The sequence below is a fragment of the Glycine soja genome, chromosome 12, assembly GCF_004193775.1.
Source record: "Glycine soja cultivar W05 chromosome 12, ASM419377v2, whole genome shotgun sequence".
Classification (NCBI taxonomy): domain Eukaryota; kingdom Viridiplantae; phylum Streptophyta; class Magnoliopsida; order Fabales; family Fabaceae; genus Glycine; species Glycine soja.
The window spans coordinates 31,446,820-31,518,908 of NC_041013.1; the positions used below are offsets into that span (position 1 = coordinate 31,446,820).

A 72,089-nucleotide genomic window follows, 5' to 3' on the forward strand; every position below is an offset into this window, starting at 1 on the left:
CCTTGAACACTTGGGAATTGGTGCATCAAAGGTAAATGATTTTTGCTTCTTGATTGTTGGTGCTTTAACAAGGTTTCTTTTACTTCACTCCTTAATCTCTTGCCATATATAAGAATGATTGGCTTGTGAATATCATTATCATTGGTATTTGAGTTTGAGTCATCAAAATCAATGCTAAAACTGATGGATTCAAACTTAGTACCATGTAAATGAACACCATAGATCTTTTATCCTTGTTTCTCCCCTTGTATTGATGGACTCTTGTCTAGTTTGGGTTTCTTTTATGGTGTAGGGTTGGATGCTCCAACTTTGGGATCATTCATTTTCTTTGTTCTTTGCTCTTTGCTCTTTGTGAATAAGATTTGCAGCCTTAGTGTCTTCACCATCTTCATCAATTACTTCTAGTTGGGCACCTTTACGTGTTACCATCTTGTTGTCTTTTCCTAACAGGATACCCTTTATTTTGTTGTCAAGTTTAGATATTCCCATGAAGTCAGTGGGTAGATTTGCAAACTTTGGACATTTCTTTCGGGTAACATTTCATTCACTTTTGTCCACTATCTATTCCTTAACATCAAGGGTTGCTTCAATTTGAATTGACATAGTTTTGATGTTGTTCATTCAAAATCTTTGTTGTATGACTGCTATGCCACCTCCTTTGTTAATGGTTCCTTCTCTTTATTCAAGCGTCCACTGTTCATTTTCCCGTATGGTTCCTTTTTCTCCAATTTTCAACAAATATATTCAAGGGAAATGAAACATCGGAAAGCGCACCATGTCGTCAAGTATTTAAAAATAAAACGGAGTGATCCGAGTATCGAACTCAGGGAACTTGCTTATTAGATAGAGTTTTATTCAAAAGTAACGCATTGTTGGAACAACATTGACAATCGATGGTTAAAAACAGAAATAAACTACTTCTATGGTAAAAACAGTTAATGCAAGTAAGTAAAAGTTGACAGCAATAGGTAAAAAGCGCTGGGTCTTTCTAACAAACAAGCTGATGCATATGAAGATATTTCTCTAATCAATCATACTTATGTGTTCTATGTTGTAGCCTAAAATACTAAACCTCAATCCCTCGTAAGTTTAGACTAATTTAACCTAAGCTTTGTTCGCAGATCCCTCTTGTAAGACTAGGCTTAACTTAAACAGCATTATCGTAATAGCATATTCAGAAAACCAAAACCCCAACAATCCATCCCTGGTAATGTGGTTATTCAGTCCTGTTTCTATCAAGTTCTAAGGCAACAATACATTTCTTAATGCTAAAGTCACCTAATTGTACACACAAATGGGTGATCAGACCAAGAGCATGCAGAAATTAAGCATTGAAAGAAGCATTCAACACATAAAACACAATTAATTAGATATTAAAGTAATTACATCAGTTGTTCCTTAGAAATCCCCAACAAGGGTGTTTAGCCAGCCGTTACAGAAAAACCCTAACACAAATGAGATCGAGAGTACAAAATAATTGTTCCTTACACAAGAAGGGGGATCCCTCCTCCTCTTCTCAGCACCTCACAATCACTCTACAACTCACTAATCTCTCTCTAATTGAAGAACCTTAGGCTTCTCTGCAAAGTTGTTCCTCTTGCTGCCTCTAAAGCTTCTATCTTGAAATTAGCACTATGGTGTACTTGCTCTGGAATTCTATACTGCTTGCAAAAATTCTCTCTGCCCTAATTCTGCATAAGATAGGCTTTAAATAGGCTTTGAATCCATGACGTGGCGCTTAGCGCCACCCTCGCGCTTAGCGCGAGAAAGTGGATTTGGGCTTGGCGTCAGTCTTGCGCTGAGCCTGGCAAGAGACAAATGTCTCGCTTAGCGAGCTGATCTCGCGCTTAGTGCGCAACCTTGTTCCTTGTGCTCTTCTATATTCCCTTGTCATGCTAAGCACGCTGAAGCTGCACTTAGCGGTGGATGCACGCTAAGCCCAAATGGTTCGCTTAGTGCGACTACTCCTTTTAGCACTTCAAGATTTTAGCCTCTTTTGACCTGAAATTGAACAGATTTCTTCATTAAATCAAATGGAAAATATTTTAGAGACAGCTATAACAATAAAACAAGATTTATTTACAAATCCCTACAAAATAACTATAAATTGGGGAAACTATACAAGTTTTGGAAAATGTTTTCTTTACAAAAGTTAGTCGTATAAGACGACTAACATCCACCTAGACATGAACTGTGTATATACTCCCTTGCTTCCATAACAACTTATTTAGCAAATCAAAACAGATAATGTTTTGAATATTGCCATCTCCCTTCATGTGATTAGTCAAATGAACATATATAAGGTGTGACAGATTGAAAGCAACATCTTCCATTAAATGGTACAATGCAAAGCGATGGTGTCCAGAAATGGCATCATTTGATCCAAATTTATGAAGAAGGCACTTGTTGCTAGATCATGGCCTTGTTAGTTAAATCTCTATAAAAAAAGGTTTTTGACCTTTTCCTTTGTAGTTACTTCCCATGAGGGTCTTTTTGTTCAATTGTGCTTTGTCAAACTCCACTGACAAATTGTCATGGTAAATGTTGCTTACATATTCCAGCCCAATGGCTTCTTCTATGTGTTTCTCTAAGATTTGAACCTTAACCCCATAGACATATTGATGGAAGCTTGCTTGTGGAGCTTCTATGGAGGCTGGATCTTTAAGCTTCAATGAGGTCCTTTAATGGTGATTTTCCACTATGGAGATGCAGGGGAAGACAAAGGAGAAGAGGTGAGAGAAGGCGCCATCCACTAGGGAATAAGCCATGGAAGAAGGAGCTTCACCACCAAGATGAGCCTTGGATAAGAAGCTTGGAGAGGATGCTTCAATGGAGGAAAAGAAAGAGGGAGAGAAAGAGAGAGGGGGGAGCACGAAATTAAAGGAAGAAAAAGGGAGAGAAGTTGAACTTTGAGTTGTGTCTCACAAGACTCTCATTCATCAAAGTTACAACAAGTGTTACACATGCTTCTATTTATAGACTAGGTAGCTTCCTTGAGAAGCTTTCTTAAGAAAACTTCCTTGAGAAGCTTCTTTGAGAAAACTTCCTTGAGAAGCTAGAGCTTAGCTACACACACCCATCTAAAAACTAAGCTCACCTCCTTGAGAAGCTTCCTTGGGAAGCTAGAGCTTAGCTACACACACCAATCTAAAAACTAAGCTCACCTCCTTGACAAAATACATGAAAATACAAAAAAAAAGTCCCTACTACAAAGACTACTCAAAATGCCCTGAAATACAAGGCTAAAACCCTATACTAATAGAATGGCCAAAATACAAGGCCCAAAAGAAGGAAAAATCTATTCAAATATTTACAAAGAAGAGAGGACCCAACCTTGGTCCATGGGCTCAAAAATCTACCTGGGATTCATGAGAACCCCAAGGCCTTCTTTAGCAGCTCTAGCCCAATCCTCTTGGAGTCTTCTATCCAATACCTTTGCGGGGTAGGATTGCATCATCCCCTCCACCTTGGAAAGGATTTGACCTCAAATCCCTTGGTTCTTCATATTCTGGGCTCCTTCCCTCGACACCTGTAAAAAGAATAAAAACATATGTATTAGTGGTGTTGGGTATGTTAGAGTAGGGTAAGGTCTAAAAACCCCTTTCATGGACATCTTCCCATGAGGGAACATTGTTCCTCACCAACTCAATGAGTGGCGCTACAAGTATAGAAAAATATGGGACAAACCTTTTGTAAAAGTTTGTTAAGTCATGGCAGCCCTAGATTTCCCTTATACTTGGTGGAGTGGGCCAATCGGGAATGACCTTTATTCTCTTAGGGTCTGTGGGAACCCCTTGACCACTATTTAAAAAATTAAGGAAAGTAATGCAATAAAGCGTACCTTTTTCTATATTTTCGTGTTGATTAATCCTACAAAAGAATACGACAAACCTAACCATATGAGCACCTAAGTTTGTATTAAAACCAAAAATAAGAACAAACCTACCTAATGAGTCCCTATGTACATGAATCATGAAGATGTTGTGTGCATGACTGATTTTACAAAAGAAGATTGCAACACTCAACACATTCATCATATCACTTATTTTAGGGATTTGGTGCCTAATAATACCTATTTTGGGCACCAACAAAGCACAAGGATTTAAGCTCTTACGAACCAAACCCTCATCCAACAACTCCTTTACTTGGGGAATAACCTCAAGCCCAAGAGGTGTGACAGTGCTAACAAGTGTCTTTTTACAAAGGAGAAAATGTGGAGGTTGTCTAAGAGGGGAAGTTTCTTTAATATTTGTCTTTATTTCAAAATGACTTTCCTTCTTAGCTAACCTCTTGGAGGAGACACTTACCTCCTTACACTCCTCCTTAACCATTAAAGGTTGTCCTTCTTCTTGGGGATAGATTTCTTCCCTAGATTCTTCCCCTATTGCTTCTTCATTTTCATTAGAGGAAGGTGAAGTAGTAGCCTCATCTTGGCTACTATAAATGTCTTGGCCCCTCATAATCATGGTTTTCGTGGTGGGGCATTGAGAAGTAATGTGTCCTCTTCCAAGACATTTAAAGCACTTTATAGAGCTAGTCTTCTCTTGCATACTAGCCTTAGGGGCTTGCTTTTCTATTATCTTCCCCTTATCATCTTTGGGCTTAGAAGGTATCACCCCTAAGATTCCTTGACCTTGGTCTTTCTTTGGATAAGAGTGAGAGCCATAAGATTTTGAAGTAGACTTCTCTTTAAGTTGTTGCTCTATCCTTATTTCACAATCTAAGTTAGCCTCTACATTGTCCTTCTCATAGAAGTATGGGACGTTAATGTTAGCCTCTTGAGGCTTTCTTTCCTTTTCTCTCCTATGGGAGTGAGGTCTATGATGTGACCTATGCCTTCCTTCATAATAGTCGCGAAGTTCTTCACTTAGGCTCTTGCAAGAGTTATGACTACTATAGGAGGCATGTTTTTCTCTTTTCATTTCTTTCATTATTTTTCTTCTTTCTTCCTCTCTTATTTTCTTTCTTTCATCTTGACTTATTTCTTCCACTCTTTTTTTTCCTTTCTCTTTTCTCTCTTGTTTTTCTTTCCATAACTTGAGGGAACTCAACTCATCTAAGATTTTAGATAAAGGGTCTTTATGACTAGTACCCATGCCATTAACACTAGATGAATGATGACTCATGTTGGTTCCTAAGTTGTGATTCTTTCTTGTTGGAGGTTTGAAAACAAAAGGTAAAAGAAACTATGGTTGAAACTAGCCAAAATAAACACTAAAAGAGGTGTGAAAGATAAGGTAAAAACTAATTGGTAAAATGCAAGCTATATAGGCGGTTTGACAATGGAAGGTAAAAGAAATAAGCTACGAAAGTAAGCAAGAAATGTAAATTAGGCGAATCCTAAGAGTGTTTGGATGACCACATTTAAGGTTCCCAACAAAACACTCACAATCCTAAGGGAAAATTGCCTAAAATTATTACACACAAAGGGAAGTAGGGTGACCTATTGGAGGCTCCCAACTTACTTCCAACGAAAGGCCTTTTTGTTACAAAATTTGAAAGCAATGAAAGTAAAGTAAATTGTCAATTACAAAATTGAAAAAAGGTCCTCAATTTTTGTGGTTTTTATCTCTTTGGTGATTCACTCAATTTGGAGTGCTTCTTAGTCCAATAGCTCATAAGGTGGTTGGCCCCTTGCTTCTTGACTCAAATTCTTCAAGGGATGGCACCAATCCTCCTTTCCAATTCCCTATATGGCAACTCACAAACAAGGAAACAAAGAGACAAGAAATAACCAAAGACCAAAAAAATGAAATGAAAGTTAAACCAATGGAATTTTAACAAGACATTTTTTTCAAGGATTATTCATCAATTAAAGCAATGAAAAGGACATAGAAGCAAGTTAGGACTCAAAGAGAAACTTAGAATGGCTCTAGAGTAGAGTAAAAAAAAACTAAAAAAAGACTCAACAAACCTCTAGCTTTGGCACTTGTTTCACACTAATTTTCTATTGAAATTTCGGAACTAAGATTGGCATAACATAGGCACCAATTATAGAATAAATTTTGAGCCAAAACAACAAGCACACTTCCCTTTAACTTTTTTTTTCCTGGATACTGATTTTTCTGCCAACTTGTGTGATTTTTAGTATTTTTTCCCTTTATCCAAATCACTTGTTTCTTTTTGTATAACTTTTTTCCAGATGTCTAGAAAATTCAGTAAATATTTCAGCTCAAAATTCGAAGTAAAAGATTGTCAGTAATTTTTACAAGTTTGTATGTCCAAGCTGCCAGCACCAACGATTTTTTTTAAGCATGGTATATTGATTGCCTTGGGCTTACTTTCAACCTTACTATGTATGTTGAACTCACTAATCTTGTTTACCACAGTTTTAGGAGTTCAATATTCACTTAGGATCAAAATTTCAGCCAGCAATTCAATCACCAAAACTCAAATTCACAATAGACACAATCATAAGGAAACCTAAAAGTTCAAGAAAAGGTTCACAATCAAAGACTCTCTAAGAATTTTGCATGAACATGTTAAGGACTAATTAACATGCAAGATTTGATTCAAATCAAATAATAGGCTAAAATAATTTCATACACTCATGAACAAATGAGTTATACAAAGAAACAAGAAAATAAAATTCAGCACAACATAAGAAATCTTATGTGACAAGTTTCATGACTAGACATGACTTCTATGACAAAACTACAATAGGTGAACAAGTCACTCAAGATTTTTGAGGTTTTCTTCTACTTTAATATTTTTGTAAGAATTTTATGGTTTAGGTTTCAGCCAAAAAAAAAATAACAAGACAAAACTCAAAGGAACCTAAACTCAACATAATTCATGGTTCAACAACAAGAACAAGAAATTTGAACCATAGAAAATCAAATCTAGCTTTTATAGCAAGTTTAATCGGTGGAAACTCTAAAAAATCATGTTAACAACATTTAGCACAAGACATGTGAGGAGATACATGGAGAAAAAAATGAAGAAACAACAATGGAAGAGAAGGTAAAGCAAAAAATTTAATGAAGGTTTAAGGAGCACCTACTTGAAGCTCTTGTGCTCTGATTACCACTTGATGGAAGCTTGCTTGTGGAGCTTCTATGGAGGCTGGATCTTTGAGCTTCAATGAGGTCCTTTAATGGTGATTTTCCACTATGGAGATGCAGCGGAAGACAAAGGAGAAGAGGTGAGAGGAGGCGTCATCCACTAGGGAATATAAGCCATGGAAGAAGGAGCTTCACCACCAAGATGAGCCTTGGATAAGAAGCTTGGAGAGGATGCTTCAATGGAGGAAAAGAAAGAGGGAGAGAAAGAGAGAGGGGGGAGCACGAAATTGAAGGAAGAAAAAGGGAGAGAAGTTGAACTTTGAGTTGTGTCTCACAAGACTCTCATTCATCAAAGTTACAATAAGTGTTACACATGCTTCTATTTATAGACTAGGTAGCTTCCTTGAGAAGCTTTCTTAAGAAAACTTCCTTGAGAAGCTTCTTTGAGAAAACTTCCTTGAGAAGCTAGAGCTTAGCTACACACACCCATCTAAAAACTAAGCTCACCTCCTTGAGAAGCTTCCTTGGGAAGCTAGAGCTTAGCTACACACACCAATCTAAAAACTAAGCTCACCTCCTTGACAAAATACATGAAAATACAAAAAAAATCCCTACTACAAAGACTACTCAAAATGCCCTGAAATACAAGGCTAAAACCCTATTAATAGAATGGCCAAAATACAAGGCCCAAAAGAAGGAAAAATCTATTCAAATATTTACAAAGAAGAGAAGACCCAACCTTGATCCATGGGCTCAAAAATCTACCTTGGGATTCATGAGAACCCCAAGGCCTTCTTTAGCAGCTCTAGCCCAATCCTCTTGGAGTCTTCTATCCAATACCCTTGCGGGGTAGGATTGCATCACATATCGCACCAGACAATTAATGATGTCAAATTTAGGATTTCCTTAGAAGGTCCTGATGAGTTCAAGATAGATCTTATGAGGCTCATTGAAATATGCTTGTATGCCATATAGTTAAAGGTTATTGTTCAGTCTTAGCCCTTTCTTTTGAAGCTCTGGAATATTGAAGAAGTATTTGGTGTCCATCTTAGTGTGGCCAGCATCAGATCTTCCTAGTTTAGAGGTAGAGACAAGAGGTGAAGCTCTCGTCTCTGCACAACATCACAAATATATTGTGGTTGAAAACGAAATGTATAACCCACTAGATGCCATACTGAAAAAAAATTAAACATTATGGACTTCAACTGGTCAGATCTATAAGCACTATGTCACAAACTGAACATCAAACTGCCCTAGAAGTCCAAGGCACCGAAGTGGGTCAACCTTAAAGTTTGACAATGAAATAAAGATGATAATGACCTAAAATCTCCCCTCACATAACATACACACACACACAAAACCTAAGAAGCAAGAAAGAAACCCTTATTTATTCGGTCATGAATAGCCTATTTCCTTATTTATTTGCTAAAAAGAGGACTGCAACTTGTTACTGGGCTTCTTGTGTAAATTAAAAAGAACAGGTTTCTTGTGTTGTTGTTGTTTGTTATGTGGACCATATGCAACTGAAATATCAAATAACAACTATACAACAACAACAACAACAACAACGCCTTATCCCACTAGGTGGGGTCGGCTACATGGATCAACTTCCGCCATAATGTTCTATCAAGTACCATACTTCTATCCAAATCATTAAGTTCGAGATCCTTCTTGATAACCTCTCTTATAGTCTTTTTGGGTCTTCCTCTGCCTCGAATTGTTTGCCTTCTCTCCATCTGGTCTACTCTCCTCACTACAGAGTCTACCGGTCTTCTCTCTACATGCCCAAACCACCTAAGTCTATTTTCCACCATCTTCTCTACAATAGGCGCTACTCCAACCCTCTCTCTAATAGCTCCGTTTCTAATTTTATCCTGTCGAGTCTTACCACACATCCACCGCAACATCCTCATCTCTGCTACACCTACTTTAGTCTCATGTTGGCTCTTGACCGCCCAACATTCTGTACCGTACAAAATCGCCGGTCTTACCGCAGTCCGATAAAACTTTCCCTTTAGCTTGATCGGTACCTTTGCATCACATAACACCCCCGATGCTTTTCTCCATTTCATCCATCCTGCTTGAATGCGATGATTCACATCCCCTTCAATTTCTCCATCATCCTGTATTACAGACCCAAGATATTTAAACCGTGTGACTTGAGGGATAATATGGTCTCCTATTTTCACCTCTGAGTTAGATACCCTCCTACTTTTGTTGAACTTACATTCCATATACTCCGATTTGCTTCTGCTTAGGCGAAAGTCATGTGTTTCTAGAGCTCGTCTCCAAGTTTCCAACCTCTCATTCAATTCCTCCCTCGACTCTCCAAGGAGGACTATGTCATCTGCAAAAAGCATGCATCTCGGCGCTATCTCTTGGATTTGTTCCGTGAGGACATCCAGAATTAAGGTAAAAAGGTAGGGGCTAAGGGTTGACCCTTGATGCAAACCAATTGTGATGGGAAAATCGTCTGACTCTCCACCCTGTGTCCTAACACTAGTCGATACCCTATCATACATATCTTGGATAGCTCGAATATATGCAACCCTAACCCCTTTCTTCTCTAGAGCTTTCCACAAAATCTCTTTAGGCACTCTATCATACGCTTTCTCCAAGTCAATAAAAATCAAGTGCAAGTCTTGTTGGTCCATGCGATATTGCTCCATCACCCGCCGTAATAAATAAATCGCTTCCATGGTCGACCTTCCCGGCATGAAACCAAATTGATTCTCAGTAACTTGAGTCTCCTTTCTTAATCTCCGTTCGATCACTCTTTCCCATAATTTCATGGTATGACTCATGAGCTTGATTCCCCTATAATTTGCACAATTTTGTATATCCCCCTTGTTCTTATAGATTGGCACTAACGTGCTTCTCCTCCATTCCTCCGGCATGCGTTTTGACCTCATAATTTCATTAAAGAGTTTGGTGAGCCACTCAAGACCTCTATCTCCAAGAGTTTTCCACACTTCAATAGGTATGTTGTCTGGCCCCACCGCCTTACCGTTACTCATTCTTTTCAACGCTTCCTTTACTTCCTGTTTCTGAATCCGACGATAATACTTATAGTTCCGGTCCTCTTCTCTTGTGTCTAGACTGCTAGAGTCATATCCATATCCATCATTAAATAAGTTGTGGAAATACACCTTCCACCTTTCCTTGATATCTTTTTCATGCACTAAGACTTTGCCTTCTTCATCCTTAACACACTTTACGTGATCCAAATCTCTAGTCTTCCTCTCTCTACCCTTAGCAAGCCTATATATAGATCTTTCTCCGTCCCTGGTTCCTAGAGCTTGGTATAGTCCGTCAAAAGCTTGGGCTCTTGCCTCACTCACCGCCTTTTTGGTTTCATTTCTAGCTATCTTATACTTATCCCAAGTTTCAGAATTTCTACACCTAGACCACTCCTTGAAACACTCCTTTTTTACTCTAACTTTGCTCTGAACACTTTCATTCCACTACCACGATTCTTTACCCCTAGGTCCAAAACCTCTAGATTCACCCAACGTCTCTTTAGCCACTTTAATAATCTCTTGGGACGTCTTGTTCCACATATCATTTGCACTTCCTTGTGATTGTCCACACCATCCCTCCCATATCTTTTGTTGGAAGATTCCTTGTTTCTCACCCTTCAAGTGCCACCATTTGATCCTTGGTGCTACCATAGGACTTCTTCTCTTTGCCCTATCTCTAATTCTTACATCCATAACCAAAACTCTATGTTGGGTAGTCAAGCTCTCTCCCGGGATAACTTTACAGTTCAAGCAATACTTCCTATCAGACTTCCTGATAAGGAAGAAATCTATCTTAGAACATGTCCCTCCACTTTTGTAAGTGATAAGATGTTCCTCTCTTTTCTTAAACCATGTATTGGCTATAGAAAGATCCAAAGCCTCCGAAAACTCCAAGATGGATTTACCCTCCCCATTCATCTCCCCTAGGCCAAAACCCCCATGCACCCCCTCAAAACCTCTATCCACGCTACCTACATGTCCATTGAGATCCCCTCCTAGGAAAACTTTCTCTCCTTGGGGTATATCCTGAAGTACCCCTTCTAGATCCTCCCAAAATTTTACCTTAAAGTGTTCTGCTAACCCAACCTGAGGTGCGTACCCACTAATAACATTAAAGGTGTCCTGTCCCACTACCAATTTTAAGGCTATGATACGATCTCCTACTCTTCTTACATCTACGACATCCTTCTTCCACTCCTTGTCCACAATAATCCCTACCCCATTTCTTGATCTGATTTTTCCCGTATACCACAGCTTAAATCCCGAGTTGTCTAATTCTTTCGCTTTTTCACCTGTCCACTTAGTTTCTTGTAGGCACATAAAATTGATCTTCCTCCTCACCATAACATCCACTATTTCCATAGATTTTCCAGTAAGTGTGCCTATATTCCATGTACCAAAGCGAATCCTCCTGTCATGAACTAGCTTCTTTACCCACACCCGTTCACGAAAATGTGGGAACCCTTGCTTACTTTTCACTACATCCGGGCGGCGATGCAGCGGCCCTTACTCTTTTGACACTGTACTCGAGCCATACAGCGCGTTGCTTCCGGGCAACGACCTAGCATTCACATTATTACGTAATTGATCCATGTCATAGAGATTCGACAAAGTTTTACGTTGGCTGTCGAAAGTCTAACACAACCCTCTCCTTTTATCCGGGCTTGGGACCGGCTAAGAATAGCAAAGCTAACCTAGGCAGGATTAAATAACAACTATGGTTAGTTGATTATTATTGTGGTGGCCACGGAAGCCAAATCAAATGTTGCAGCTTGAACTATATTCCTTGTGAAAATTAATGCTGAATCTTTGACCATCTTTAGGAAAATCTAGCATTTAAATATAATAATTACTACTGCACTCTATGGTACCCATGAATATTCTATTTAGTCTTCCGAGCTATCTATCAATCGAAGAAAATCTCTTAAATTGTCCAAGTGGGTAGCCATGAACCTTGCCATTGAGTTGAGTAGGGTCAACTTATTTCTCTTTTTTTCCTTTGTCTCTTTTGAAGAAAAATACAAATGCAAAAGTCACAAAGATTGAAATTCTGAGTATGATTTTTTTTCCTTTTTCTGAGAAAAGTATTGTCGTATCGTTATTCAGAAAATGAATGAATAGCTTTAAACTTTTGCTCCCTTGGACATTCTAAAAAGAAAGATAACCCTTACAAATATTAATTCTTTAAAATAACACCAACTACCGGCGCACGGGTGCAAAGATGATCGTTACATAAATTATTTTTTGTTTGTTTCTTTATACACAAATATTTGGGTTAGATTAAAATATTTCTTGGCTGTCCTTTCTGATCGTCGTGCTAATAATAACTTAAAAGCCTAAGATGTTTAGATTAATTAACCTTTTGGCCAAGAAACTACAGGCTACACTTATATAAACCTATTTATTAATGAATAACTGTAAATACATATATTTTTAAAAATTTTATTCAATTCTATGGACCACCCAATTAAAGTTTTCCTAAAATTGGCTCATGCTGGGTTTTAAAAGCAACTATTGTGTAGGCTCTATAAAAAGTAATACTTGACACTAAAAGTAATACTTAAATCAAAAAAGAAAAATAAATTTTGTTTAAGATACAAATTTATTAATTTATGAAAAATGCTAGTTCACACTTTTTTTACCACATCATCTCTTAATGGTTGAAATTTGTTAGAAATTATAAAATTAATTGGATTTTAAATCTAATTTAATGAATTTCTTCAATATATTTTAGCCAATAATAAAATATGTGTACAGAGGAATGTGGTAAAGATTTCTTTTACTGCACTAGAATTTGGACACCCGCAGGTTGTGGATGATGGAATTTACAAGTTGCACTTAACTTGCTTTGTCCAGTTTTCATATGAACAACATTCCAGCAGATTTTAGTTTATTTAAAAAAATATTTCTTATAAAACAGTGGTTAAACAAAAAGGCACCTCAATAACACGCTGAAGTACTTAACAGCTGAAGTCCACCCAAAAGACTATTACACAAGCCTAAACCGTAAACAATTTTATTCAGATACTCAGTACAACCTCTTTGATAGGAGGGATTTTTCTGAGAAGGGTTATCGACCAATGCTAATCATACAAATGGTCAAGTTGTCTTGTTGCTCTCAGCATATTATTTACTAGTGTCATTTTTTGTTTTGATATAATCCTTGTGCCAAAGTATTTTGCAACTAGTAATAGCATGTTGCAAGGATAGAGATGTCACACATACGAACTCAACAACATTTGTTTAAGATTAATTACTCATTTTTGTTTGTTAATTGATTGGGTTTTGAATCCAAGAACCTTGACTCCTCCACTAAAGATTCCAGGAGGCAGAAAGATAAAATATTTTCAACTAAAATATTTCCTATTAGCTGAGGGGGCTGCAGTTTATATAGCAGGTTCTTCAACTAAAATATTTTCTATTTCTGCTGGTAAATAATTTTGGCGTGAGTCATGACGATGTAATATTACTAAAAAATTGATTTTGATTTATTCAAAATTGCAAAATAACTTCCAATTCGTCAGAGGAAGCCACAAGGTTTTGCATGAGCTTGTTTGCTAATTTTTATAGATCTTATACATTATATAAAAGCTAAACCTTCGAAAATGTTTATATTTTATATTAAAATTGTCTTATTTTAAACAAGAGGAAACAAAATTATGGAGCTAAGATCAGAGGAACTATACTTATTATTGCTAGCTGCTAAATTGCAATTAGTTAGTAATTGGTGCTTAAATACAAACTTTGCATTTGTACGCAATTTCTTCTGATTTCATGACTAACATATGACTCTCAATTACTTGAAGAAATTGAAAGATTCTACGCCAGTGTTTTACATATGTAGGGAAAAATAGTATCTACAAGGTTACCCTAACATGTGGTCTGAGTCAGAAATAATGGCTTTTCTCGTAAAGAAAATTTAGAGATTTGAGGATGATGACTTTCCTTCTTCCCTTGTTTTGATTATAATATGTATCTCTATATATTTTCATTATAATATGTATCTTAACTTCTCTATATATATTTTCATTATAATATGTATCTTAACTTCTATATAAAGATAGCTACTGGATAAAGCTCAAAGCTGCCTAAGCAGATGTCTCTACTGTTATGCTTAAAAAATGTACATCATCAATCTAATTTAATAAGCCTAAACACATGGTTAAAGACGACGTACATATATATCCATTTTAGAGATTGACGACGTACATATATATCCAAACACAGCAAGTATGTGAATCTATAAAGTAATAATTAAATTTTTATAATAATATCAGCAGGCTAGTACCAAACTCACACTTTAAGTCTCATGCCTAAATCCATCTTTAAGTCTCACACCAAACTCACACTGAGACAAGAATCTGCAGTATGACTTGCGCAGATATGTCTCTTTCTTCAAGTCAATTCCATCTTTTCTTGAGAGAGAAAATAAAAAATATAGGTGTTACAAAATTTATGATGTAATAAAAAAGAAAAAAATAAAAAATATTGATGAAATATTTAACAATAAGAAGTAGATATTTGTGTACTATTGTGTTTTTGAAACATGTGAGGCCGCTAGGAAACAGAAAATTCTTAGGTAGTTTTCATTAATACCTGGTTAGTCTACTGGTTCATGTTCAATTAATAGAAAATATATAATTATAACATGAATAACTTTGCAATATTAAAAGTGTCATGTGGAAGAAAGCAAGTTTAGAAACGAAATATTCTTTTGCACAAACAACAATATGAATTACAAAGTAAATATCATTTATTCAAACCTAAAGAAACACAATAACACACCATCACAAACATGTAACCCTGCCAATAAACCATCACCCCTAAACTCCAGAACCAGCAGCTTGCTCACTTCAATACACAACTCCTAGAATTTCTCATCTCACCACGTGGCAAGCACGCTGATGTGGAGCCAAGTGTTGTGCTTACACGTAGGTGTACCCTCCATAATACAACCAAAGACTTAAGCATCATATAATAATATTAATAAAGTAAACTAAAGAAAAAAAAGAAGCTTTTCAACATGGCATGCAAAATGGTAGACCTGATCCCCACAACTAGGACCATTTTTAAACTTGTTTTTCTCACTCACACTGTCCATAGGTCTAAGCTTCAGTCTTCTCAACACGAACCTCTACTGGGGTTTCAACTGACTTAGCTGGTTTGTTCTCTTCCTCTGTGGTTGCTGGTGGTGCTACTGCTGCTGATTCTGTTTCAGTAGTTTCCTTAGGCTCCTCTGCTTCTTCTTTCACTTCTTCAGTTTTCTCCTCTGATTTCTCTTCTGCTGGCTTCTCTTCCTCTGTCTCCTTTGCCACCACCTCCTCGGTCTCAACTGGAACTTCTTTAGGCTCCTCTGGGGCTACTTCTGTAGTTGTTTTCTCTACTGTTTCTGTTGGTGCCTCGATGGTTTCTTCCTTTGGTGCTTGGGTGGTTAATTCTGGGGCAGGAGCCTCAGCGGGTGGTTGTTCTGTTGCAGGAATCTCAGCTGCTGGTTGTTCTGTTGCAGGAGCCTTAGTGACTGGGGTTGTTTCCTGGGTCTTGCTTACCTTGGTTGTTGGTGTTTGTTGTGCAACCTATGAGATTTCTAATTTTATTTAGCAAAGTCTTCTAGTGCCAAGCTTAAACAAAGGTGGATTTGTAAACATGAGAAACAAATAACTTGATGGTATAGACTATAGAGACACACAAGTGAAACATCACATAATCAGCACTAGCACAATGTGTTATAAGATAACTAAAATGACTTTTGCACACCCAATTAAAACCTATTTGACAGTTACACGGTGGTATAATTAATTGTTCTAATTTTCTTTTAAGTTTTAAGCTTGAAGAAGTTCAACGTGGCTACGGGGGACTTAATTAGCTTCAACAACTAGCTGGGATATGTTGGTTTTTGAGCTTTAGAGAAATTAACAACTAAAGTGTTGAGTTTCACCGTGTGCACATAGGAACCATATAAACTACTACTACTGGTACACACGTTGGAGTAATAAAGGAATGTACAAAACCAGCTGAGGCAAAATTATAAATAATGAAACTGTGTCTTTGAATTACCTCAACGCTGGCCATTTTGAAAGGACATTGAGAGAGGGATTCGAATAAAAATGACAAACGAAAGTGAAAGGTTGGAGAGATGTGTAAACGAGACAGAGAGAAATTAAGAGTGGTTGTGATGAGTGTGGTGATCCAAGGTGAATAAAACTTTTAGAATAATATAGTGCTTCACTAGGCCTTTACCCTTTAAAATCGACCCACCATTTCCCTTGATCGAAAAGCTAGCCAGCTAGGCAACCAAAAATGGAGCAATCATAAATAATGGAAAACAAATGAACAAAAGATATAATAATTTTCAAAGACAATAACAACACAAACGAGCCTCATCTCACTCATGAATGCCCTTACGTACAGAGAAATTAATTACTTCACTTCTGTACATAATTACCTACAAAATCGGGCCTTGGTTAATGGATGTTGTACTGATTGAAGTAATATTTTTGTCTAATTGAAGCTCTAATTCAATGTAATTAAATTAGTGGGCACATAGCAACTCTGGCATGGTATTATTATCATGTGAAAGAAGATTGTTGCCCTCAACATGTTAAAGAAAAAATGAGTATGCTTTTCCCTGTTCTGGTCAAGTAGCGATGTTAGCCAAAAGTTAATTTGTTTCCATTTTAAAAAATATTTAAATTATCCTTATTTAACTTAAAATAAACCTCTTTATTGGTTGTACTATTTTATAAACCTTAAACATGATGCATTGTTATTTGAGTATGATTGATCCAGCTGATAGTTTCCCCCATTAATGGTACAGATTATATGTCGTCGTCACAACATTTGTGTTAGTGTTTTCGCTGTAACTGCACCCCCGCACTCGTTGTCGTTGACACTGAGCATCTTTCGAGGTATGTCTCTATTTTTAAAAATGGTATGATTGTAGCATGTCGTTGTTCCAATATCGATATTGTTTCATGTTACTAGTTAGTTGCATTATGAGTGAACCTTAGTTGCCCGTTCGAGATTCGATACATCGATTAATACGAATAGTTTGAATTAATCGATGTATTGATTCTTGAATTGTCCGTTTGGACAGTTTTGGATGACATATTTTTATAGTTGAATGATACATAGAGGTAAATTATCTTTTGAATGATTTGAAGAAATTTCGGTATACTGCATTTCACATTGTTCTTCGGGTGCATATTTGATTGCGGTGATTGTTCATACATTCACCGCTTTCATCTTGTGTACCTAAAGACCAATGCGAAATGCTGCCGAAATTTCATCAAATCACTCGAAAGAGATTTTACCTGTACGTTTGATTCAACTATAAAAAATATCTTCCTGAATGGGATAGGGCCACATCTTTAATGCAAAAAAGTGAGTTTAGCATGCATGACAGATAACTTATTGATTGTCATGAATAGCAAAGACAAAACATGGATCGAAGTTGGATGAAAGCAAAACGCATCAGTGACGAGTATGAGAATGGGGTGGAACAATTTCTACAGTTTACGCAACTTAATGCTGAAAGTTTGAGGGGCAATTATTTCTGCCCATGTGTTAAATGTCTTAATGGTAGACGCCAGTCAGTTGATGAAATCCGATCACATCTGATATGTTACGGCATTATTCCGAATTACACAAAATGGATATGGCATGGGGAATCGGTCGACATTCCAATTGTTTCTCAGTCTCAAGTGGTAGACGAAGACAACGGAGAACGTATAGAGGAAATGATCTATGATCTTGGACAAGAGACTTTTGAGCAAGTGCATGCACCTCTGTATGATACAATAGAACGTGATTCCAACACGCCATTGTATGAGGGGTGCACATCTTTCACGCGGTTGTCAGCAGTGTTAGCTTTGGTAAACTTGAAGGCAAGATTTGGGTGGAGTGATAAAAGTTTCACTGAATTGCTGGTGTTATTGAAGAACATGCTTCCTGAACAAAACACTTTGCCGAAAAATCACTACGAGGCCAAAAAGATTTTGTGTCCAGTGGGAATGGAGTACAAGAAGATCCATGCATGCCCTAATGATTGCATATTGTATAGAAATGAGTATGCAGAACTGCGGCAATGCCCCATGTGTGGGGTATCACGATACAAAGTGCAGCATGATGAATTAACTGATGATGCAAGAACCAAAAATTTTCGTCCTGCCAAGGTGTGCTGGTATCTTCCAATAATACCAAGGTTTAAGCGATTGTTTGCTAATGTAGATGATGCAAAAAAACCTTTCATGGCATTCAGATGACCAAAAATCTGATGGATTACTGCGACATCCTGCCGATTCTCCGCAGTGGAAGACAATTGATCGTTTGTATCCAGAGTTTGGGGATGAGCCAAGGAACCTAAGGCTTGCTCTTGCTTCTGATGGAATGAATCCTTATGGTAGCTTAAGTAGCAACCACAGTTCGTGGCCTATTTTACTGATGATTTACAACCTTCCCCCGTGGTTGTGCATTTTGCGTAAATACATTATCCTGTGTATGATGATCGCGGGTCCAAGGCAGCCATGGAATGATATTGATGTGTATCTTACGCCGTTAATCGAAGACTTGAAAAAATTGTGGGAAGAAGGGGTAGATGTGTGGGATGCAAATGTGCAGCAGACGTTCAGGTTACGCACAATGGTGTTTTGTACTGTTAATGATTTTCCAGCATATGGAAATTTAAGTGGATACAGTGTGAAAAGGCATCATGAGTGTCCTATCTGTGAGAAAAATACAAGCTTCATCCAACTCAAGCATGGAAAGAAAAAAGTATATACCAGACACCGAAGATTTCTAAAAGCTTTTCACCCTTATCGACGATTGAAAAAAGCTTTTAATGGAAGTCAGGGGAATGAAGGCCCCCCAGAACCATTAACTGGAAACCAAGTTCATGATCGCGTAAAGGACATTGTAACCGTGTTTGGGAAGTCCCAGAAGAAGACATCATCTCCCAACAACATGTGGAAGAAACGCTCAATATTCTTTGATCTTCCATACTGGTCTGATCTATATGTGCGTCACTGTCTAGATGTTATGCATGTGGAGAAAAATGTGTGTGATAGTTTAATTTGTACTCTTCTTAACATTAAAGGGAAGAAAAAGGATGGTTTGAAATGTCGTCAAGACTTGGTTGACATGGGAATACGAGAGCAGTTGCATCCCATATCACAAGGTCGGCGAACATATTTACCCCCAGCATGCCACACACTGTCAACAGCAGAGAAGAAAAGTTTTTGTCAATGTCTGCGGAATGTCTAAGTTCCACAAGGATACTGTTCAAATATCAAGAGCCTTGTTGCCCTCAATGATCTTAAGTTGGTTGGCTTGAAGTCTCATGATTGCCATGTCTTTATGCGACAATTATTGCCTGTTGCGATTCGCGGCATCTTGCCTAACAAAGTTAGGGTTGCCATAACCCGTTTGTGCTTTCTTTTTAATGCCATATGTAGTAAAGTCATTAATCCTCATCAATTGGATGACTTAGAGAATGAGGCTGCCATTGTCATTTGTCAGTTGGAGATGTATTTCCCACCATCATTTTTTGACATCATGGTTCACCTAATTGTTCATCTTGTGAGGGAAATTCGGTTGTGTGGTCCAGTTTTTTGTGGTGGATGTATCCAATTGAACGCTACATGAAAGTGTTGAAGGGATATACCAAAAATCAATACCGACCAGAAGCTTCCATTGTAGAAAGGTATGTTGTTGAAGAAGCTATTGAGTTTTGTTCACAGTACATGGAAACAGTTGAAGCTGTGGGGGTACCGAAAAGTCGTCATGACCGGACACGAGGAGGTCAAGGTACACGAGGCTTCAATGTTGTTACCATGAGTCGACAAGATGTGTCACAAGCGCATTTGTATATCTTGCATAACACACAGGAGGTCGTTCCATACATACAAACTCACAAACAATATCTGACATCTATTAACCCAAAATTGAACATGATGAAATTGTTGCAAGAGCATAATAGAACTATCATTAATTGGTTTAAAGAAACAATTATGAGTGATGACAATGCTTCCAAAACATTAAGATTGTTGGCTATTGGTCCGAATCTAAATGTCCCCACTTGGAAGGGGTATGACATAAACAATTATTCATTCTATACAAAGTCACAAGATGATAAAAGTAGTGTGCAGAATAGTGGGGTGATTGTGGAGGCTCATTCTGAGCACTTTTCTAGAGCATCTGATAACAACCCAATTGAAGCCTCAATGCCTTACTTCGGCGTTATTGAAGAAATCTGGGAGCTTGATTATAATCAATTCAGAGTGCCAGTATTTAAATGTAAATGGGTAAATGGAAATACCGGTGTTCATAGAGATGAAATGGGATTCACTTTAGTAGACCTTAACAAGGAAGGTTACAAGGAGGAACCATTCATTATGCCAGAACAAGCTAGGCAAGTGTTTTACATCCAAGATCCAAATAATTGTAGATTATCAGTGGTTCTACAAGGAAGGCCAATTGGTGTTAGGGAACAAATTCATGATGCATCCCTTGACATTTGTGAGACTCCTCATTTTTGCACAAAAATGCCTTCAATATGTGAACAAGCAGAGGTGGATGACGTACATGCGATTCATCATGATCATGCTAAAGGTTTATGGGAGAACATTGCTCCTTATCCACCTTGTATCAATGTAATGTTACAATATTATTTTATTTGTTATTGACTTATATGTAAGCACACGTCTTAGAAGGTTGACTTTAAGAAGTTTAGATCAACCTAGACCAACAGTTACTGTGGATCCTGCAACTGGAAGAGCATCAGGCCCACAAAAGCAAAAGTTCCACAATTTTTTAGGGGTTGTAGCTCGAGAAAAGATCCCGATTGTCCACAGTAATTGGAAAAATGTGCCATAAACTCTTAAGGACATGGTATGGGGGGACATTTTGGTAAGTCACATTAACAGTTTAATGTATTGAAACATTGAGTTTATTTTGGAAAAAATGTTTACATGCACTAAAATTGACATGATGAATATGTAATGTAGGCTAAATTTGATATCCCAGAAGCCGAAAAGGCCAAGAAAAAGGTAATGTCCACGGTGGCCACTAGATGGAGGCAATTTAAGTCTTCACTAACCACTAAATTTGTCTATGCTGACACACAAGCCAGACACGAAGAAAATCCTTCAGTAAAATATGGTATGGATAAACAAACTTAGGACGAATTCGTTGCAAGTCGCACGACCCCGGATTGGCAGGTAACATGTTTGTTCAATTTAGTTTAAATTTGTTTACAAATGTACATTTTTAACAATTAAATACATGCAAATAATATATTGTCAATGACAGCAAATTCAGAAAAAGGCAAAGGACAGTCAAAAATACAATGACTGCCCCCACGTACTATCTCGGGGGGGTTATGACTTGCTTGAGAAAAAAATGTTAGATGAGAAAACAAAGCAAAGACAACAGCAGGCACTTTTGACTGAGAATCCATTGTTTGATCTCGAGGAGCCGCCATCTCCCATTAAAAGGCACGTCAAGTGGAAAATGGCTCGAACCAAACAATATGGGCAGATGACATCAAAGGCGGCACAAGAAATTTCAGATAGAATTGTCAGTTGTAGCATGTTTATAATCAATTTGGAACTAATTTTTGTTTGCTTTATAATTACTACCTCATTAACTCTTTCAATATGTTGTGCTTCTTATAGGACTCGTTAGAAGAGCAGACGACACAAGGTAGTTTTGTTCCCCATGGTCGGGATGACATCTTGAATACGACCATTAGCAAACCGGAACATCCAGGTCGAGTTCGTGCAGCAGGATCTGGTATGACCCATACTCAATTTTATGGTAGGGCAGCACGTACGTCGAGTAGTTCCTCAGCAACACTAATGCAGCAACAGTGGGTTGACATTATTGGAAACATAAAGGAACAAGTAAGGAATGAATATGAAGAACAACACAAGAGGAGTCTGGAGGAATTTAAGAAGGAGTTGTCCAGTTAGATCTTCATTCAGTTGAGTCAGATGGGATCATAATACTCTCCCCTTATTGAGGTGGATTTACAGGCATTGGCTGCACGTCTTAGCACTAAAGGAAGTAATGTAGAAACTGCTGATGTTGACCCATCAGGCGACAAAAATGTGACTTTCAAACCCACTATGGGGTTATACGTGCAACGACAACATACTACGGTGTTGGTGGCCTTGGGGAAAATATGTGAGGGGGGATCTGCCATTCACAATGTCACTTATGCTGATGATGTTGTAAGGGTGAGTGTTGACAAAGTTATAGAAGGTGATGCCGAAGTGCCCTTCCCGACATCATAGATTCAATATGTCAGGCAGGCTCTCCAAACATTCATTGCATGGCCAACAAATCTTGTGAAAAAAGTGTCACATGAGGTAAATTTGGTGTTATTATATTTGTTGCATCACATGTTTACATGAATATATGTTACTTTGTGACATTATCTAAATTGCTCTTTTCATTACACATTTAGGAGTCGATACTAGTCGAAAGAAACTTGTTGAAATAGATGAAAGGGGGACGAATGATTTTGAACATGATCTGTTGCGTCAACTGATTAAGAGCCTATATTACATGTACGACACACCCGTTGAGTTGAAGTGGGATGCCAGCAAATTTGGGCTTCCAAATGTTGATGCTTCATTCTTCTTAACATTCTCTGATGTAAATGAAATAGTAGCAGGATATAAATGTTTAAACATATCTATACTACAGTTATGGATGCTGTAAGTAAATTTAATATGATTCATTGATAAGTAGTATTCTGTATGGTATGCATGAGTATCAATGTTTTATGTATATTTTATCAAAGCAGGTTTTTGGATGAGTGGAGCTCAACTTTGGGTCATGCTTCCGTGTATGGATTCCTTGAGCCACAATCAATACACCATGCAAAGGACCGACGTGCTGAATGTGAGCATTACTTACAAGCATGGCACAAAGAATCTCAACGAGAGGTGTACCTAGGAGCTTACTTAAATCAGTAAGTAATATTAATTCAAATGGTTATAAATAATGTTGAAGTTCTATGTACCTAATACTTGTTTCTTGTAGGGGCCATTGGCAACTGGTCGTACTGTGTCCTGCGACCAATGTTGTGGCATGGTTTTGTTCGTTACGTAAGAAGCCTGATAGTCATATCAAAACTTCAATTAACAAGTAAAGTTTTGTATTGTCCCTCATATCATGCAGTGTAATATTTTTTGTCAACCATTTGTTATCGTCGTATAGATGTTTATCATGCTATTATTATAAGTAGTGTAATGAAGTCAGCAAACACAACTATGGATGGTACAAATAATCCAGCAACGCCTAAGTGGATTGAAGTCAAGGTTAGTGATGCAATTAATCATTATTTTCCAAAATTGATCTTCAAAATCAGACTTTAATACAATTGTTAGATCGAATTATTATTTATATTGGATGTAGAACCATGTTCAAAGCGGAGGGTGTGAGTGTGGCTACTACGTGATGCATTGGATGTGGAACATCATCACTGGGGGTTTAAAGAATAATTGGAACATGGTATGTTCGGTTTAACAACTTTAAATTACTATTTCAGTAGTATTTGCATTCATTTTACATCTTCATTAAATACACCCTATGTATTCTTCATATTTTGTAGTGGTTTCATGATGGAACGACGTTAGACAACGAAACAATTACAATGATTCGCCAGAAATGGGTAGCATGTTTTCTTAAAGTTCAAAGCAATCAATGGTCGAAGTCTTAGTTGACATAGGAAATTTTTTGGTTATTGTGCACATTACAGAGACAAATGTCACTATATTGGCCTGTATCTATTTGGAAATATATATATGATACTTTGTGTTTTGTTGTCTCTACAAAATTGTTGGGCTGAGAGAATGGAACTTGTTCTTTTAATTTCTTGTCATTAAGGGCAGATGGAAGGATATCAAGCAAGGGAAGACCCTAAGGTTTTCATTAATTACATTTTTGCTATACCGCTGATTCTTTTTTTTAATTAGACAGCAGACATAAAATTCACAAATTTCTAACTCCTGTACATAGTTATTCTTTTTTTACTGTAAAGAAGCAATGCATCTTATTGCAAATGCATGAGATCTCTTTATCTCTATCAGATTTAGAGTGAAGCATGGGGTGGACAACTACACAACTCTTCCAAGACCAATTGACTCCGATCAAGAGTTGAGAGTGGGGATGATGTTTGATTTGTATAAAAAGGTTTTAGCTATTGTAGGGGAAATTAGATGTTGAATAGTTGAATATAAATTACAATAGTGGCAGCACTGAAAATGCTTTTTAGTTGTCTTACTGAGCTCTTCTTGTTTTTGGTAACACGGTGACATAGCATGTTGAGAGGAAACCACATGTGGCCCCAACACAGCATGGTAATTTTACATTTTTTATTTATTTGTCAATGAGTTTAATTTTTCCTTGTTGAGGTTTTTGCTTGGTAATATAAAAATAATAATAAAGTTATAAATCTTTGTTTGAATATCTATATTTCTAATAATCTAGATGATCTTCAGAATTTCATCCAGTTTGCTAGTCAAGCTAGTAATCCTTTTCAGTTCTTAAACCAGATTGCGCACATCTCAGCAACTATAGGTCGATTGAGGCAAGCAAGTGAAGTTTTCACCTATTCTGTATGATTTTGATTATTGTAAATACCTTTTATGCATAACAGGTTGAATGCAAAGAATTTTTTTACAGACATTTACCAGAGTTGGATGATTCTATTGCTGATAAGCTTCTCCTTGGATGCACCACAGCGGAGCAGGTGACTTTTTGACCCTTAAGTATGATTGTCAAGTAATTAAGGAATTATTTTGTGTTGAATTTAGAGTAAAAGACTTGTCGTTACAGAAATGCCAAGAGGTGGAGCAAACAGCTAGAGAACAAGTCACTGATAATGCTATCTTAGATCAGATTTCTAAGGTAACATTACATTAAGTAACTGTATTACACTGATAATGCATCTTGTCATTTTTAGACTGTACAAGTTGATATACCTCAATCCTTGTTTGAGGAACAAGGAAGGCAGCTTTATGGAGCCAACCTATTAGAAATACAGGTATTGGTTGCAAGTTGCATCATTTTCAGGCCAATCAGGCAACATAAATTCCAACATGTTTAGATTTATTCCTGATTTAATGCAAAAATAAAAAAAATAAAAACTCTGCTCTCTCTTAGGCAAAAATGAAGTTAAATCAGCAGCAGCTGGTGACTCTGTCAACTTCAAAGGCTGTGAACGAATTTCTTGAGCATCAAAAAGAAAATATAACAAATTTGATAAAAACAGAGTGTGCCAGTTGGTGATATATATAGGCGTGAAATACAATGATTACTCTGTCATTATAACAGAAGGAAAATTATAAGTATTACAAGATAACAACTTATTTTCTTAAGATAATAAAACATATTATTCAATTAATATTATTAAAAATAAAATTAATAACAGTGATGGTTTAGGGACTAGAACCAAATGGTGAAACTACAGACTAACAACAATACAACATAAAAAAAATATATGCAATTTTGCCAGAGTAGATCAACTAGATTTAGAACATTTTTTTAAGACAGATTTAGAACAATTATCATTCATCTGCATTTGTTTGTACATGACTTCCTAATAGAATGCATTTATTATCAATAAAAAAATCATAATTTATAAGCACACTACCTATTTTGATGTTTGGTAGAGGATGAAGATAAGGTTATGCAGATACGGTGTGGCTTTAAGTTTGAAGCTTTCCAAATTTATGATCAGTTGAGTTTAGTACAAGTTAGAAATAAGAGTGAAAATGTATTCACAAATAAAGTGTTTTCCACCAGAAGAACAGACCCTATTAGAGTAAACTAGAACAAATAATATGTTCAAATTTCATACTAGAATTAAATATCAAATATTAAAAGCATTAGGCTATAGACATTAAGAACATCTTTTGTATCAGTAATGTATTTGCATTTGAACAAAAAACTGCAAAAATATAATTTATAATGATTTTACTTTTCTCTTTTGGCCTTTGAACTACAGTTAAGATATTTACAACCAAACAAGAATCAAACATAACAAAAATATACTCTGATCAAGTAGACCTAGGATCACTGCTTATCTGTAACTACTATATTTACTATATTCATAACTAAAAGTGATGCTAATGCAATGATTACTGGTGTAGACATAATTTCAAGTTTGTCAGATAACCTCCTCTCCAAATAGGAAGTCTGTTGCTGTCTGTTTTCTTCAAGATGCTCATATCCAGTGTTAACACTCTCATTGTCATCTAAAACTACCGATTGAGAATCATCTTTGACAGGGCTTTCTTTTTCAATCTCAATATTACCAGATGGAACATTCACAGATTCAGTGGTAAGTAGTTTACTCTCATCAAATTTCTTTCCCACAAAAAACTTATCCACACTGTTTGAAGAATTCATTTTAGACTCATATTCTAGCTCCAAAACGATTTCCCGGATAACATAATAACTGCCACCAACTTGTTTCTGGGTATGTGATATTTTTGGGAATTTCCCAGCATTCTCTGCTCTATACCTGCAGAGAGAAACAATATATATTCACTAACAAGTAATAAGACACAGTTTTGTGATTGAGAAATAATATTTGCTTTGCACATATCACTTGCTTTATAAATTATAATTAAACTATTTAATTGAATGTGTTTTGTTTCAGCAGATGTAAGTTGTGAGAAAATTTCTTGATTGAATGTAATGATCAGTATATTGTTGAGGCTTTTATTTGAATTAGGAGCTACTGCAATTTTTCCTTCTCAAGTTGAGGAATATTTCATATTAAAAATTCATGGTGTTATTTATTTGTTATTGCTCTTCGTAAACCACTTATAAAGATAACTCTTTGGTACTTGAGTTCAATTCTTATGAATAAAAAAAGATATTATCACACTATGATTCAAGACAAAGAATATAATTAAGATACTTGTGTTTAAGATATGTTAAAATTTACTTAAGAAAATGACTTTTGTTGGAAGCTGATGATGGAGAGAATCAATTTTATTGCAAACATTTGCACATACATATTACACACTAGAAACAATAAGCAAAGAGGAGATATTGACAAAGAATAAGAGCTCCTAACTGAACAACAATAACTATGTATGATTTTGATCTTCATTGAATGAAGCTTGTTTGACCACATATATTAACCTATAACCTATAGGGATGTGTCTAAATATGTATATATAATAACTAAAAAGTATAGAATAAGTCCTGATGATTTTGCAGAAAAATACACCAATCGTTGTATGGTATCTCCCTGGGTGTTTCAACAAATGATGGTTGATGATGCATCACTCTCTTGCTACTCTTAGAAGAGCTAGTTTGACTGTTTCTGTGTTCAACTTCAGCAGTTACAAATATAGTGTCTCCTGTGGCTGTGACAAATTTGGAATTGGAACTAGTATGATTGCTAGTGGTAGTAGCAATTTCCTTTCTAGTAGCAATTTTTTGGATATTTGATGCTTATCCGTTGATGCAATATCTCTATTCATGTAGGTTCCTGAGGTTTTTAATCGTGTGATGCAACCAAGTACAACGCAGTTCCCCAGTATTTCAGAAGCATCAAGCAAAGATGTAAGTCACAAACAAAAACAGAAATATTTGTCATTTGAAAATTGAACTGAGATAAGTGAATATATTTCCCAACCTGTTAATATCTTACTTTTATATTGGAACAGGGCCTCACTATCATTTATTCAAAAAGAGGAGGGGATGTGTTCAAGCAAAGTCACTGAAATTGGCTCCAAACAGTGGCTTCTAATCCTGAACCATTCCTCTTGAAGTTTGTACCTATTTCCTCACTTGTCACAGGAATTCCTGGAAGTGGCTATGTTAGTCATGCAATAACACTAGCTTCACTTTTATTTTTTACAATTAGATTTATTATACAATTGGCTCCAAACAGTTGTTGTCTCTGGATGCACATGCACATGTATATTTTGCATCTAACACTAGCTTCACTTTTTTTTTTGCCAGTTGTTTCTGATTGGAGGTCATGTTAATGAGCCTCTAAATACACTTGAGAAGCAATGCTGTAATTCAGCCTTTGTACTCCCAATAAGGTATATATATATATATATATATATATATATATATATATATATATATATATATATATATATATATCCCATTTATGCTTGTCCATTGATTTATCAAACCATATAGGGCGTTGCTTCAAGGGAAAAAATGACACAAAACAAAGAAAGAGCTTATTGGGTGCTACGGAACTGAAGATATTTGAGCTTAACTCGTACGTTTGATGTGAAATTCAATGTTTTTCTTATTTCCTTATTTTCAGAATCGGTTGGTTGATTCTGCTAATGAAAGAAACTTTAACATTATTTGATCATTGATACTCATAAATATCCTTCCTTGCGTTTTCAATTTGTCTTCAGAAGAACATCATTTAGTCTTTTACATATCCTTTTCGTTTTTTTTTTCATTTTATCTGATGTATCTGAATGTTGAGGACCTGAGAAACTGGGTAACACGTGATTCCCAAAATAAGAGGTGATATGGTCTTTATATTCCCTGATATGTCTGTTGTTCATGTTGCCTATTTCTTGCCTTGCAAAGCTTATATGTAGTACCTCAAATAGCACTGGATTGTAACACTTTTGGGATCACGACATGTTTTTCTGGTACATTTATTTGTGTATTAGTTTTAAATATGCTTAATTAATCTGCAGAATTTCGTTCTGCATAATTTGTAGTATATTTACTTACCTCCTTGGGGCTTTAATTCAGCAAGAGGTTTTGCCAACCCCAACCTGCAGCAAATAATATTGCATGGGTTGGTTTACTAAGTTGCTTAAGGGATCCAATCGTAAATCCTCAGGAGGAAGATATCATGGGAAATATGAAGATGACAGAATAACGGACAATCTTGATTGTTCAGCGGTAATCACACTTTCTTCTTCTAGTAAAAAATTGACCAATACCAAAAGTTGTTGACACAAGTAGTTTGGTACTTGGATCCCTAAACCAAGGTCTGGGATTTGATTCCCGGCTTGGACATGGAGTGACAAGAGGAGGTATCACTTTACCCCAAAAATGGGCCAATCCGGTAGGAGGAGGATTACACCTCCTGGTTATACCAAATTTTTTTTTACCATTCTTACAACTTATCATGTCATTTTCTAGCATGATAGTATCATGAACCCAACATAGTACTAGTTCCTTTCAGACTTGGTCTGAAGTTATGAATTGAAATAGTGCTAAACTGAGTGCAAGATGATTTGACGGATATTGAGAAAGAAGAAATTGGTCGGGCAATAGCACTCTCTCTTTCAGAGGCAGATAAGAAAGGGAAAAAAGTTATTGGTGAGATTTATGCTTTTTCTGATGGGTGGTTAAAGTTCATATGCTGCTTTATGTAACTTTTTGGTACAATCAGGATTTCAGTTTATGTGGTACTAAAATGTATATTCTAAGAAAAATGCATATGATTTAATTTCTTACATACAGGCCTTTCTTTTTATGTCTATCTTAGTGTCTTCTTCATTCTTATTTAATAAAATAATGATTTACTATGGTGTCACTGATCAAGTCTCTCGAATAAACCCCAATCTTAATTTGTTCACCAGAATTATCAGGATTTGTTGATTCTGGTGCTTTGCATTAGTTGAAAATCAAAGTACTAAATATATTTTTCATATGGTTAGAGTCCATTAAAGAAATTCTGAAATTCCATTTGGTAAACATGTGTTTTGAAATGGATTCTCAATTTCCCCCCTGCTAAAGTATTTAAAAAGGCCTTAAGTTTTTGCCTCACAAAACCCAAGAGGACGACTCTGAATCTGAAGATGATGAACTGTGTCCACTTAGCGACGAGGAAGCTGAATCTGTTGGTGAAGTTCAGCAAGATGAAGATGACCATCATGCTACAATTCAACAGGATGAAGACAAACATCTTGATGAAGTTCAACTTGAGGAAGATGAACAACTTGCCAGGGCAATTCAAGAAAGTTTGAGCATTAGTTCTCCTCCTCGATCTGAGACTGATTCTTTATTTCAACCTTTAGCACACTTATTTCCACCTGTATACAGGTACCTGTGGGAAAGTTGACATCTTTCTATAGAACATTAGTTCTTCTCCTCAATCTGACACTGATGCTAAACTTCACTAATTGTTATAAATAAAGGGAGACAAATGATTGTCCTCATAAGTAAAATTGCTTTGATGGAATGCTTGTGGGAAAAAAAGTCTGTCCAGACAGAAAATGTTTCCAAACTTATTGTCAAGAATTTCTGAATTATGCTAAGTTGATGTCAAAAATGTAGATATGTAGACTAAAGATTGTTGACTTTTTGCCTTCATTTCAATTAAATGAAAATGATGCAAGGAGAGCCCTTTAAAACATTTGATAATGGGGTCAATTTGTGTCATATTTATGGTAACTTGCTAACACTTGTGAATATAATAAATATCTTGCCATCATAAGAGTTTTTATGTGCTCACCCTAAGAAAATTGAAATATTTACCTTAGTGAAAAAAGCATGGATCAAGATAGAAGACATCTATAATGTTTTCTTTTCATAAATTCTTGAATTTTACTTATAAAAACAGAGGTTAAACCTGGTTCTTGCAAAATGTTCTTGCAGAATTTGTGCTGGCTGTAATGCTGAGATTAGCCATGGAAGATTTTTGAGTTGCATGGGAGGTTATTGGCATCCGGAATGCTTTTGTTGCCATGCTTGCAAACTTCCAATCACTGATTATGAGGTTAGAGTCTTGTGTTGATTGCTACATGCTTCATGAAACTCAATATTATAACACGCTTTAAACATTCTTCTGGAATTTATAAATGAAGATCTTTAACTTCCTTTTTCTTAATTTTTTGAGGTCAATATGATTGTATATAATGCTCAAATCCATAGTCATTCACAGTTTTCTATGTCTGGAAATCGTCGTTATCATAAATCCTGCTATAAGGAGTTGCGTCATCCAAGATGTGATGTTTGCAAGAACTTTGTAAGTACTAGCAGCCAGTTTTTGCTTACAGATTTATAATCAATTTATTGTGCTTGACTTTGATCAATGGTTTCAATAAATTTTGATGTGCATTACAAATTTCACAACAACATATATTTTCAAGGACGCCATTGATATTGAGTTGTTCTCAAATATACTTAATAAGTCCAGAAATCAGAATAGTACTTGAGAATGTTCTGCTGAGGTATATCGTGCCATGCATGCCCTTGATGGCTCAGATATAAGTTTGAATGTTTGATTACTTCTTAAATTTTAATAATTGGCTTATGATTTTTAAGAAATTGTGGAACAGCTACTCCAAGTTAAAATCATTTTACACTTTGTTCAAAATTGCTCTGAGATCTAAGATTTTTTGGCTATGCATGTTTAAGTTCATATCAATATGTTGCATGGCAAAAATAAGCCTGTTCTTGAGCTATGGCATATACTCAGTCATCCAACATAATAAGAGAGACTAGAAAGATGTTAAAATGATACATTCATACATCAAGAAAATTGCAAATGAAACCATTCTGTTTTCTAATCTAGGTCAAACATTTTTTCATTTCCTACAAATGCTACTATCAATTGGTGGGACAATGCTATTTTGGAATTCCTTGAAATGTCGATTGAAGTAGTTTGCTAGTATTTGATTAATGAAATTGTATTTTACCCAGAGCCTTTAATCACAAGGAGTGTAAGTGAAATAAAATAAAATCAAAATTCAGAAAAGTACAAGTGAAACCCCTCTAATTCATCACCAGGGTGAACATGTTATCCTTTCCTTCCCTCCTTTTTTGAATTAGAATTGTCCACTTTATTTTGTTCTTTCAACTTTTTCTAGTTATAGATATAAAGTACAATTGAATGATTGATTTTTGTTCATTGCAGATTCCACCAAATTCAGCTGGTCTCATTGAGTATAGAGCACATCCTTTCTGGCTACAAAAATATTGTCCATCGCATGAGCGTGATGGTACTCCTCGCTGTTGTAGCTGTCAAAGATTGGAGGTCAGTTATATCAGATCACAAATTTTTTTCATAATTTTTTGTTACCAACAAGCAGATACTGATGTATCCCATCTCTCACTCCTTTCTTTGTTTTTGTCTTTTTCCTTTCCGTATGAAACTTTCCGATCAGTTCAGTCAGTGGATACCAAATATCTGTTGCTTGACGATGGTCGAAAGCTGTGCCTGGAGTGTCTTGACTCAGCTATCATGGATACTCATGAATGCCAACCTCTCTATGTCGAAATACAAGAGTTTTATGAGGGTTTACATATGAAGATGGAGCAGCAAGTTCTGATGCTTTTGGTTGAGAGACAAGCACTGAACGAGGCTATGGAGGGAGAGAAGAATGTAAATGTTAATGTTTTCAACTTTCATTCTATGTTTTGCCTTTTATTTCTCTTCTTTACATCATACCCCTTCCATTGTTCTAATTTTGCATTGCTTTTGAATGTAGGGTCATCATCACTTACCTGAAACCAGAGGACTTTGCTTGTCCGAAGAGCAAAATGTTCCCACTGTAGGGATCTCTTGTGAATTTCAGTCTTATTGATGATTTTAATTCTCATATAAAATATCTCTGTTGATAAAGCAGTGGCTTTTATTTGTTTCTTTGTAATTCCAGATTTTAAGGAGACCAAGGATAGGAGCAGGATACCAGCTCATAGATATGATAACTGAGCCTTTTAGGCTGGTCCGTCGTTGTGAAGTGACAGCCATACTTGTTTTGTATGGCCTTCCTAGGTATCCTTCTGATATCATCTATTTTCAAAATCTATAGTTTTTGCATATGGAATTCACTCTAAAAATTTTAGGTGCTTTGTCAACGAGGAAAAAAAAAGGACACAAAATATAGATATGAAAGAAGCTTTTGGTCTGTCTTAGTTGGCTACCTGCTGCAGATTGCTACAATTGGAGTAGAAATTCCTTAAGGAATAAAGTTGCCTTGCTTATTCTCCATATCGAATGATAAAGGTTGTAATGATAAAGTGTATATATATATATATATATTGTGCCTTAATTTTGTTTCATTCTATTTTAGTTTGAATAATGACCATGAAAAAATGATAAGAAGAAATCCACTCATGGGTAATTTTGTCTTTAATAGATTTTACATTTATAATTTCTGGATTTTACATTTACAATATATATATATATATATATATATATATATTGTGCCTTAATTTTTGTCTCTAATTGTATAATAAAAAGTGAAGGCTAGAGTTCTGTGAATGAATCTAATTGTAAAATAAATTTAGCAGAGACAGCAACTGATGAAAACAAGGTGAGTGTTTACTCTATCAATCAAAGATTCAAGCACTTTTCTGACTGATTACTGGATATTATGGCCACCGGAGATTTGGAGGCCTTCTTCCCTGCTGCAACGCGTGAGTATGCTCCTATGGTAGATGAAATCTGGAGAGATCCTGCTGTTCAGGAAACATACAAGACAAAAAAGGAATTACATAATCTTCCCAATGTTGCTAAATATTTCTTGGATCGGGTATAACTCTACTCCGTTTACTATTTTATCACTAATGTTAATGTACATTATACTTTTCAAAATTATAGAAACTATTAACCATTTGAGCTAGTACTTATTTTCTTAAAATTTTCTCAAGCTTGTCATTTGAGAGTTAAGACCAATGTGATTTTTAACTGCAATTTAATCATTAAATTGATTGTGTTTTCTATAAGCATTTAATGTACTTCTTTCATCATTGATAATTGATAGTGGCTTCCCTCTTAATTAGCAAAACTGCAAAAGCTTAAATTAGTTGATATGTTTAGTTATTTAAGATTTATATGAATGCCATTATGTCTATCTTATGAACATGTAATTATGTACTTGTATGCAACTTCAAAGGATCTACTAATCTCTTAATGCAAGAATTGATAATTAAGTCTCTTTATTTAATGCATATATAAATATGCAATTTTTATAATAATATTACCATCATGGAAACTTACAGTAGGATATTCACTGTCCATTTTCATGGTTGCTAACTTTTGTATTTGCTCAAAGGTCGAGAACCTAACTTTCAAAAGAGTATCTAAAGTACCGTGTAAAATTCAAAATCACAATCTTATGTTGTATAACTCATTCCTGCAAAATGCTTAAAAATGTGGATACAAGTGAGGTTGTGAGGGGCCCGCACGATGCTCCTGGTCATTGGTTGGTAACTGCTGCTAAGCTTGTGACTGAGGTTGGTAAGATTGGATTACAGGTCAAGTTTGCATTGATAGACTACTACTTACTCATTCATTTTCTAAGTTACTTCTCTTTCATGTATATGTGGAGAGAAGAGAAAAATATTGGTAGGTTGCATCTTTTACCCTTGTGTACACAGCAGCAACAAGCCTTCCTTCATGATTTAGCCTTCTGATCCAATCAAGCAACATGATTTTCACATCAGAGTATGTGACATCAATAGCCCTTCATCCAGAAACCACCTCCAACACAACAATCACAAAGTTGAACACATCAGATTTTGAGGTAGCAATGCTCCTTCTCTGGAAGCTCCAGTGGCACCAGCTAGCCAGGCTTCTCTATAGTTAATTTCTTTTATTTTACATTTTCACCCTGTTAGTGTAGGTCCCATCATGGATTAGCGGAACTAGGCTAGCAGCAGTTTCGACACAAGCGAAAACCAAAACCAAAACCAAAATAAAAACTGTAGTTGTTAAAGTAAAAGAAAGGTTGAGTCTAGTTTACGCCAAATGTGTCTTCTTATTCCTGTCCTTCTTGTCAGACCCATTACTATAAAAGAAGCCACACTGCATCCTTCTCCATACCCTTTAGGTTTCTTTATCCAATAATAATAACTCCATTTTCCCTCTGTCTTCCCCCCCCCCTCTACACAAAAAATATTATTAGTATGGAGCTGGTTCTGCAATACTTGAAGCGCAAGGTCTTCTCCTGCCCTTTGCCAGCCTCTATCATTCCTGAGCTTCATGTTTGCAAGTCTGATCCTTGGGATTTGCCAGGTTCCTTTCTATTTTCCATTCACACCCATCATCCCCTTTCTCTTTCTCTAATTTCAATTCCATGCCCCCATTTTTAGGTGATTTGGAGCAAGAGAGATACTTCTTTAGCACCAAAGTGGCCAAATATCCCAACGGAAATCGCTCCAACAGAGCCACAAATTCGGGTTATTGGAAGGCAACTGGTTTGGACAAACAAATTGTTACTTCAAAAGGGAACAACCAAGTTTTCGAAATGAATAAGACACTTGTTTTCTGCAGAGGCAAGCCTCCTTATGGATCCAGAACTGATTGGATCATGCACGAGTATCGCCTCATCCTTAACGGCTCTCAGTCTAAGGTGAGGCCAAACAAACTTCTACTATTTATGTAATTATTGTCGTTATAAATGTGCCAGTAGTTTATTTTTTAAAAAAATTACAAGATTATTCTTAAAAAAATAATAGAAGATTAGTCGGACAAGAAAACATAGTTTTGAAAAGTAAAGAGTTCTTCTAGGCTTTGTAGCAAAAAGTAACCAGTGTTTGTTATTTTTTTGTGCTTGGATTAGGTAGGATGAGAGAGAGGATAAATAAAATCAAAATGTCTTAATAAAGGTCAGGACTATTTTTTTAAAAAAAAAATTGTCCAATATTTTGATTTTATGAAAAGAATAAATAAAATCAAAATCTCTTCATAATTGAGTTCGTGTCATATAACTAAAAAGATATATATCTGGAATACGGCCGAAATGCAGCAGATTATTTTTTTCGATGGACATTTATTTTGAAAATTTTATTTTAAATTGAGATAAATGGAAGGATAGTTTGAAGTTGCATTAAAAAATAAATAAATAAAGAAAGTGGGGACGAAAATGATGGTTTGAGTAGAAGGCGTCCACATGGTTAGCGTGGAAGAAGGGAACAAAAAATTGAAAAGGAATAGTGGGTTTGGAGTTAAGACTTTAGGAGCGGGGAGGCATAAGAAGCTTTGGTTTGTATGGCTATACTTTATTATTGCATTAATGTTTTCTTTTGATTTTAATTATTATTATTTTCCTTTTTCTGCCCAAATGAAAGGGCATAAAGTAAAACAAAACTAGGACGAAATTGGCACGTGTCCTGCATTCCGTTAAAGATTAGCGGTTAGTCATTCGGTCCCATCCTGGATTAGGATGGTTGTCTGGAAGTGCAGGTCCCTAGTTGACATCAAAATTAAATTTATTTTAAATTTGTTGAAATAATGTATTTCTTGTTAAATATATATAATTGTTAATTATTTTAAAGATATTAAAATAATATTGTTTATTAAAGATTGGCTTTAAGTCTAACTTTGATTATTTTTTATAAAAATAAATAGTAGTAAAATATAACAAAATCATAAAGGATAGCAATGTCAATGTCTCAATGAGTTGACTTGATGGTCGACTTAAGCACATATATTTAGGAGAGGCTTTTACAAGGCCCAATTTCCTGTTAAATTAGATGCTTCAACGTCACAAATTTGACTCTCCCATCCCATACATACATGTCTGAGAATGTCAAGTTGGGATCGGTAATGTAGAGTTTGGCCCCCAAATCACGCATTTACCTGGTCTAACTTTAAGCTTATTCTCAAAATCTTCTGCAAATAGTCTTTGCTGGCAAGTGAAAAAAGAATATTGACCTGAGAGGCATGAGTTGCTTTAACTTTTAACTTAATTAATGATTAAGTTAAAAATGTAATTATGTTACCACAATCCCATTTACCTCAATTAGATTAATTAAATTTGTAATATTGTACGTTTAAATGTCTAAATATCAGTATCATAGATAAAATATGTCATTTGAATCCCATAGGAAATGTGCTAGTTGCCAAAGTTTACTTGTTCGATTTCTTAAACTACTTCATTATTTTGAACTGTAAATAATTAACATTATATTTAATAGTATATAAAATTATTTTCATTTTGTTGAGTTTGGATTCTCTACGTGGAGAGCACTACAAAGAGATGGCATATACCTACAGAGACTTTTGCCTACACACATAAATTAGTGTAGGTAAAAGTCAAAAAAATACTTATACCTACAATTGTTTGTCATAGTGTAGGTAAAAGTCAAAAAGAAAATTTCATTTCATCCTTATCCCCTCGTGGCTAGAAAAAATAAAAAATGGATTTTTAGAATTAGCAACTCTAAAGAGCGAGAGGAGTTGCCGAGAGCCCCATGATGTCGACGACGATCTCGACGCTGATGACAGAAAGAGCGAGAGGGAGACCGTGACTGCGAACGTTCCTCTGGTCGTCACAGGAGCGAGAGAGAGAGACAAAGAGAGGAAAGACATGGATAAGGATAGAAAGAGGAGGGATAGAGATAAGGATAGGATAGACCGTGATAGGGACAGGGAGCACGAGAGAAGAGAGAAGGATAGGGAGCGAGAGAGGGAAAGAGCGGAGAGGGAGAGATCCACAAGGAGCAGGAGTCGCTCCGAGAGGGACAGAGACAGGGAGCGAGATTTTGATATGCGCGATGCCCGGTAATTGATCTTTTCTTTGTGTTTTGTGCAATTTGTTTGTGAACTAGGGTTAATTTTTTAGTTTAGCGTTGGTTCAATTCATCAATTGTCCTTGCAAATGGTTTGAATGGATGGTCATGAGTAAGGTGAAATAAAAACAAAAAAGAAAACAGAAATAAGTGTGCATTGGTGATGAGATATGCATTTATTCATTTGTGCTGCGTTGGTGTTTTTCTTATTATGTGCTATGTAGTTGTTACTTTTCAGTACTCACTAGTCAGCTACTAGTTTACTTGAAATCCGTTTCCAGATCCAGAATTCTTTTTAAAGAGTTGTCTATGGCGGTAAGGCTAATGGTGCGGCTATAATTCTATGCAAGGACTGAACTTATATACAGTGTCGTAGGCACTTTCGATTCTGTAATCAGAATTGAAGTTTTATGTTGGTAATCTTTGTCAACCTTTAATGGAAACCTTTACGATGCGGATTAATGCAGTGAAAGTGTGAAACACCAATTTTGATTGGAGAACAATCCCAAAAGCACCTGAAGAACTTTAACTAATCACAATTGGAGTTTTGTCCTTTTTTTCTGGTGAAAGGGGGGACTGAGTTGGGAATATAGCTTTATTTTCTTTAATAAAATGTGACTGGATTTGTATTATTTGAGGGTAGATTTTATGCATTTTAGCTTCTTCGTGTTATATATTTCTTATAAGATTTTGTTTTGCAACTTGCATACCATTAGTGACCTTGAGGTGGCCTGAGAATGTATATCAATCATATCATTGCTATATTGCCACAAGGCATTAACAAAACTCTGTTTTCTTTACTAAGGTGTATACTATTATGTTTTAAGCGCCTATCGCCTCAAGGCATTGAAATCCCTTTGTGATGTTACATTAATTCTAAAAATAAAAGATTATGATGTGTGCAACTCACTGTATGCTAAGTTCCTTACTGCTAAGAGTCCCAAAAAATAGTTATTCTTTTAATATGATAACTATTATACACCCTTTAGTATCTCAGTGTAAAGTTAGTTGGCTAGGCTTTTTCTAATGTTATGATTTATGAATAAGATGTAAAGGTATTTCTATTTCTCTTTTGAACCAGAAAGATACTCATATGGTCCCAATAGGTGGTGACACCTCTTCGGACACCTTACCTTGGGGCCTTAGGCATTCATTTGGCTACTCTGACTCTTAGATTTAGCCGGATTCATGATGTAGGTATTATGTTATTATATATTTCCAGGTATTAGTATTTTATATCATTGATTTATTTAATGGATCCTGCTAGGTTGGTTTATGATAGGTTCCTGGTGCAATTTTGGCTTTATTAATTCAAAGAATAATAAAGTAAGGAAATCCTGACCATAGGTCCTGAAGTATATGCATAATATTGTAAGGATTATTAAGTGATGATTTGGTGGATGATATGCTAACAAAATACACTTTGGATTATACGGATAGAATGAGACATCACTCCCTCTTAAATTAGGTGCAATTTTGGACTGTAATGTTAATGGTGTATATTTGGAATTATGCTATAAATTATACCTTCTGATCATCAAAATTAATTAATATGAACTTCTTTTATTATTTTTTTAATAACTTTATTTTAATTTGAGTTGCAGGAGATTTAGGGATAAAAAAGAGGTTGCAGAACCTGAGGCAGACCCAGCAAGGGATCAGAGAACTGTTTTTGCCTACCAGGTTTATTGGAAGTTCCTATTTTTGTTTGTTTTAAATTATATGAATTCATAAGTTCTACATATTTGAATATTTGGTGTCTTGTTCTGATGATTGACTATTTGTTCGGTGATGATCTCAGATGCCGCTAAAAGCAACAGAGACAGATGTGTATGAGTTCTTTTCAAAAGCTGGCAAGGTCAGTTGCTTTTAAATTTGATATACTTTTGCCATTGGAACTGTGATGACTTGCCTATTGAACTATTTTTTCTCCATTGGAACTTTATTGACTTATGTTGCCAACTTCTTCTTGGACAACTTGTAATGGTGAAACCTTCTGAAGCTGAAAAGAACCTTGTTCAATCTAATGCTTCTAGTGGAGCAGCCGGTGTAACTGGCCCCTATGGAGCTGTGGACCGAAAATTATATGTGGGGAATCTTCACTTCAACATGACTGAGAGTTAGCTGCGGGAGGTATTTTACTTTTGTTGCTGCCCTATTGGCTGTTGTGGTGAGGATGCAGAGTTTTGGCATGTTTCTTGGTCTTTGCTACATTTATTAGGAATATGAATGCACATGATTATATTGAATACCAATAACTTGACAAATCATATCTCCTTAGAAATATTCAATTAAGTTTCTCTTATCCGAATCTAGTATAATTTAAAGACAGTATAAAAAAGATACTTTGTCCTAAAAAAAACTTCTTTTCGATAAAAAATTAAAAGCAGTCTCTGAGGGCGGAAGACATTTTCAATCTTGTATTTTCTTTAGTTATGTTTGGTTACATTTTATAAGATTGGAATTTGACTAGTAACTTACATAATTCTAAATGCCATTATTGTAGATTTTCCTAAATTATAATTTTACGACTTAATATATACTTTTTTTTTCCTTTCTTGCTCTTTTGGGGTATGAATCATATGATCATGTGTTATCATAAGAAGAATATGCATAAGTGAATTTGTAAAACTTTTCTCATTTTAGTTTCTCCAGAAGCTGATTTTTAACTTGTGCATAAACTCAGTTTTTCTTCTTATTGATTTCTCGCATAAGTGCTTATGGAGATTTGTTCACCATTTGATAGTGTTGGTTTTTGGTTTGCATGTTTAACACTCATGATTCTTGGTTTCCAATGATTGAGTTGGTGTTTAATTAATTATTGGTCTGCAATGCAAGATAAATTAATTGCTCCCAACAACGGCTCTGTTTTGAGTGTTATTTATCACCTTGTTTTTCATTTGGAAACATTGTTGTTTGGTCGTTATGACTAATTGTAAGCATTGTTTCATGTATTTGTTTGGGATTCTTTCCTAAGTTTATTAATCATTGATGATCTAAATTATTTATTTAGTTTGGATGACTTATGATTTTTTATTCTTTAGTTGACATCAAAATTAAATTATATCATTCAAGAACATATTAAATCAATTTCCCCCAAAATTGACTTCAATTTCGTGCCATGGCTTTAATAGTGTTAGTTTGGTTTCATTTATTTTATTGTTTGCCAAGTCATGGAGTGATTCCGTGGGAAATTCAGATACCGAATTATCTAAAAATAACAACTATATCATTGAAGACACTGCATTCAAAGTCGGTTATTACATAACAACCGTCTTTGAATGTTGAAGCAGACAAAGAATTTAAAGACGATTATTATCTAGCGACCGTCTTTAAATGTCAAAGTAGACACAACATTCAAAGACGGTTATTATCTAATGACCGTCTTTGAATGTCCAAGCAGATGCAATATTTAAAGATGATTATTAGATAATAACCATCTTTGAATGTCAAACTATACACAACATTCAAAGACAGTTATTATGTAATGACCGTCTTTGAATGTCAATGCAGACGCAGCATTCAAAGATGATTATTAAAGAATGACCGTCTTTGAATGTCCAAGCAGATGCAGTATTTAAATACGGTTATTAGATAATAACCGTCTTTGAATGTCAAAGTATACACAACATTCAAAGACGATTATTATCTAATGACCGTCTTTGAATGTCCAAGCAGATGCAATATTTAAAGACGGTTATTAGATAATAACCATCTTTGAATGTCAAAGTATACACAACATTCAAAGACAGTTATTATGTAATGACCGTCTTTGAATGTCAATGCAGACGCAGCATTCAAAGATGGTTATTATCTAATGACCGTCTTTGAATGTCCAAGCAGATGCAGTATTTAAATACGGTTATTAGATAATAACCGTCTTTGAATGTCAAAGTATACATAACATTCAAAGACGGTTATTATGTAATGGCCGTCTTTGAATGCCGAAGCAGACGCAACATTCAAAGACGGTTATTATCTAATGACCGTCTATGAATGCCCAAGCAGATGCCACATTCAAAGACGGTTATTAAGTAATAACCGTCTTTGAATGTACAAGCAGACGCAACATTCAAAGACGGTTATTAAGTAATAATCGTCTTTGAATGTCCAAGCAGACATACCATTCAAAGACAATTTTTCGATAATAACCGTCTTTGAATTTTTCTACCTTTCAAAGACGGTTATTATAATAACTATCGTAAAAAGCACTTTCGCTTCAACGACGTTATATACAATGACGGTTTACAACTGTCGTTAAAAGCACTTAACAACCGTCATAAAAAGCCATTTTTCTAGTAGTGAATTCTAATCAGCTTAAAGATAAGCTACTTAAAATCCATTTTCTCCTTCAATGATTTCAAAAGTTAAAATCCACAAATACCCAAAAACATCATTCAAAAGCATACTTCATCAGAAGTCTGATAATATTTAAGCCAAACAACTCAATTCTTCAAATCGAAAACATCAATCAAAGAGTTGTAATCTACGCATCGTTTAATCAAACAACCATACTTAGATATAAAGCCACCCAACATGTTCTCATTCTCAACAAAGAATTTAACCCAATCTATGCACCAATCGCCTTTTTTTCTCCCATTTTCGCCACTAGACGATAGTGAGGTAAGAGTCATGGTACGGAAGCGGGACGGTGAATGTATCCGTGACTATGGACGCAATGAGAGTTGAAGGCTACGATTCCAAGTTACACAGCGACAAGGCGGCTAGCATTCTAGGAAATTAGGGATTGAATTAGGAAGATAAGGGATAAAGTGGTCGATCTTTTAATAAAACATTAAATTAAAAACCAAAATAAAAAAATTATAAAATTTGCTATTAGGTCCTCAGATTTGAATTGCAAAAAAAAAATTATTTGGATGATGTAACTATGTAATCCACTAACATTACATGATTAGACTATACAAAATACATACAGACCCATGTGACTTATTTTTTAAAGTCACATGGAAGTAATGACATTTTTTTTACACTCTCTTATGATTTCCATAATTAATACTTTTTCTTTTAGTTCCTTAATGAATGACCTAAGGGAATGTGTTAACAACATGCTTGAAATATAACCCCACACTGAATATTCCTTTCTCCGTGAAAATATGGTTTGCTTCAAACCCACCCCGAAAGATCACCCATTTTCCTACCCAGCACCCTCCCAAGAATCCCTCTCAAAATGAAATTCTAAAGTATCCCTTTTTCCGTGGAAATAACCCCTTAGGGTCCGCTTCGAACCCACCCAAGTAGATCAACATTTTTCCTACCCTAAACCCTCCGAACAAACCCTTTTCGAACGATTAGAAATAGTGGTGTAGAAGACAAACTTAGTAAGCATTCATGGCAAACGGACTGTGAGCATGTTTAATTTTCAGTCTAAGTTGTTGTACACAAATTCCAAGACCAAATCCAATGGCTCAACACAAACGGAATGCAAAAGGGAGGGTGGGAATGCTTTTGCAAATCTCTATTTGGTTGCAACGTCTGTTTGCATCAGTTACCCAAACATGCATCGTATTGTCCGTGATTCGAGCTTTGAGAAAATAGGAATTGCAACTATAGTAGTCGGCAAAGATTTGGTTTGTAGAAAGTAACTGAGGAGTATGATCGGATTTGCGGAGGGAGCCATAATGGGGAGGAGAGAGAAATCATTTGTTTATTTTCTAAAAAAATAAATAAAAAGCTCAATTACAATATAACCCCTACAATAAATTTATTAAAACAGAAAAGTGAATGAGTTTTTTGTCCAAATATTTTGATGTAAATTATTGTTAACCTACTCCAAAATAAGATGAGAGTATGTCAGCAATTCTTACATATATAGAGAGAGGAGGGATCAATTTAGAGTTACTCCTTATTCTCACCATTCATTTTATTGAAATTTAATAGTTTTAATAGCTAATTAATCTTAATCATTAGATTTCAAGAAAATCAACGTTAGGATAAAAGTAAAATTACTCTTAGAGTAAGTTAATATCCCTATATATATATATATATATATATATATATATATATATATATATATACCAGAGATCAGCAGAATAAGATCAAACGGACAGATAGGAAGTAAGAATGCAGTATGATAAATGAAAGCGAAATATAAACTGTAAAGCAGATATCAAGGGCACACCGAAACGGCTTACAAACCCAGGTTTTTGAAAACAAAGAAACCAAAGCGGCAGCAGAGCCGCACGGGATCGGTGAGGGGAGAAGGGAGATATAAAAAACAGAACTTGAAATTTATTGAAACCGAAAGAAAAGCTTACAAAGAGTTTTTCCCTAGGCAGAGCTTCTCTCTCTAAAAACCTGATTCTGAGACTATCTGAAGGGTGCCTCACAAAGGGAACGAGGACTCCTTTAAATAGACTCAATTTTTACTGTTTCTACAGTGTCGGTAATGTTTACCGGAACTATTACAAAACTTTTAAAAATTACATTACTTAAAAGAAATTGACAAATTAGTTACAATAATTCATGATTACTACAACTAATTAATCGTCATCTAATGATATACCGAAACAGTCATCTTCATTCTGGTAGAATGGATCATCTTCTTGGTCATCATTAGTCTCTGATGATTCAGCTTCCTTCTTGGAAGGTTCTTCTTCCACTTCCTGTTGAAGTAGTTGGAGAACTTCTTTGAGATTCTGAGCAAGACTCTCTTTAGATTTTGAGCTTGCTAAGAATGTTGCCAGTTGCGACTTCTGATTCAGGAACAGAGATGTCTCTGGGTCAGCAGGTTTAAGGAACTCAGGATTGCTCTGGAACCAGTTCTTGACTTGATCTGGAGCTGCCTTTGAAGTATCGAATTGTGACCACCATTTTACAAAGGCGTGTCTCTGTAACGGTGGATATTGCTTGTTGTTTTCAGTTTTTCCGTATCTGTATTGCCATGAAAAAATCCATGACAAGGCAAAACTGGAAAAGTATTTTAAATCTGCTAGAATACGTGATTCCTTGCTATTATAGAGGTTGTTGAATTGTTGGAATCCCTGTTGGACTTCTTCTGGGAATATCTGTGGAATTGGTCTGAAGTAGTTCCACCATTGGAGGAACCAATTTGGAAAATTATACACAGTATTATTTTTGAAGTAAATTAGCCATGAATGCTTGAATTTACTATTTTGATGCCAGAACACATTGGTCCAGGCGTCGATGTAATCCCAATAATTATATCCTGCGGGGTCAAATGGAGCAGAAAATTTTTTGGGTTGGTTTAGGTTTGAGCCATAATGTCGTGGCTGCATAACCTTTAGGATTTGGATTGTGGAATGAGTATTTAGATTTGGATCTTTGGGGTCTTTGAAGTGTTTAATAGATACTGAGTTCGTATCTATTAGAATGAATTCATAGAATTTGCGGGTTTTGTTTGTGGCTATTGGCCTGTAATGGAATCCTGGGGGGAATACTTTGGCGGTTGCCTTGAAGGGATTCTTGTCCCAGTATTCTGGTTCCATTTGTAAAACATTGAAAAACTTGTTTTTTGAAATATAACTGTTGCTGGGTTGTGATGTTGATTCTTGTTGAGTCAACGATTGGCTTGGTCTTTGGTTGCAGACAGTTTTTGTCTGTTTGGCCTTTTGGATTTGTTTTTGCAGATCTGTTTCAAAATCATCGTCTGATTCCGAGGCCATTTCTGCCCAGGTCTTTTTGGCCAATTTTGGTATTTTGGTGAGGCCTATATCTTCTAAGGCCAAGAGAGTTTGTATTGACCAGGCATAGTCAGCCACAGTCTGTTTGGTTGTTGTTGGTTTTGGGGATTCCTGAGTTGATCACTCAGGTTTGGCGGTAGTTATCTGGGTCAATGACCCTTCAATCTTTCCTTTCTGGGTTGATGACCCAGTCTGGGTAGGTGACCCAGAAGATGTTGTAGTTGCCTTTTTGGTTATTGGCTCTGGTAGAGCCAGTAGAACCTCTTTTCCTTTTGTACTGGATCTTCCTCCTCTGCCAGAGGAACTGGACACCTTAGGAGGCATCGGGAATTTTCTGTAAAAATTCACGGGTGAGGTAGTCAGGTAGAGAGTTGGAAGAGCCCTTGATATATTCTATATTAAAATCAAAGACACTTAAAATTGCTTGCCATCTTGCAAAAATCTGTTTTGAGGCAAGGAGGTTTTTTACATCTTTCTGTAAAATGTCTTTGGCTGATTTGCAGTCAACCCTTACTAAAAATTTTTGATTTAATAAATCAGATTGAAATTTGGAAATGCATAAAACAATTGCTAAAACTTCTTTTTTAACAGTTGAATACTTTAATTGTGCAGGATTCCAATGTTTTGAAGTATATGCGATGACATGTTCTTGACCATGTATTTGTTGTTTGAGGATACCACCGTCACCGATGTCTGATGCATCAGTTTCGACAACTTTGAATGCCTGTGGAATGGGAAGATACAGACATTTTATGGATTGGACTTTGACTTTGATTTCTTTAACTGTTTGGGTATGGAGGTCAGACCAAGGAGGCGGATTTTTCTTTAGCCTATCATGCAATGGTTTGACAATATTATTTAAGTAGGGGACAAATTCTCCTACGTAATTTAGACAACCTAGAAATCTTTGTAACTGGGTTTTGTCCAAGATTTGGTTGGGAAATTTGCTAGCAAACTCTATTGACCTTTCGATTGGAATGATTGTACCTTGATAAATATTGTGACCAAGGAATCGAATTCGAGTTTGGAAAAGATTGATTTTTGATTTGGAGACTGCCAAACCATTTTGTTTAATGATATGGATGAAGGTTTGGAGATGTTTGAAATGTTGGTCAATGTTTTGGGAAAAGATTAAAACATCATCTATGTAGACAATGACAAATTTTGAATAAGGATTAAAAATATCATTCATAATTTTTTGAAATTCTGAAGGGGCATTCTTCAGTTCGAATGGCATCACATTCCATTCATATTGCCCGAAAGGTACAGTAAACGCTGTTTTGTACCTGTCTGATTCTTGGATTTGGATTTGCCAAAATCCAGATTTCATATCAAATTTTGAAAATATCTTTGCAGAATTTAATCTGTTAAGCAAATCCTTTTTGTTTGGAATAGGATATCTAATCCATTGTAATGCTTGATTTAGTGGTTTGTAATTTATGACTAAGCGGGGTGTTCCACGCTCAATCTCAGATTGTTTGTTGACATAAAAAGCCGCACAAGACCATGGGCTTTTGCTTTTCCGGATTAGGCCTTTATCAAGCAAATCCTTGATTTCTTTTTGACAGTATTGAAGAAGTTCTTCATTCATTTGGATTGGTCTGGCTTTGGTGGGGATTTGTTTTTCCCTAAAGTCTTTCTCATAAGGGAGATCAACAATATGTTTCTTTCTATCCCAAAATGCATGTGGCAATTCAGAACAGACGGTCGATTCAATATGATTTAATAAAGATTAAATTTTTTCTTTTACTTGGGGTTTTCCCAGTTGTATCTGAATATTATTAAATGATACTTCTTCTTTTAAGAAGTTAATTTGATTAATCTTATTTTCTATAAGATTTATATTTCTGGAAATTGGTTTAGTAGAAAAATTAAATATGATTTTTCTTCCTAAATAATTTGTGGTTATTCCTTCATTAGATATTTGGATGGGAAACAGGGCTCTAATGAAGGGCGTTCCTAAGATTACTTCATTCTTAAGGTTTTTTACCAGAAGAAAGTTTGTGTTAATCTTAAGACCTTGGTTTTCAATGATTGCATTTGATAGCTTAAAATTAATTTTTAACTTTGAGCCGTTTGCCGTACTTAATTTTTCTGAGGTTTTCTCAAAGAATTTTGTAGGAATTAATCCTTCTAAAATGCAGTTTGAATCAACCCCTGTGTCAAATAGGGCCATTGTTTCTAAAACGAAGTCATTAATAATTATTTTTATGTTTATGTAAAAATTTTGGATTTTAATCTTGTTGATTAATCCCATAAACATATCATCTTCTAAATTTTCTGGTTGGTTTTCCTCACTGTTGCTGGCACTTTCAGGATCACTATCTTCCTCAAGCTGAGAAAGAATGATCTGATGAATTTCTTGTTGTTGGCGAAGTTCTTTTACTTCTCTTTTTGGATTGTTTATCTCTGTTTGGAGATCTTGGATTGTCGTTGGCTTGGTTGAAGAATTTTCTAATCTCTTGAGTATGTTACTTACATCGAATTTGTTGTTTGTGATAAAATCCTTTTGCCTAGGTTTTACCTCTAATGTTTTCTTAAGTTTTTCCAGGACATATGTTAACAAATTTTATGGATCTGGAACTAAAGTCTTGTATAGTACACGTAATATTTTACTTTGATTTGTACTATACAAGACTTTAGTTCCAGATCCATAAAATTTTATAACATATGTCCTTACGGACAACATTCCTTGTACAGTAAGTGTTTGAACAGTACTTGCTGGAAGTACAGCAGTCTAATATTTTAGTTGAATAGTACTGTAGCAGTAAGACCCGTGTTGGATAAAGGGCGGTAAGGCTAAGGTGTACTGTTTAACCAAAATATCAAGACATAATACACTGGTGGCTATAGGATTGCCGTTCAAACTGTTTTTTTTTTTAAAAAAAAGAGTTTTTCTTAAAAATAATTCAGATCCAGAAAAATTTTGTGACATATTTACTTACGGAGATATTTCTATGGAACCAAATGAGGGCGAAGATATTAGAGAATATTATAATCATGTCTAGACTATTACGATCTTTTTCCCGTATCTCTTTTCGCTCAAACTCCTCCTCATCATCTTCTTCAAGAAACTCCAATTTATTAAATGATCAAGATAACCAGACCCAAGAGGTCGCCCCAAAACACAATCTCTTCGATGAGGAAGTCCGATTCGAAGATATCAATCAAAACATGGATGACTGGAACATTCCAGAAATCCCTCAAGATCAACTATACGTTCCTGAAACAATAAAAGACAAACACAACTTTGATTACATAATCAAAACAGTAGAAAACAATATTCCTCTAGGACAAGATATAGGGGAAGAATTTCATTTACTTTCAAAAAATTCAATTTATGAACATAGCCGTAAGTATAAATATCTACACATCGGTTGTGTACAAGTAGCCATCAAGCCCTTAATTGATATGGGCATAGATGCAGCAGTTTTAATGTGTCTAAGAGACATTAGGCATAATCAATTTGAAGACTCCCTAATTGGAACAGTCGAAACCAGCCTAGGACAAGGTCCAATATATTTTAACTGTTATCCAAACAAAACAGTGAGTCTGATGGACAGAAACATTCTTGACTCTCTGTTCTTAAACATCCACTTTCATGGCCTTGACATGAAAGAAGGATCAATCCCAGCAGCCTTAATTTATAGGATCCAGTACAAGGTCATGAATACTTGTGCATCTAGAGTCCTGTTAAAACCTCAAAAAGGAGAAACAACCTTGTTTATCACCGATATGACAAAGGCTAACGTTTCTCTCCCGAGAAAAATAAAATGGGATGAAGTAACTCTTCCCGAAAGATGGGTTATGGATAAGGCAACACCGTCTATTCCCCGACCCGCTCCAACCATAGAACATATCAAGCAAGATAACTCCGGAAAGGTAGAGATAACCTTCAATAGGAGAAATTCTTTTTCATCAAGGATAGAAGCCTCTAGGTCTGAATATGAGTCAGCCAGAAGGTCTTTTTCGGCTAGAACCCGTTCAATTCTAGTAGGACTAACTAGATCTGAGTTACACAACCAGTTCCCTACTGTAAACCTCCAAGGAATAGACACTACTTCTAGCATACCTAGAACAACATACAACCAAGAACAAGAGGACGACCAAAAGTCGATCCAATCCCCAACATACTCTTCTATGGAACCTTATGATGTTATCTGACAACTTTAGCATTGATAAGGAAACCCTTAGGAAAGATTTCTATTCTCCGAAGAATGAACCTCAAAGGAGATGGTTTTTCCAACATTACAAGGGTACAAACAGAAAACAAATCCAAGACAAGTTCTACGAATTTGTCGAACAAGTCAAAACTAATGTCCTTTTCTTTGATTGGTTTCATGCTTATGCCATCAGAAAGGATATAGATTACCCTTGGAAACAAGACGTCATAGGTGATCCAACAACAAATGTCATAACAAATTGGCAAGTTAAGGATGGTGAGTTAATCCAATCGGAATTACCTCCCGCAACACAATATCAACTACCAAATATCAAAGACAGTAACAATAAACCTGTCATGGCAATCCCATTCAAGACAAAAGATGTCAACGAAGAAGTAACCTCTAAAGACATCAAGAGCCTAGTGGAACAGGCGAATTATACCAATAAATATTTACAAGCTTTAGGAGAAACCATAAAAACTAAGGTAGTTCCTAAACAAAAATCAATTGAGGAAGCTTCGCCAAGTATCCCCATTGAAAAACCTTTATTCAAACCTTTCAAAGTTAGTGAGAAGGCTAAACGAAAAATTAGGGAACTTAGAAAACCTAAATCCTTAATTGAAGGCATAGGTGATAACCATAGTGAATTACTTAACAAGATTGGTAGTTTACTTAAGGTCATTCCAGATACTCCCCAAGCCTCGGAAAATACTTCCAAAATGGTAACAAGAAGTACCTCCAAATTAATTAATGTTATTAATGAAGATAGTGACCTAAACTCAGACAACACAACTGAGATAGGATCAGTGTCAGAAAAGAATATAAGTCCAATTAATTCCAAACACTGGAAAACACCCTCCAAATTATATTATCAACGTCCGACTGCCCCTGACCTACTATTAGAGGAAAGAGGTGAAAACAATTTTAAGAGTTTTAGTGCAAACAACATCTATGAATGGAACATAGATGCACAAACGGAGTATAACATCATGAATACACTCCAACATATGACCATGGTAGCCACGGCTTACCAAACCTCCCATGAATGTTCAGAAGAAACCATTATAGATATCTTAGTGGCAGGATTTTCTGGACAACTGAAAGGATGGTGGGATAATTATCTCACTAACGAAGAAAAGTAAAAAATTTACAGCGCAGTTAAGACGGATCTCAATGGAAAAGTCATTACTAATGACGATGATAAAGAGATTCCTGACGCTGTTAACACATTAATTTTTACAATAGCCCAACATTTCATTGGAGACCCATCCTTGTGGAAAGATAGGTCTGCAGAATTATTATCAAATCTTAAGTGTAGAACCTTAGCAGATTTTAGGTGGTACAGAGATACTTTCCTAACTAGGGTTTACACAAGAGAAGATAGTCAACAACCTTTTTGGAAAGAAAAATTTCTAGCCGGTCTTCCCAGATCATTAGGAGACAAGGTTAGAGATAAAATCCGTAGTCAATCTGCCAATGGAGATATTCCATATGAAAGTTTAAGCTATGGCCAATTAATTTCTTACGTTCAAAAAGTAGCCTTAAAAATTTGTCAGGATGACAAAATTCAGAGGCAATTAGCCAAAGAAAAGGCTCAAACAAAGAAAGATTTAGGTTCTTTCTGCGAACAATTTGGTCTACCGACCTGTCCAAAGCAAAAGAAAAAACAATCTTCAAGAAAAGAAATCCATGAGAATAAACCGGTCAATACAAAGAGATTTCCAAGGAGGAGATACTCACACAAACCATCAACCAGTAGAGAAATAGAGAATCCTAGACAAAAAACAAAATAAAAAATAACGTGCTACAATTGTGGAAAACAAGGCCACATCAGCAAATATTGTAGACTAAAAAAGAAGTTAAGAAACCTCAACCTAGAACTAGCAATTGAAGAACAAATAAACAATTTGCTTATAGAAACCTCAGAAGAAGAAACAGAAACTTCATCCTCCGAGCCTTCCGATGAAAACCTAAATCTAATCCAACAGGATGACCAACTATCCTCAACAGATGATGATGATGGGCAAATCAATACTCTAATGAGAGAACAAGATCTCTTGTTTGAAGCAATCAATTCCATACATGACCCCCAGGAAAAGAAGGTTTTCCTGGAAAAACTTAAGAAAACATTAGAGGTAAAACCTAGGCAAAAGGATTTTATCACAAACAACAAATTCGATGTAAGTAACATACTCAAGAGATTAGAAAATTCTTCAACCAAGCCAACGACAATCCAAGATCTCCAAACAGAGATAAACAATCCAAAAAGAGAAGTAAAAGAACTTCGCCAACAACAAGAAATTCATCAGATCATTCTTTCTCAGCTTGAGGAAGATAGTGATCCTGAAAGTGCCAGCAACAGTGAGGAAAACCAACCAGAAAATTTAGAAGATGATATGTTTATGGGATTAATCAACAAGATTAAAATCCAAAAATTTTACATAAACATAAAAATAATTATTAATGACTTTGTTTTAGAAACAATGGCCCTATCTGACATAGGGGTTGATTCAAACTGCATTTTAGAAGGATTAATTCCTACAAAATTCTTTGAGAAAACCTCAGAAAAATTAAGTACGGCAAACGACTCAAAGTTAAAAATTAATTTTAAGCTATCAAATGCAATCATTGAAAACCAAGGTCTTAAGATTAACACAAACTTTCTTCTGGTAAAAAACCTTAAGAATGAAGTAATCTTAGGAACGCCCTTCATTAGAGCCCTGTTTCCCATCCAAATATCTAATGAAGGAATAACCACAAATTATTTAGGAAGAAAAATCATATTTAATTTTTCTACTAAACCAATTTCCAGAAATATAAATCTTATAGAAAATAAGATTAATCAAATTAACTTCTTAAAAGAAGAAGTATCATTTAATAATATTCAGATACAACTGGGAAAACCCCAAGTAAAAGAAAAAATTTAATCTTTATTAAATCATATTGAATCGACCGTCTGTTCTGAATTGCCACATGCATTTTGGGATAGAAAGAAACATATTGTTGATCTCCCTTATGAGAAAGACTTTAGGGAAAAACAAATCCCCACCAAAGCCAGACCAATCCAAATGAATGAAGAACTTCTTCAATACTGTCAAAAAGAAATCAAGGATTTGCTTGATAAAGGCCTAATCCGGAAAAGCAAAAGCCCATGGTCTTGTGCGACTTTTTATGTCAACAAACAATCTGAGATTGAGCGTGGAACACCCCGCTTAGTCATAAATTACAAACCACTAAATCAAGCATTACAATGGATTAGATATCCTATTCCAAACAAAAAGGATTTGCTTAACAGATTAAATTCTGCAAAGATATTTTCAAAATTTGATATGAAATCTGGATTTTGGCAAATCCAAATCCAAGAATCAGACAGGTACAAAATAGCGTTTACTGTACCTTTCGGGCAATATGAATGGAATGTGATGCCATTCGAACTGAAGAATGCCCCTTCAGAATTTCAAAAAATTATGAATGATATTTTTAATCCTTATTCAAAATTTGTCATTGTCTACATAGATGATGTTTTAATCTTTTCCCAAAACATTGACCAACATTTCAAACATCTCCAAACCTTCATCCATATCATTAAACAAAATGGTTTGGCAGTCTCCAAATCAAAAATCAATCTTTTCCAAACTCGAATTCGATTCCTTGGTCACAATATTTATCAAGGTACAATCATTCCAATCGAAAGGTCAATAGAGTTTGCTAGCAAATTTCCCAACCAAATCTTGGACAAAACCCAGTTACAAAGATTTCTAGGTTGTCTAAATTACGTAGGAGAATTTGTCCCCTACTTAAATAATATTGTCAAACCATTGCATGATAGGCTAAAGAAAAATCCGCCTCCTTGGTCTGACCTCCATACCCAAACAGTTAAAGAAATCAAAGTCAAAGTCCAATCCATAAAATGTCTGTATCTTCCCATTCCACAGGCATTCAAAGTTGTCGAAACTGATGCATCAGACATCGGTGACGGTGGTATCCTCAAACAACAAATACATGGTCAAGAACATGTCATCGCATATACTTCAAAACATTGGAATCCTGCACAATTAAAGTATTCAACTGTTAAAAAAGAAGTTTTAGCAATTGTTTTATGCATTTCCAAATTTCAATCTGATTTATTAAATCAAAAATTTTTAGTAAGGGTTGACTGCAAATCAGCCAAAGACATTTTACAGAAAGATGTAAAAAACCTCCTTGCCTCAAAACAGATTTTTGCAAGATGGCAAGCAATTTTAAGTGTCTTTGATTTTAATATAGAATATATCAAGGGCTCTTCCAACTCTCTACCTGACTACCTCACCCGTGAATTTTTACAGAAAATTCCCGATGCCTCCTAAGGTGTCTAGTTCCTCCGGCAGAGGAGGAAGATCCAGTACAAAAGGAAAAGAGGTTCTACTGGCTCTACCAGAGCCAATAACCAAAAAGGCAACTACAACATCTTCTGGGTCACCTACCCAGACTGGGTCATCAACCCAGAAAGGAAAGATTGAAGGGTCATTGACCCAGATAACTACCGCCAAACCTGAGTGATCAACTCAGGAATCCCCAAAACCAACAACAACCAAACAGACTGTGGCTGACTATGCCTGGTCAATACAAACTCTCTTGGCCTTAGAAGATATAGGCCTCACCAAAATACCAAAATTGGCCAAAAAGACCTGGGCAGAAATGGCCTCGGAATCAGACGATGATTTTGAAACAGATATGCAAAAACAAATCCAAAAGGCCAAACAGACAAAAACTGTCTACAACCAAAGACCAAGCCAATCGTTGACTCAACAAGAATCAACATCACAACCCAGCAACAGTTATATTTCAAAAAACAAGTTTTTCAATGTTTTACAAATGGAACCAGAATACTGGGACAAGAATCCCTTCAAGGCAACCGCCAAAGTATTCCCCCCAGGATTCCATTACAGGCCAATAGCCACAAACAAAACCCGCAAATTCTATGAATTCATTCTAATAGATACGAACTCAGTATCTATTAAACACTTCAAAGACCCCAAAGATCCAAATCTAAATACTCATTCCACAATCCAAATCCTAAAGGTTATGCAGCCACGACATTATGGCTCAAACCTAAACCAACCCAAAAAATTTTCTACTCCATTTGACCCCGCAGGATATAATTATTGGGATTACATCGACGCCTGGACCAATGTGTTCTGGCATCAAAATAGTAAATTCAAGCATTCATGGCTAATTTACTTCAAAAATAATACTGTGTATAATTTTCCAAATTGGTTCCTCCAATGGTGGAACTACTTCAGACCAATTCCACAGATATTCCCAGAAGAAGTCCAACAGGGATTCCAACAATTCAACAAGCTCTATAATAGCAAGGAATCACGTATTCTAGCAGATTTAAAATACTTTTCCAGTTTTGCCTTGTCATGGATTTTTTCATGGCAATACAGATACGGAAAAACTGAAAACAGCAAGCAATATCCACCGTTACAGAGACACGCCTTTGTAAAATGGTGGTCACAATTCGATACTTCAAAGGCAGCTCCAGATCAAGTCAAGAACTGGTTCCAGAGCAATCCTGAGTTCCTTAAACCTGCTGACCCAGAGACATCTCTGTTCCTGAATCAGAAGTCGCAACTGGCAGCATTCTTAGCAAGCTCAAAATCTAAAGAGAGTCTTGCTCAGAATCTCAAAGAAGTTCTCCAACTACTTCAACAGGAAGTGGAAGAAGAACCTTCCAAGAAGGAAGCTGAATCATCAGAGACTAATGATGACCAAGAAGATGATCCATTCTACCAGAATGAAGATGATTGTTTCGGTATATCATTAGATGACGATTAATTAGTTGTAGTAATCATGAATTAGTGTAACTAATTTGTCAATTTCTTTTAAGTAATGTAATTTTTAAAAGTTTTGTAACAGTTCCGGTAAACATTACCGACACTGTAGAAACAGTAAAAATTGAGTCTATTTAAAGGAGTCCTCGTTCCCTTTGTGAGGCACCCTTCAGATAGTCTCAGAATCAGGTTTTTAGAGAGAGAAGCTCTGCCTAGGGAAAAACTCTTTGTAAGCTTTTCTTTCGGTTTCAATAAATCTCAAGTTCTGTTTTTTATATCTCCCTTCTCCCCTCACCGATCCCGTGCGGCTCTGCCGCCGCTTTGGTTTCTTTGTTTTCAAAAACCTGGGTTTGTAAGTCGTTTCGGTGTGCCCTTGATATCTGCTTTACAGTTTATATTTCGCTTTCATTTATCATACTGCATTCTTACTTCCTATTTGTCCGTTTGATCTTATTCCGCTGATCTCTGGTATATATATGAAGAATGCTAACATACACCCACACAAAAATTAGAAGGTATATATTAACAACTAACACCTTATGTAGACTAAACTATCATTCATCCTTTCTTTTACATCAACAAAAATTAAAAGACTACTAAGTAATTTTATTTTAATTTAATTTTAAAAATACAAATTACACATTTCTATTTCCAACATTTCTATCTCTTAACCGTATAATTTCTCTTTTCAGATCTTTTTTACTTTTCACCTTCTCATAATCTTAGTTTGAATAAATTAAGTTACATTTCTTTCTCTTTATTCATCCTCTTCTGTTTTTTTTGTTAGTGACAATGTCCAGAGGAACACAACAACAATACTTTCTCAATTAATGTGTGTTATATGGTGGTAACACTACTAAAAAAGTAATTTTTTTACAACGCACTTTTTAAGACGTTCCTGAAAAACCATCTTAATATATAAAACGATGGCATTTTTGTAAATAATAAAATACATATGACGACGGTCTTATCAAAACCATCTTAAAAATGATTGTTCAAAGATGATTTTCTTGAAATCGTCTTTGAAATTAGTGTCATTCTCGTGCATGAGCCTTATCCTCATTGTCACGCTCAGTCTTCAAGTATTCAAAGACTGTTCACATTCACTACTTCTCCTTCCACAAGACCTTCTCCTTCACTCTGTTACCGTCTTCCTTCTCCTTCACCGCCACCTCACTTTCTTTCTTCCTCCTTGTCGTTTAGGTTACACTCCATCAGAGCCTCCTCCTAAAATAACCCCGTATTTCACCCCCCCCCCCAAAACTACTCCAAACCCTAACCTCATTCATCACCGTCGCTGCCTTCTTCTTTATGCGCTTCCACAACCCCCTCTCGTTCTTCGCCTCACACTGGAACGTGTGGCTGGCGGAGGAGAAACGCCTCCGGCACCAAATCAACGCCAGGACGGAGGAGATCGTGCACTTGCGTGGCCGCATGGTGGAGCTCGATGAAGGAGGAAAAGCATTTTTGGGAACAATAATGGCTTTGATTTAGAGTCTGCAACACCCATACGAAATGACAATGACCATAACAGAAAAACAACATTACCGAGAGAGCGATGATGCTGAAAGAAACGACGTCGATTGACTACGTAATGGAGGCTGCATCTAGGCCCCACTTCTCCACCCTGAGACTCGACGGTCGAGTCATATCCTCCGCCACCGTCGCGTCCTCCACTCTCGATTCAAGCCTAACCCTCAATTCCCTTCCCAATCAACCCATTATCATAAGTCACTACTCTTATTTTTTTTCTTCGTCTTCATGCTTTTCTTTCCTTCAATGTTCTAATTCCAAAATTAAAAAAAAAATGTGATTCACACGTGTATGTAGGAGTTTCTGGAGGTACTGCCTTGGACAAAACCACCGTCTGCGATATGATCATTCAACAACTCCACGATCATTGCGTTGTCCTTGTAAATCAGGTATCTTTTTCTTTTCTTCTTTCAATTTAAATTTATTTATTTATTTATAGTACTTTTTGTTTGAATTTATATTTTATAATTATAGGACTTGTTTTATCGCGGGTTGAATCCTGAAGAGTTGGAATGTGCTCACGAGTACAATTTCGACCACCCTGGTAATTTTCAATGGAACTCACTCTGTGTGTGTGTGTGTGTGGTTGAGTTAAGGATGATTACAGTTTCGTTTCTTTGTAGATGCTTTTGACTCGAAGCAATTGTTAGAGTGCACGAGGAAGCTCATTAGTGGTCAAGGCGTGCATGTTCCTATATATGACTTCAAGAATCACCAAGGCTCTTCTGATAATTTTCGCTAGGTTTTCAATTGAACGACGTCGTTTTGTTGTTATTGGTTTATTACTACTTACTAGGATGTTAATGTGGTGCTTTTGGCCTAGGTGAATGCCTCTGATTTGATTATATTGGAGGGGATTATTGTGTTCCATGATCAGCACATGCAGGATCTGATGAACACGAAGATCTTTGTTGACGCAGGTTTGATATCTCAATTAACCCTTCAAATCACCTAAAATTTTATCTTTTAATTAATTAATTAATTAATTAATTAATTAATAATAATAATAATAATAATAATAATAATAATAATTTATGATTACTAGTTTACCTTATTTTCACAAGAAAAATGTTTCATAAATATCTTATATGCTATTCTATATCTAGAAAGAATATATATATATATATATATATATATAAAAGTATAGTAGGTTTTATGATTTGATAAGAAGAGAAATAGAAAAAAATAAGTGTTGATAAGATGATTAAGATAATGAGTATTACTCCTTTTACAATCCTTTTCCTTTTGGCCACCATAACTACTATTTTTGTATGTGACAAACTTCTTGGTAAAAAGAAGTATGTGGAGAGTCACTGCTAATAGCTAATTCAATTTAAAGATCAGCTTCATCTGAGCTCATAGAGAAGATATCAATAGGAGTATTAATGCAATCATAAACTCCTTTACGTCTTGATCTACCATTTTGTGATTCTTTTGAATGATCGAGATATAGAATGATCAATGTAAGATATTGTAATTTTTGGATTATACGCCCTTTACTTGCTAAGCGTCTCACAGTACAAGGTATTGTAATTTTTGGATTATACCTTTTATCAATATATGCTCTCGATCATATTCAGTTTCTACTTGTAAACATTTGTATGTACAAGTATACTATTAACCGTGGTGCCATCTCTTGTATGTTAGATTATGAAGAAATTAAAATTAAATAAAAATTCAATCACTTGCCTGAATAACTAAAAAATGCAAAGTTAGATTGGGTGGTGAAACTATCATAATAAGTTAGATTGGGTGATATTGCTGACATATCAGATTTAATAATACTTAGGAAGCTTTCTATTTAGTTAATGCCTCAACAAATCTTATGCTTGGTTATGTTCTAACCAATATGCATATTATGATGTTGCTTGTGTGTTGCAAAACACCATTTTGCTTTGAAAGTTTGCTTGCATCTTGTCTGATTCTGCTTTTAGCTCTAATGGGGATAAAGGGATAATTCTAGGGATATCGAGTTGAATTCCAGTCCTAAAATGGCTATTGGCATTTTCTGTTTCACTTTAATGATTTTTGGTGCCTATACAACCCTTTTTTTTCTAGAGATGAATTTGAGATTTGATGCATCAAACTTGAACCAACAAGAAATAAAATATCATAACCTTTTCACCTTCTACATGCCTAAAAAAATTTGGTTATCACCTTAGCATTTGGAAGTTATATATAGAGAATGGTGCTCAGTAGTAGAATCATTTTTCCTTTCTTTTCATGTTTGCATTAAGTTAATTTGGCTCATATGTTGCTGAATAGTTATGGCACCCTAGGGTGCTCAAAGGGAATCTACTCCAAATTGACCATGCACTAATCTATCACTTGCTGTTATTTTTTTCATTAAAATTTTATGAATTAATATGGGCAATCAGTTAATATGGAATTGTTGATTACTTATATTTTACACAATTTTGCATAGATTTCTCTCCTTACGAGATTCATCTAAGAGCTGAAATGTTGTTTCTATCATAATCTAACTCAAGTCATGATGTCCTTGGCATAACATCATCGTAGAGAAGCTATTTTCCCATGTATTGGAAAGATCCTTTTGTGTTTACCTCATATATATGATGAGAATCCTAAAACTGCCCAAATGCAGGGACCCATGCCCAGGAGTAGGACCAAACAGTCAAAGGATACCCTCCAACAAATGGTACCAGCCATACTTAACAAGGCCCAAGTGAAGAATGATGAAGGCCTAGAGGCACTACCAATAATCTTGATTGTTGCTAAAGGCCCAAACTAATTTGAAGGCTCATGCCATTTTTTTCTATATTCATTTTAATTTTAAATTAAATAAAATTGGTGCCTTTCCAGATGCACCTCAGATACACTATATGTATTGAACTCGTTTTCAATAGAAGGGACTTTTGGCATTGTGCGAATATTTTGTGAGAGCTTCTCTCTAGGTTCCTTGTTGAACCAATCTCAGACTTATCAAGGTAATCCTTGTGGCATCTACTCTGACTTATCTTTTCTCTCTAGAAGTGGCGTCATCCAAACTCTGTGACCTGTATCAAACAATCCGTTCCTAGTAAGGATCACATCATCTAGTATTAGAGCTTCGGTTCTTGATACAGGTTCTATCATATCCAATTTTAATTTGTCTCAAGTTCATGTTTTGTTTTGTAATTTGTGTTCTTGTTTGCGTGTCTATTTGCGTTCTTGTTTCGATCTTGTTTCGTTGTTTCTTCACTCTTGTTCTTGCTTCGTTTTGTTTCAAAATTCTGTTCCAAAATCATGTTTCAAAATTTTGTTTCAATTATATTTCAAATTCTGTTTTGAATTCTGTTTGGGGACAATTTTGCTTGCTGGATGAATTTGGGGTTTAGGGTTTAGGAGATCAAATTTCCTAATTGCCTATTGAACAAATCGCCTAAATTATCCTAGACGAATTTGAAAAGAAAGCATTATAAAAAAAGTTGCAGAAAGTTTAAGAAAAATTTGAAAAAAAAAAGCGGGTGTTTGATCTTTGAATGCATATTTGAGGCAATTAAAGGCATTTTTTTTGGAAAAAATCGTGGACCAAATCTCCTTTGGAAACTATTGAGGGATTCTTCTCTCAATTCTGAGCATTTTGATATATAGTGAGCCTCAAACAAACAACCGTAGCAAAAGTTATGACCATTTGAAATTTACATGTCATTCAAATTTGTTACCAAATATGTTATCCAAATCTGTTATCCAAATCTGTTATCCAAATTTGTTATTCAAATATGTTACCCAAATTTGTTATCCAAATCTGTTATTGAGTTCATGATAATTAAGTTGTCTTTCTTGTTCTATTACCTTGTTGTCCAATTTGATTCATCCAGGAACTTAAGAGGGAGTGAGTGGTAAAAGGCAAGAGTGAAAACATCACACAAAAGCCTATATTGAGAGCATCAAACACGAGTGTGCTTCCATCAAAGAGAGAAACACATGAGTAGAGTGTGGTGAGGTCTTGAAACCTTTGTTTAAATTATTGCAAATTTTTTTGTTCCTTAATTATGGTTGGAACTAGTGATGGTGGTAGTGAATATCATCAACTGGACGAATCTCAGCGTTTGTTACTGGACATGATGACTACACAAATGCAACGTTTGCTGAACCGTAACGATGAAGAGCTCTATGGATAAATTGAAGGATTGGAGAACCAACTGAATCAGAATGCTGGAAGACATTATGGTGGGAATAGAAGGGGCAATGATGGACCCAGGCAAAATAGAATGGAGGGGCCGAATAGAATCGAGGGAGTAAAACTCAATGCACTTCCTTTCAAAGGCAGGAGTGACCCAACGCCTACCTTGACTGAGAGGTGAAGATTAAGCATGTATTCTCCTGCAATGATTATACTGAAGAGCAGAAAGTGAAGTTAGCAGCAGCTGAATTCTCAAACTATGCCCTTGTTTGGTGGAATAAAAATCAAAAAGATATGATGAGAGAGGAAGGGCGGGAGATAGATACATGGACTGAGATGAGAAAGGTTATGCGAAAGAGGTATGTTCCAACTAGCTACAATAGAACTATACGATAGAAACTCCAGAGGCTGTCTTAGGGAAGTCTGACCATGAAGGAGTACTACAAAGAGATGGAGATGACACTAGTGAGGGCAAACATTGAAGAGGAAACTAAGGACACAATGGCTCATTTTCTGAGTGGCCTAAATCCTGACATTAGAGATGTTGAATTATAGAAGTATGTGGAATTGGATTACTTAATGCATAAGACAGTTTAGGTTGAACAACAGCTGAAGAGGAAAAGCACAACAAGAAGGAACTCATCCAACACCTTCAACCAGAACTAGACCAACAAATCCAAGAAAGGAGGGAGGCAACTTGTCCAGCCTATCACAGTCTCCATATGTAAAGTCAGCAACGCCCAGTTGTGGAACCAAGCATAATTCTACCTCATCATCCAACACCGATATCAAAAACATAAAATGCTTCAAATGCATAGGCAGAGGACATATTTGTGGAAGCAATGCCTTCCAAGATTATTTTGATGATGCCAAAGAATCAAGAGTTAAGCAAGTTTCAAAGAATCAGGAGTCAAAAAGCATCAAGAATCAAGTTTCAATGAATCAAGATTCAAGAATAATCAAGTCTCAAGATTCAATCCAGTTTCAATAATTAAGATTCAAGAACAATCAAGATCAAGATTCAAGACTCAAGATTCAAGAATCAAGAGAAGACTTAATCAAGATAAGTACTAAAAAAGTTTTTCAAAACATTGAGTAGCACAAGAATTTTTCACAAAATCTTTTACCAAAGAGTTTTACTCTCTGGTAATCGATTACCAAAAGGTAGTAATCAATTACCAGTAGTCAGCATTGTTTTCAAAACTGATTTACAAAGTTGTAATCCATTACCATAATCATGTAATCGATTACCATAATCATGTAATCGATTACCAATGTTTTAAAATGTTAGATTTCAAATTTCAAGAGTCACAACTAGTGATAAAACATTTTCAAATCATTTTAAACTTGTGTAATCGATTACACAATACTTGTAATCAATTATCAGTGTTTCTAAACGTTTTGATTTTCAAATTTAAACATAAAGAGTCACATCTTTTGATGTGTAATCGATTACACTATAATGGTAATCGATTACTAATGACTGATTTCGAAAAATAAATTACCAAAAATCACAATTCTTAAAGTGACTTATTTCTGAAGAGTTTTTCAAAAGTCACAACTTTTAAAGTGACTAGTTTTCAAAAGAGTCACAATTTTTAAAAGGTGACTAGTTTTAAAGAAATTGCCAAGAGTCACAAACTTTAACTTGAGTCATCAAATGATTATAAATATGTGATCATGGCACAAATTTCATATACAACTAAGACTGATTCCTTTCATTCAAAAAGAATGATTTATTTCATTCATTTCTCTTCATCTTTCTAAGAGTTTTTGTTCAATACTTTCTCTTTCAAGAAAAGTTCATTGACCAAAAACTTGTGCTATTCTTTTTCTTCATTCACTTCTTTCTCTTGCCAAAAGATTCAAAGGACTAACCTCCTGAGAATTCTTTTGTTTATTCCCTTCTCCATCTTGACAAAAGATTTCAAAGGACTAACCGCCTGAGATATCTTTTGTTTCTTACAAAAGATTTCAAAGGACTAACCTCCTGAGATATCTTTTTCTCTTTCCTTTTATCCAAAATATTTCCAAGGACTAACCACTTGAGATATCTTTTGTATCCCCCTCACAGAGAATTCAAGGGACTAACCGCCTAAGAATTCTTCGTCCTAACACATTGGAAGGTACATCCTTTGTGGCACAAGTAGAGGGTACATCTACTTGGGTTGTTATTGTTGGATCGAGTGGCCTCAAAATAATTAAGAAGGGGGGTTGAATTAATTATTCATAAACCTTTACTAATTAAAAAATTACTCTTTTAAGGCTTTTACTAAATTGTTAAGAGAATAAGGAGTAGAAGAGAAACTTAACAGAAAGTAAAAGCGGAAATTAAATGCACAGCAGAAAGTAAAAGAGTAGGGAAGAAGGAAACAAACACACAAGAGTTTTTATACTGGTTCGGCAACAACCCGTGCCTACATCCAGTCCTCAAGCGACCTGCAGTCCTTGAGATTTCTTTCAACCTTGTAAAAATCCATTTACAAGCAAAGATCCACAAGGGATGTACCCTCCCTTGTTCTCTTTGAACCTAGTGGATGTACCTTCCACTAGAACTGATCCACAAGAGATGTACCCTCTCTTGTTCTCAGTCAAACCCAAGTAGATGTACCCTCTACTTGTACCACAAAGGATGTACCCTCCAATGTGTTAAGACAAAGATCTCAGGCTGTTAAACCTTTGATACTTTGTGAATGGGGATACAAAAGAATTCTCAGGCGGTTAGTCCTTTGAACACTTTTGTATTAGGGAATGGGAAGAATCAAAAGAATTCTCAGACTGTATCATTTTGAATTCTTTGACAAGGGAGAAGGGAGACAAAAAAGAATTCAGGCGGTTAGTCCTTTGTTCTTTTGGAAAAGGGAGAAGAAAGACACAAAAAGAATTCAGGCGGTTAGTCCTTGGTGAATTCTTTTTGGCAAAGGGAGAAGAGAATGAAAAGATGAATAGCACAAGTTTTCAAGGTTTAGAAAACCAGAAAACTTTGAAAAGCTTTTGGTACAAAGAAGAAGAAGAAGAAGTTCAAAGAGATTCAAGGCTTGTAAAGGATTGTAATGAAATGATTGGAAAAGTATTCAAGATGCTTGAAATGCAAAACAAAGCCTTGCTTTTATAGACTCTTCATGTCTGGTCAAGAAGACCATTTAGAAGAGTTATAACTTTTAGAAAAACTTAAAACTAATTTGAAAAAGTCAAAAACCTTTTGAAGAGTTACATCTTTTGATTTATTCAGAAACAACACTGGTAATCGATTACCAAATTAGAGTAATCGATTACAAAAAGCTTTTGTGTGAAAGGATGTGACTCTTCATATTTGAATTTGAATTTCAACGTTCAAAGGTACTGGTAATCGATTACCAAAAATTGTAATCGATTACAGCTTTTTGAAAATAATTGGAACGTTGTAAATTCAATTTGAAAACTTTTTCAAAACAATTTTGCTACTGGTAATCGATTACAACAATCTGGTAATCGATTACCAGAGAGTAAAAACTCTTTGGTAAAAGGTTTTGTCAAAAACTCATGTGCTATTCAAAGTTTTGAAAAACTTTTTAATACTTATCTTGATTGAGTCTTCTCTTTATTCTTGAATCTTGAGTCTTGAAGATCTTGATTCTTGAGATCTTGAACCTTGAATCTTGATTCTTGACTCTAGACTTTCTTCTTGAGTCTTGAATTCTTCTTGATTCTTATCTTTGAACTCTTGACTTGTTCTTGATTCACTTGAGTTGTTCTTTGATTGAGTCTTCTCTTCATTCTTGAATCTTGATCTTGATTCTTGAGATCTTGAACCTTGAATCTTGATTCTTGTCTCTAGACTTTCTTCTTGAGTCTTGAATTCTTGTTGATTCTTATCTTGAACTCTTGAATTGTTCTTGATTGATCTTTGATTTATTTGAGTTGACTTTGATTGATCTTTGAGCTTTTTGTCATCACCTTTGTCATCATCTTTTGTTATCATCAAAACACCTTTGAATCACCTTTGATTCACCATGAAGCTTTGCTTCTACAGTTATACTGAGAACAAGAGAGGGTACATCTCTTGTGGATCAGTTCAAGTGGAGGGTACATCTCTTCTGACTGTCCAACCAGGAGGACCATGATCACAAAGGCAGATGGAGAAATCACCAATGAATATGAAATTAGTGAAGAAGAAGAGGTGGAAGAAGAGCTTGAGGAGGAAGCTATGCAAGGTGATATGCTAATGGTGAGAAGGCTCTTGGGAAGTCAAATGCAGCCACTGGACGACACCCAAAGAGAAAATATTTTCCACACCAGATGTACAATTAATGGTAAGTTTTGATTTTTAATTGTTGATGGAGGAAGTTGTACCAATGTTGCAAGTTCCAGGTTAGTGTGAATTTGGATACTAAGCCTCATCCTAGGCCATACAGACTTCAGTGGCTTAGTGAAGATGAAGAGGTAAAAGTTACTCAGCAGGTTGAGGTGTGTCCACCATTGGAAGATACAATGATAGGGTGATGTGTGGTGTGGTTCCAATGGAGGTGACTCATATAGTGTTAGGAAGACCATGGCAGTATGACACCAAAGCAGTGCATGATGGCTTCACCAACAAGATTTCTTTCCAGCACCATGACCAGAAAATTATTCTTAAGCCTCTATCCCCTAGAGAAGTGTGTGATGACCAAATCAGAATGAGAGAAAAAAGAGAACAAGATAAAGAAAAGAGTGAAACACCAAAAAGGAATAGGAAAAAGAAAAGTGATACACGTGAGCGAAAGAGTGATACACATGAGAGAAAGAGTGATACACATGAGAGAAAATTTAATCGTGTAGCAAAGGCGAGTAAAGTGAGGAAAGTGTTACTTGCTCGTGATTCGCTTTATCTATTGTACTGCAAAGACAGTGGAGTTTCTACTGATAATTCTAATGAGTTAACTATTTCTGCTTCTCCTAGTGTTGAACCCTTATTGTAGAAATTTAAAGTTGTTTTTCCTAAGGAGATTCCACATGGAATTCCACCTTTAAGAGGCATAGAACATCAAATTGACCTCCTTCCAGGAGCTTCATTGCCTAACAATCCAGGTTACAAAAGCAATCCCCAAGAGACTGAGGAGATTAAGAAGCAAGTGTAAGACCTCATGCAGAAGGGGTGGGTGAAAGAAAACTTGAGTTCATGTGTCGTCCCAGTTATTCTAGTGCCGAAGAAAGACGAAACTTGAAAGATGTGCATAGACTACAGAGCCATCAACAACATCACGGTAAAGTATAGACATCCCATTCCTAGGCTAGACGATATGTTGGATGAATTGCATAGAGCTTGTGTTTTCTCTAAAATTGATTTGAAAAGTGGGTACCATCAAATTAGGATTAAAGAGGGGTATGAATGGAAAACAACTTTCAAAACTAAGTATGGGCTATATGAATGGCTGGTTATGCCTTTTGGGCTGGCCAATGCTCTTAGCACTTTCATGAGATTAATGAACCATGTGTTAAGGGAATTTCTAGGAAAATTTGTTGTGGCTTATTTTGATGATATCTTGATTTACAACAAAATCCATGATGAAAATCTTGTGCATTTAAGGAGATTTTTAAAGGCCCTTAGGCGTGAGAGCTTGTATGCTAACATGGATAAATGTGTGTTCTGTATGGACCAAGTAGTTTTCCTTGGTTTTGTTGTTAGTTCATAGGGAGTACAGGTTGATCAAGAAAAGGTGAAAGCCATTCAAGAATGGCCAACTCCCAAAACTATTGGTGAGGAGTTGTATGCGTTGGTAAGGGCATTACAAAATTGGCAACATTACCTTCTACCCAAACAATTTGTCATACATAGTGACCATGAATCCTTGAAGCATCTTGATGCAATCCTATCCCCCAAGGGTATTGGATATAAAGACTCCAAGAAGATTGGGCCAAAGATGCAAGAAAAGGCCCTAAGGTTCTCATGAGCCTTAGGGTAGATTTTGGGCCCATAGGCTAAGTATGAGCCCACTTATCTTTGTACATATTAGATTAGGATTTCATAATTATTGGGCCTTGTATTTAGGGCTCCATAATGTAGGTAGGGTACCCTAGAAATGTAGAATTTTTCAGCCCTTGTATTTTAGGGCACCTGGACTAGTTTTTGTATTAGGGATAGTTTTGTAATTTTACATGCATTAAGTGAATATTTGATGTGTGTGTTGAGAAATAAATTTAATTGAATTGGGAGAAGCCCAATCCAATTAAATTTTAGAGTGGGAGGTGAGCATTTGCTTGCTACACCCCATTGCCACATCATATAGTCACACTTTGTGCATGTCCTTCATGTTTTACATGTTTCATGACACCTAAGCACACTTAGTGGAGAATCTTGGACTTCATCTTGGATTAGTGGGCTTAACCATAGCTAAAATTCACTAATCATAATTAGTGAAATTTTGGCTCCAAAATTTGGTTCCACAAATTCAAATTCAAATTCAAGTGAAATTTGAATAGAAATTCAAATTTTCCTCCAATTTTGTGTGACACTTAGGCTATAAATAGAGGTCATGTGTGTGCATTTTTTCAACTTTGATCATTTGAAAATTAAACTTCAGATTTTAGAGCTCTTTTAGAGCACAAAATTTTGTGCTCTTCTCTTCCTCTCCCTTCATTCATCTCCTTCTTCCTCCAAGCTCTTATCCATGGTCTCCTATGGTGGCGAGCTTCTTCTAGACTCATCTTCTCCTTGAAGTGGCGTCTCCTCTCTCTCTTTTCCTTCTCTATTCTACTGTCATTCATCTTCTAAGAAGCAAAGGAATCCATTGATGAAGAAGATCCTAGGCCTACAAGCTCCAATGGAGCTTACATCACATCTTAAGGGCCAAAGCAAACTGAACAACAGACATGCCAAGTTCTAAAGAATGACACATTTCATACCATGTAAGAAAAATGATGATGCGTGCCATGTTGCTGATTTATTTTTCAAGGAAGTTGTGCGTCTCCACGGACTACCAAAAAGCATCATTTCAGACCGAGACACCAAGTTCCTTAGTCACTTTTGGAGAACATTGTGGGATAAGGTTGGAACAAAGCTTCTCTTTTCCACCACATGCCATCCTCAAACCGATGGCCAAACTGAGTTAGTAAACAGAACTTTGTCTTCTCTTCTTAGAGTTGTGATTAAAAATAATATAAAGAGTTGAGAAGAATGTCTGCTTCATGTTGACTTTGCATACAATAAGGATGTACACAGGACTACACAACACTCTCCATTCGAAGTAGTGTATGATTTTAATCCCTTGACTCCTCTTGATTTGTTACCATTGCCTAACATTACTAATTTTAAGCATAAGGATGCACAAGCTAAAGTTGAGTATGTGGAAAGATTGCATGAGCAAGTGAAGGCTCAAATTGCAAAGAAGAATGAAAGCTATGCCAAGCAAACCAACAAGAGCAGGAAGAAAGTGATACTTGAACCAAGTGATTGGGTTTGGGTACACATGAGGAAGGAGAGGTTCCCTAAACAAAGGAAGTCCAAACTTCAACCTAGAGGAAATAGACATTTCCAAATACTAGAGAGGATCAATGACAATGCTTACAAGATCGATATTCCAGGTGAGTATGGAGTAAGTTCTTCATTTAATATTGTTGACTTGACTCCATTTGTTGCGGACTTGCAGGTGATGATTCTGAAGATTTGAGGGCAAATGCTTTCCAAGAAGGAGGGAATGATGAGAATCCTAAAACTGCCCAAATACAGGGACCCATGACCAGGGGTATGACCAAACAATCAAAGGATACCATCCAACAAATGGTATGAGCCATACTTAACAAGGCCCAAGTGGAGAATGATGAAGGCCCAAAGACACTACCAAGAATCTTGATTATTGCTGAAGGCCCAAACTAATTTGAAGGCCCATGCCAAATATGTTTTTTTTCTATTTCTATTTTTTCGTTGTCATTATGGCCCAAACTAATTTGAAGGCCTATGCCAGTTTTTTTCTATTTTCGTTTTAATTTTAAATTAAATAAAACTGGTGCCTTTCCTGTTGCACCTCATATACACTATATGTATTGAACTCGTTTTCAATAGAATGGACTTTTGACATTTTGTGAATATTTTGTGAGAGCTTCTCTCTGGGTTCCTTGTTGAACCAATCTCAGACTTATCAAGGTAATTCTTGTGGCGTCTACCCTGACTTATCTTCCCTCTCTTGAAGTGGCATCATCCAAACTATGTCACTTGTATCAAGCGATCCGCTCCAAGTAAGGATCACATCACATGTTATTTCTATCGTAATCTAACTCAAGTCATGATGTCCTTTGCTTAACGTCGTCGCAAAGAAGCTATTTTCCCCTGTATTGGAAAGATCCTTTTGTGTTTACCTCATATATATGTAACATCATATATCCCTTTTTGGGAGCTTAACCTAGATAGCTCTGAAAATATGAATTCCAGCAGGCTGACAACACACGCATCACAGGAAACATGGAGATTATATTAGCAAAAATAAATTGCAATGATTACCATTTTTTTATTTGTAAGATCATCCAATTAGTTATACAATTTGCTAAGGTTTTAGTTACTTTTGCATTATTTATAATTTGTCTAAAAGACTGCTGTATTACCACTAACCAAAAGAGTCTGATTTTGAGATTTTATTTTATCTTCCAACTGTTAGGTTACAAGTGTGAAGTGAAGTCCCACATCGGGTAGAAGTAGAAAGGTTGATCACCATATAAGTGAGGAGAAGACCCATAAACCTGAGCCTTAAGGTTTTGGGTTAGAGTGTGGTGTCAAGTCTCCATATGTGATGGCTCGTGGTCCACAGGTGTACCCCTCGAATCTCCCCAACAATTGGTATCAGAGCCGATGGTTCAAGTTGGTGACCGGCTCAGACGAGTATGCAAGTACCGCAGGTGGCCAGAATGGCTAGCGGCACAACGTGCCCCGCAGGTGAAGCGGGGTGGCCAGAATGGCTAGCGGGCAGGGCAAGTACCGCAGGTGGCCATGGCTATACTCGTGGATGATAAAGACTTCCGCTCGAGGGGGAGACTACCATGTGGAAGAGACTCACACTTGAGGGGGAGATGTGTTGGGTTACAAGTGTGAAGTGAAGTCCCACATCGGGTAAAAGTAGAAAGGTTGAGCACCATATAAGTGAGGAGAAGACCCATAAACCTGAGCCTTAAGGTTTTGGGTTAGAGTGTGGTGCCAGGTCTCCTTATGTGGTGGCTCGTGGTCCACAGGTGTACCCCTCGAATCTCCCCAACAATTGGTATCAGAGCCAATGGTTCAAGTTGGTGACCGGCTCAGACGAGTATACAAGTGCCGCAGGTGGCCAGAATGGCTAGCGGCACAGCGTGCCCCGCAGGTGAAGCGGGGTGGCCAGAATGGCTAAGCGGGCAGGGCAAGTACCGCAGGTGGCCATGGCTATACTCGTGGATGATAAAGACTTCCGCTCGAGGGGGAGACTACCATGTGGAAGAGACTCACACTTGAGGGGGAGATGTGTTGGGTTACAAGTGTGAAGTGAAGTCCCACATCGGGTAGAAGTGGAAAGGTTGAACACCATATAAGTGAGGAGAAGACCCATAAACCTGAGCCTTAAGGTTTTGGGTTAAAGTGTGGTGTCAGGTCTCCTTATGTGGTAGCTCTTGGTCCATAGGTGTACCCCTCGAATCTCCCCAACACCAACAAGTTGAGTGTCGTTCTATTTCAGGCTGATCATGTCGCCACCACAAGGGTTCAGTATGACAATTAACCCAGCTAATATTACCCTATTAGGTGGAAATCATGAAACTAGACAATTAACCCAGGTACGCTTTGTGAATAGAATCATTACATGAATTTTGATATTTTTAAGTTGATCTATTTTCTTAAATGAAACTTTGAATAGGATGCACATTTCTTAAAGTGGTTTATTTTAGGATTTGTATATGTGTTTTTTTATTTTTTGTACTGATTGTAATTATTAGTATTTTGGAGGCATTTGATATACAATGAGTTATATATGTTAAAACATGAAATATATGTGGACAAAAAAAATCTAGATATGTACGAATCTTATATAAAGAAAAATAATATTTTTTTAATAATATATATAATTTATTTTTGTTGTTAAAAAAATATATTCTAAGACGGTTCTCTGAAAAATCGTCTTAGAAACTAGATTTCTAAGACGGTTTTTTAAAAAAGAATAGTCTTAGAATTCTCTATTTTTAAAAAAAAAAATTATTAGACGGTTATTCAAAGAATCGTCTTAGAATGATACTCTTTTAAGACGATTTTTAACTAACAACCGTCTTAGGATGGTATCCTTCTAAGAATCATCTTAGAACGACACCTTTTTCTAAAGTGGTTTTTTGAAAACCGTCGTCGAAAATCAAAACTTTCAATGACATTAACTTCAATAACGATTTGACGCTTCAAAATCATCTTTGAATGTGCTTAAGAACCGTTGTGATATGTTATTTTTTGCATATTAAAGAGAAAAGGGAGAGCACACTGGATTAATTTTGAAAACAAAAATGAGAGGCGAGAGAAATCTAAACTTTTGCAAAAAAATCAAAGAACTGTCCCTGCACAACGCAGAGAGAAGAAGAAGCCGAATATGTTCCTTGAAATAAATTTTAGAGATTTTTTATTATGTTTCCTCCTCTTCTTTAATTAGTGTCTCATTTTTTGTGATTCAGCAACAACTACTTTTATTAGGTAGCTTTGTTGTTCTGATCTTTTGGCCTTAAGCATATGTTATTAACAAAAGATAGATCCAGTAAAAGAGAGATCGAGAAGGAGACGTGGAATAGAACGGATTTAAAGTTATTTGAAAAAATAAAATAAAATGACAATTACATAGTTGTCCTTTAAATTATGCTGCTTCAAGTAAAGAATGATTTTTTTTTCCAAATGAAAGGGTGTTATATGCTACTATACATCTTTTAATTTTTAAGTTTTTAAGTGGGTCTATAACAGCCCCATATAAAACTTAGTATTTCTTTATGTTTTAAAAAAGATATTAAAGAGTTATAAAATTTTATATATATATATATACCATCATAAAATAAAATATTAAATACCATAACCGTCAATTCCACCTTCAATTTTGACTTTTTCACTGCATTAGTTAATTGAATAAAATTAATGAAAAAAATATTATTATCACCTTATTATTTTAATGAAAAAATAATTATTATAGGAGTTACGATAAAACAGAAAAGAATTATAATTTAATGAAAAATATTGCATTAGGTAACCATTAACGATCACCATAATAAAAAAACCTGAAGTAATAAAACCTTTTGATAAAACATTAGGTAATTAATAATTAATATTTATTGATAAAATAAAAATTCTTGCGT

The 72,089-nt window shown here is 35.8% G+C and overlaps 5 protein-coding genes, 1 long non-coding RNA gene and 1 pseudogene across 6 annotated transcripts; 5 read left to right on the top strand and 2 right to left on the bottom strand.

Annotated features, from left to right (window-relative positions):
- Nucleotides 1-14,948: 14,948 nt before the first annotated feature.
- On the bottom strand, nt 14,949-16,209 carry LOC114377878 (major latex allergen Hev b 5-like). Its single transcript, XM_028336342.1, has 2 exons — nt 16,079-16,209; nt 14,949-15,597 (listed from the first exon to the last, which is right to left on the bottom strand). The coding sequence occupies exons 1-2, from the start codon at nt 16,091-16,093 to the stop codon at nt 15,130-15,132; spliced, it is 483 nt and encodes a 160-aa protein (XP_028192143.1). The 5' UTR covers nt 16,094-16,209; the 3' UTR covers nt 14,949-15,129.
- Nucleotides 16,210-24,847: 8,638 nt separating this feature from the next.
- LOC114377881 lies at nt 24,848-25,074 on the top strand. Its single transcript, XR_003659231.1, has 2 exons — nt 24,848-24,937; nt 24,993-25,074. It is a non-coding gene; the product is annotated as an uncharacterized LOC114377881 (long non-coding RNA).
- Nucleotides 25,075-26,104: 1,030 nt separating this feature from the next.
- Nucleotides 26,105-28,587, bottom strand: LOC114378922. The gene is made up of 3 exons (XM_028337507.1): nt 28,509-28,587; nt 27,273-27,411; nt 26,105-26,555 (listed from the first exon to the last, which is right to left on the bottom strand). The coding sequence occupies exons 1-3, from the start codon at nt 28,585-28,587 to the stop codon at nt 26,105-26,107; spliced, it is 669 nt and encodes a 222-aa protein (XP_028193308.1).
- LOC114378923 (protein DA1-related 1-like) lies at nt 28,265-32,799 on the top strand. Its single transcript, XM_028337508.1, has 10 exons — nt 28,265-28,677; nt 28,784-28,936; nt 29,269-29,359; nt 29,821-30,085; nt 30,641-30,761; nt 30,927-31,010; nt 31,902-32,021; nt 32,157-32,369; nt 32,476-32,538; nt 32,644-32,799. Exons 2-10 carry the CDS (start codon nt 28,826-28,828, stop codon nt 32,797-32,799), a joined length of 1,224 nt encoding a protein of 407 aa, XP_028193309.1. The 5' UTR covers nt 28,265-28,677; nt 28,784-28,825.
- A 2,098-nt stretch (nt 32,800-34,897) lies between these two features.
- LOC114378924 (NAC domain-containing protein 83-like) lies at nt 34,898-35,376 on the top strand. Its single transcript, XM_028337509.1, has 2 exons — nt 34,898-35,006; nt 35,084-35,376. The coding sequence occupies exons 1-2, from the start codon at nt 34,898-34,900 to the stop codon at nt 35,374-35,376; spliced, it is 402 nt and encodes a 133-aa protein (XP_028193310.1).
- A 1,749-nt stretch (nt 35,377-37,125) lies between these two features.
- LOC114377880 (RNA-binding protein 25-like) lies at nt 37,126-39,994 on the top strand. The gene is made up of 4 exons (XM_028336343.1): nt 37,126-37,496; nt 39,109-39,187; nt 39,306-39,362; nt 39,507-39,994. The coding sequence occupies exons 1-4, from the start codon at nt 37,303-37,305 to the stop codon at nt 39,555-39,557; spliced, it is 381 nt and encodes a 126-aa protein (XP_028192144.1). The 5' UTR covers nt 37,126-37,302; the 3' UTR covers nt 39,558-39,994.
- Nucleotides 39,995-56,702: 16,708 nt separating this feature from the next.
- On the top strand, nt 56,703-57,592 carry LOC114378925 (annotated as a pseudogene).
- Nucleotides 57,593-72,089: the final 14,497 nt, after the last annotated feature.

Bases quoted from the DNA above. Each gene is read 5' to 3' on its own strand.
- LOC114378923 (XM_028337508.1), top strand. From the start codon at position 28,826: ATGGGTTGGTTTACTAAGTTGCTTAAGGGATCCAATCGTAAATCCTCA. The intron at 30,762-30,926 runs GTTAGAGTCTTG...AGTCATTCACAG, and splicing joins TTCCAATCACTGATTATGAG to TTTTCTATGTCTGGAAATCG. The intron at 32,539-32,643 runs GTAGGGATCTCT...TTGTAATTCCAG, and splicing joins AAGAGCAAAATGTTCCCACT to ATTTTAAGGAGACCAAGGAT.
- LOC114378924 (XM_028337509.1), top strand. From the start codon at position 34,898: ATGGAGCTGGTTCTGCAATACTTGAAGCGCAAGGTCTTCTCCTGCCCT. The intron at 35,007-35,083 runs GTTCCTTTCTAT...CCCCATTTTTAG, and splicing joins TGATCCTTGGGATTTGCCAG to GTGATTTGGAGCAAGAGAGA.
- LOC114378922 (XM_028337507.1), bottom strand. From the start codon at position 28,587: ATGAACAACAGACATATCAGGGAATATAAAGACCATATCACCTCTTAT. The intron at 27,412-28,508 runs GTCCTCAACATT...AATTTGTCACAG, and splicing joins CGTGTTACCCAGTTTCTCAG to CCACAGGAGACACTATATTT. The intron at 26,556-27,272 runs GTGTATTTTTCT...TTCTCTCTGCAG, and splicing joins GAGATACCATACAACGATTG to GTATAGAGCAGAGAATGCTG.
- LOC114377880 (XM_028336343.1), top strand. From the start codon at position 37,303: ATGGATAAGGATAGAAAGAGGAGGGATAGAGATAAGGATAGGATAGAC. The intron at 39,188-39,305 runs GTTTATTGGAAG...TGATGATCTCAG, and splicing joins GAACTGTTTTTGCCTACCAG to ATGCCGCTAAAAGCAACAGA. The intron at 39,363-39,506 runs GTCAGTTGCTTT...AACCTTCTGAAG, and splicing joins TCTTTTCAAAAGCTGGCAAG to CTGAAAAGAACCTTGTTCAA.